The sequence below is a fragment of the Pinus tabuliformis genome, chromosome 1_2 (genome assembly GCF_031772625.1).
Source record: "Pinus tabuliformis cultivar Carrire ecotype Pingquan chromosome 1_2, CPIR1, whole genome shotgun sequence".
Classification (NCBI taxonomy): domain Eukaryota; kingdom Viridiplantae; phylum Streptophyta; class Pinopsida; order Pinales; family Pinaceae; genus Pinus; species Pinus tabuliformis.
Window position 1 is genome coordinate 207,291,073 of NC_142298.1, and position 72,089 is coordinate 207,363,161.

General features: G+C 39.2%; 1 pseudogene; it reads left to right on the forward strand.

Moving 5' to 3' along the window:
* The first annotated feature begins 27,698 nt into the window (after positions 1-27,698).
* Positions 27,699-54,009, forward strand: LOC149205183 (auxin efflux carrier component 4 pseudogene; annotated as a pseudogene).
* Positions 54,010-72,089: the final 18,080 nt, after the last annotated feature.

Here is a 72,089-nt window from a genome sequence, read left to right on the forward strand (position 1 = left end):
TAACAACTTCAAATTGATTATTACTCAAGCCTGATCCCTCCCATCATGGAGCTACTTCCCTCTCTTTGAGGATCCCTTATCCCACCATTTGTGGATCTCATCCCTTAGGAAGAGGATCCCAAACCTCCTCCTCTTGGCCTATAAATCAAAAATGGGCCAAAGCATTGGAGAGGACCATTGAATGTAGGCTTATGATGTAGAAATAGGGTTAGAAGGCTTTTCATCCAAGGAGAAGGTTGGAGATCATGGGTGTTATAGACATTTTTGTGCCTTACAGCTATAAGCATGAAATGTCCATAATTCAAGGGATCCAAAGTCCCTAAAGATGTTGTTACAGCTCCTAAAGGAACAAGGTCAACCAATGACAGCTTCTCCCATAAGTTCTCCACCAAAAACCACTCAGAAACAGTCAATTCATGATCAATTCAGATGCTCTACTAGCTGCCTGCGTTGCAAAGCACCCAAATGCACTGGCTAGGTGCGTTGCAACGCACTTGGATACACTACCCAGGTGCGCTGAGCGGGAAATGACAAATGGCAAGCTCATTCAACGAGGTGGAAAGACCATGGAAGCTTCCAGAATCTTCTCCAGTGACACTTGCCTCAATGAATTCGACTAGTGATGAGTAAGAGGCTCTCAACCTCCAAGTGGAAGCAAGAACTGACAGAGACAAGCCACAAGTCAAAACATAAGCTGACTCGTCCTCTCTGCTTACATCTATATATGGATCCCTCATCCTAGAGATCCAGAGGCTGGAATTTTGTACTTTGCAGAGAATTGTTGTTGGTTTGAGATTGAGATTAGTACATTGGGTGATTTATGCTTTGTTGGAGGAGAGGAAGGGATTCCTTTGCTAGGAGGTAGATGCTGGATCGGAACTCACTTGGTTGTATCTCCTCTTGGACTTTCTTATTCTATCAATAAACTATTTGAGTTTCTCCTACATGCTGTGTATCAATGATGTTTTTGTTATATTTGCATGTTTAGCTTAATCTGATCTTGAGCTTTTTATGAATGTATATCTGTATCTTCATGTAGTTTCTCTCTCTTGTGATCTTGCAGGAATTCGGTGAAGCTGGGTCGGTAAGGAGAGAGTTGGGAGCTATTGAAGAGAGGAGCGATTGGATCGACAAACTAGCGGAAGACACAGGTTAGTTACATCCTTTCTCCTCATTTACATTTCATAAAGAAGAATACTCAATTAGTTTTCCTTGTTTGTTGCTAAGGCACTATCACACCTTAGAGTGGGATAGGGGCATTCCGAATGGATACTTTTCCCAAAAACAAATTGGCGACTCCGCTGGGGATCGTATCTATTTAGTTTATTTGTGTTTCTATTGTTGTTCTTCTCATAAACTTAGGAGTGGAGAATCGAACTGCATTTGCCATTTACAAATGCAAAGTAGAGATCTGCCACTCTAGTCCACTCACTGGGCCTGTTTATGATCTGAACAAGCTGATCCACAAATGCTCTAACTGCCCTTTGTGATAGCTCTTAGTCCTCCTTTAAATCATCCTTCTAATTGTACCTTATTGATAGCTTTTATCCGGCCAAAATCCATAGATTAAACTGCAAACCGTGACCCAGAACCTAGAGACAACTCTCATTTCTGCTTCAGCGCAGGCTCTGTGAAGAGACTCTGCATTTCAACGCAGGTCCCGAGAGGGCTACCTGCGCTGCAATTCAGTTTCTCTGTGCAACAGGTGCGCTGATTAGCCTTTGCCCTGTGCAGCTGTGATTCTTTGCATCCTTGTGTTCAGTTTTATCTCTGTTTTTTTGCAGCCTGTTATCAGTGTGTGTACCTATCTGAAAACCCCTTTTCTCTGCCTTAATTCTGCCTCAGTTGTATAAAAGAAATTGTATTTGTTTTTGTGTATTTGTTACATCATTTGCAGTTTCCCATTACAAAAGTAAACTAGTCATACTGTCGCCCTTAGATCTAGACCTGTCGTAAGTGTCGTTTCGATCTTAGGAGAAAGTTTTTTTTTTTTTTGCTGTTGACAGTTGATTGCGCTTTTACTTTTGTCTTTTGGTTTGAATTTATGAATTTCTAGTGTCGAAACAAGTGTTTACTTCAAAATCATAAAGTGTCATAATCGTCTTTTTGATTTCAAAAAGAAACTTGTTTGTGTTTTCACTTGAAATCGAATTCAAATTTTGTACAACAGCTTTCTTTTTAGGCATCAATATTAAGAAAGTGAAAACAAATACATGCATTTGTGCATTTGCATATTGATAGTTTGTATGGTTTGATTTAGGAAAAGTGCATTTACAGTGTGCTCTATGCTCTTTGAGAAAAGATTGTGTCTTTCTTTTCCCCTTGTAGCTAGGATTTTCATTGTTGAAAAGAGATAAAAGCTTGCTTATCATCTTTAGACTGCATTTAGGAATTGTATCTACATCTCGTGGTGATCCAAAAAGGCAAACTTCTAAAAAAGATCAACCTAAAATAAATTGAATGAACTTAACAACGCTTTGTAACTTAACGCACAACATAGAGGTCCAGGCTAGAGACGTGTTCCAGCGTCGTAAAACCTAGTGACTGTCGGTCTCGCTGATGGTTGGGTGATTCCTCCTGAGAGACGATAAGGGCCAGTACAGATTGTGCTCCCATGTACCGTCGAGTATATATTGGGAGACCCCTATAGGCATAAAACCTTTATCCATAGGAAGCCGTGTCGACCGCCCTACTGATCGCAATGCACTGAACACAGCATTCGGGAAGATTGACCGCCCGTACCCTAAAAAGTATTCTGCGGTTTTGCGATTGGTTTGGCAAACCCTCTACCTAGATCTCCAGAGCAGTCCCTTTCGTTCCTTTTCAGACTCCTTAACGGAAAAGGTCCATCTGAGCACTTGTCACTTCAGGCTCATTAAAAATCGAAGGAGACTAGAGTCATCTTTTGTTTTTTCTCGACTCTTAAAAACTGAAAAAACAAGTTGTGTCAAGGCGTCTAAAATTCATTTAATTCGGAAACATACTTCGCCTTTGTTTTAGTTGATCGAGTAATCCACGATCGTGGAAGAAAGTCAATCGAAATCGCTAGAAAATCTTTTGGATAGACTAGATATGTCTGAACAACCATCGACATCCAGGATTATGTCGTCTGACACAGCAGTGGCACAGCCTCCTACTGCTACTCCAACGATGTTCAATGGTATACCATCTGTCCTGGCAAGTTATCAACAACAAGCCGGAGTCCCATCAGGGACTGCTTCGACGACATGGTTAGTTCCTATTTCTTCATCCGGATTATCATCTGGTATTTCTTATGTTGAAACTCAACAAATTGATCCAATGTGTCTTCAAAGGCCAATCTACCCTTTAAGTACTGGATTGCCACCATATGGAGGGCAATATGCCTTTTCATTGTTCCCTCCCAGAGAACAACCATATGAGAGTTTACAACAAAGTTCAGGTCAAACTGGAATTACATCCATCGGTTGGGTACCAATACTGCCTCAGCAACCAAGGGTTGTATATTCAATGCAACCAGTCCACCCTGTGTCGAATATTCCCACTATACCTGCTATGGTGACTGCATCGCAAGTACAAGCATTACCTGTTGTATGTCAACCACAAGTTTCTCAGGTTGCAATACAACAGCCTCTTGTCTCAACGACTCAATCACAACCTCAGGTTAGTGCCTCCTTATCTAGAGCGACTCAAGATCAAACAAGTACTGTGACTCCTCATCATGGTCAATCATCCAGTATTGGTCAACAGCAAATGGTCCAACAACCAGAGCTGGTTCAAACTCAACAACTGCCATTCCAGCAATCATATCAAGGACCTGAGCAACAAGTCTTTGTAAGTAATAGGCAACCACATTTCCAAAGCGGTTATCAACAACCATATTATAGTGGTTATGCCCATCAACCTTGTCAAAGTTGCCAACATCAAATACATTATGTTGGTATGCAAAGACCCATTGCTCAGGCGATTCCATCTTATCCTGGGTATGCTTCGCCTAACCTGAATCAACAATTGCCCTTTGTAGCAACTCTAGAATTACCAGATCTAAACCGGCTAACGAATGATCCAATTGCTTATGCCCCTTAGTGGCCAGCGATTCCACATAAACTTCCGTCAGATATTCCTAAATTTAATGGAAATCCGGGTGAAGATCCGTCGAATCATGTGATGACATTTCATCTGTGGTGTTCATCAAACACCCTAAACGATGATTCGATTAGGCTTCACCTTTTTCAGAGGACGTTAACGGGTCCAGTGACAAAATGGTATATTGAATTGCCTAGAGCTTCGTTCGACAACTTCAGTACCTTAGCCACGACTTTCTTAATCCATTTTCAATTACCAATAAGGTATGAAACGGGAACAGAACTCCTTACCAACTTCAAGCAGACAACGGCCACTCACATATCTGATCATATACATGAGTGGCGACGTCGTCGCAGGATGGTAAAAATGTATGTTCCCGATCATCTATTAGTTGAATGGTTTATCAAGTCGTTATTACCTTCCATCACGGAAGATGTGGCAAAGGGGGGAGTCGTAACGGAAGAGCAAGTTATAGCTCATGCGCAATATCTGGACTTGATCTATACTCAGTCCGGCACGCTCTACGACAAAATACCTGACGCCCCTAGACCGGAATTCTCAATTCCTCCTCCTCCTAAATCGAACAATGACTCTCACGCCGTCGATGGCGTGATTGGCGCAACAGACACGAAATCGACAAAGGCTACATCTAAAAAGGCCCGTAAGATTTCCAGTCAAAATGCAAATGAGGAACTTCTTGCCTCAGAAGTAAATGCCGTGTCGACCAACAAGGGCAAACAACTGAAGCAACCAGGGGGAAAGAAGAAAAAGAAAGGGAGAAAAAGGAAACCCCCTGCGAGGTGTCATATATGCGATGAGGATCATTGGACGAGAGATTGTCCACATATAGCTGAAGTTAAGAAACTCTTTAAGAGTTCAAAAACCTCAGCAGTATTGACTGATCCATTTCCAAGCCCGGGAACCAAACTGGTTGCTAATCAAAATGCTTCCCGATCCCAAGTGCTTATGTTGTCTATCTCAAAGCAGCAAAATGATGCTTTGGCAAGGAATAAAGATTACGGGAATCCACAGGTGTCTAATAACAAGGCTAATGAACAACCTAGTAGTTCGACAACAACTTTGACCAAAGTTGTGCCACCCATCATTCCTGAACAAATGATAAAGTCGCCAAAGGGGGTAGTACACAAGTCGACATTTAATCCTCATGCAAAAATTGCACAGAATTATAATATAATAGAGTACCTGGCCCAATCGCCGTCCGCTATGTCGACGCTTGAGGTACCGCAAAATTGCCTCTCCCAAGAGCAAGCTTTATTATCAGCAATAGGTGGGATTGACCCAATGGATTCCAATCTTGTGGCCTTTAATCATAAGGGATATGACCCTCAGTTACCAACTCAACTAGCTTTCCTTATTCAAGTGAAAGCCCTCAACAAAACTGTTCATCGAACAATTATTGATGAGGGGGCATCTACATGCATTATGTCGATGGGTTGCTGGAAAACTTTAGGATCTCCAACCTTGTCGCAATCTTCGACGACATTAAAAGCATTTGATGGACGGACATATACCCCATATGGTATTCTAAATAACTTGAAAGTTGAACTAGGAGGGAAAACAGTAGAAATTGATGTTGAAGTAATCGACGGAAACCATGATTACAACATCCTATTGGGAAGACCCTGGATATATGCCATGGACGCAGTTGTGTCGACCTACTTCAGGAAGATTGCATTTCCCTTCCAAGGAGGAATTACAATCGTTGACCAACAAACATTTCTCCCCAACAGTTCACAAGTTACGGGAAGCATTCCAATGATCCATGGAAGCAATCATTCGCTCCAAAATATCAGAGTAGGTCTCCTAAAAGACCCTGCCTTAATGGGTACTTTTGCCCTACCACCTCCGAGTAATCTGGCAGAAGTGGACACAGTGGAATATGAAACCTTCTATATCTAATGGATTTGGACTCCGAGGACAGTTCTTATCTCATGTCAACCTCGTTAAAAAATGAAACAAGGAGTCATGAGGACAGTTCTTTTACTGTGTCAACCTCTTTTAAAAAATGAAACAATCCCCTTTCCAAATCTCAAAGGTAAACCTTCATTCCAACCACCGAGTTGAATGCAATGAAGCTTGGGGGGCATGCACCTCGATTTGCGTTATTATGCTGGGGGCATGCAAACTTATCATCGAGCAGTGTTACCGCAAGGTTCAAGCTCGTTAAAAAATAAACCCGCACCGAGCAAATGTTTCCACCCGTGTTTAAGCTCGTTAAAAAATGAACTATCCCCTGGTAAATAACCACCGTGAATGTAACATTTCAGCCATTAAAGCCTTGGTCGTGTTTGCACCATCACCTCCACTCTTCCATTGGCCGATCATTCACCTCCATTTGATTGTTTACCCATTTTGAGGAATAGCTGCGAAGAGTGATTTCACTAGCCATCCTTGTGACATTGTCGTGATTGGAAAATTCCAACCCTTACCTGGAATCAGCTGCTACCCATTTTATCACTCGTTCCTCAAAAGACGAGTCTTCTTTAAGCTCTTTTCAACTGACTCGTAAAATATGAAAATATTGCCGAGTTTTGGCCTTCCAGCTCGTTAAAGCGACCAGAAGTGCTATCCCTCCTCTAGATTTTAATCTTTTTGGACCTGAGGGATTATTGCACAAAAAGATCGAGTGCTTGTTTTGTTCGGCTCGTTAAAACTATCGAAAATTCATCCCTTCTGTATTGTTTTATACTTTTTCGGACTTAAGGGATTAGATGACGAAAAAGGACTTTTGGAGTTATCTTTACATACCTTTTCAGACTCTCTAAAAATGAAAAGGACCGAGTTATCTTTGTCGTTAGACTCGTTAAAAAGATTAATAGCGACAAACTTGTCTTTAGACGAGAACGAGTTTCACTATCGCTAGGCTCGTTAAAACATAGCGATGGGTTTGCCCGAAGGGCAAATTATAGAACAAGCATATGTTATCCTCCTCAAGCTTGACAAAAATAAAGAGGTACTGGTCAGCAATGACTGGGGAAAAATTGGGAAGAAACTCAAAGAACTGTTATTGGTAGCAAGTCGCTCTTGAACATGACACTTCCGCTCCGTGCCTGAGTCGGGTTGGGTTGTTTCATTCACCGGTCACATCACCATGGTCTCACCATACCATCCACCTTTGGGGTAAATGCTACCAATCCATCACATAAGTGTCGCCGATATGTTCAAGAGAAGTCATCCAGAGAAGTCAACCGTGTCCCATCCACTACCATACATTATACTTCATTCTTTCATGACCGCCACCCTGAACCATATATCATCAGATCGTTTTCACCTCCATCAAAATCATTTGCTCCGTTCCGTGTCACTGATGTGGGATACATCAAGGCCCTCCTTTGACGGATCGCTTCTTGTCGACATCAGCTCATTATCCAAGAAGTTGATCTAGGAACACCCCCTTCAGTACTTTGAAGCTTGCATGCCTCAATGGCAAGTTTCTCACTTCCGGCGACAGGTATACATCAATGACCTTCGACCGAAAGATTTTGCGTGGTGTTCGACGCCAAGTCCTTTATTCACACCACGTGAGTTGTACTGCAGTACCTTGAGGGTCATTATCATTATCGGTGATTCCTCTCGCGCTTGTTAACAGTTTACATCATTGACTGGTAATCAAGCGATGTCTTTCCATGTTCGACTTCAAAACATTTCTCACATGGATCGACTTGTACTTAGAGTGAAGATCGGACGAGATTGAAGACCCCGGATCTAGTTTCATCCATTCGGGCTGCGGTATATATTCAGGAAAAATAAAGACATTGACATGTACAGCACTGCAGAACAGATAATCATCCTACCAAAAGGATGATGATTTCATCAGAATCATCAGTCTACCATCAGACGATTGTCTGTCCTATGTACATAAAAATGTATTTATAAAGCTGAGCATGGGAATGCCCGCCTCAGCTAGATCATGAAAACAGTATGAAAAATAATGTATTGTATTGTATCTTATTACAGGTCTCCTCCCAGCATTGAATGAACTTCAGATCCTCCTAATAAAGCATTTCACCCGATAAACTGCCTCATACTTTAGGGGGCAACTGTTATAGACATTTTTGTGCCTTACAGCTATAAGCATGAAATGTCCATAATTCAAGGGATCCAAAGTCCCTAAAGATGTTGTTACAGCTCCTAAAGGAACAAGGTCAACCAATGACAGCTTCTCCCATAAGTTCTCCACCAAAAACCACTCAGAAACAGTCAATTCAGGATCAATTCAGATGCTCTACTAGCTGCCTGCGTTGCAAAGCACCCAAATGCATTGGCTAGGTGTGTTGCAACGCACTTGGATACACTACCGAGGTGCGCTGAGCGGGAAATGACAAATGGCAAGCTCATTCAACGAGGTGGAAAGACCATGGAAGCTTCCAGAATCTTCTCCAGTGACACTTGCCTCAATGAATTCAACTAGTGATGAGTAAGAGGCTCTCAACCTCCAAGTGGAAGCAAGAACTGACAGAGAGAAGCCACAAGTCAAAACATAAGCTGACTCATCCTCTCTGCTTACATCTATATATGGATCCCTCATCCCAGAGATCCAGAGGCTGGAATTTTGTACTTTGCAGAGAATTGTTGTTGGTTTGAGATTGAGATTAGTACATTGGGTGATTTATGCTTTGTTGGAGGAGAGGAAGGGATTCCTTTGCTGGGAGGTAGATGCTGGATCGGAACTCACTTGGTTGTATCTCCTCTTGGACTTTCTTATTCTATCAATAAACTATTTGAGTTTCTCCTACTTGCTGTGTATCAATGATGTTTTTGTTATATTTGCATGTTTAGCTTAATCTGATCTTGAGCTTTTTATGAATGTATATCTGTATCTTCGTGTAGTTTCTCTCTCTTGTGATCTTGCAGGAATTCGGTGAAGCTGGGCCGGTAAGGAGAGAGTTGGGAGCTATTGAAGAGAGGAGCGATTGGATCGACAAACTAGCGGAAGACACAGGTTAGTTACATCCTTTCTCCTCATTTACATTTCATAAAGAAGAAGACTCAATTAGTTTTCCTTGTTTGTTGCTAAGGCATTATCACACCTTAGAGTGGGATAGGGGCATTCCGAATGGATACTTTTCCCAACAACAATGGGAAGAGGCTTGTAACATCAAGGCATTGAGGTTGTAAGTTTGTTCTCCTTTTTATTCAATAAAAAGAAACTGTTCTTTCCTAATCATGTCTATTCTGATATCATTTGTGAGATTCCTTGATCACTCACATAGGTTATGATTGGTTATTGATTCAATTTATGATGTATGTTGAGTTAAGTATTTCATTTATCTTTCATTATATATACTAGATGCTTTGATCCTTTGTGTGTTTATGTCTATACAAATCTCCTTCGAAACATCATGGAGAAGTTGTGGAAAGCGCTAGAACGATCTATAAATAATCAAGGAGAAGCCAATTGTGGAAGGCACTGAAACGACTTTGACAGGTAGTTCGTTAAATAGGTAAGTGATCCCTCGCATATTACTTGTTGCAATCAATCATAAGCTAAGGAAAGGTAGCAGTTCTTTTCTTATTTGCTACTAGATTTCGTTTGAGATTCAGGGAGATGCATCTTCTTTGCAAGAAGGATTAGTCCGCCTAACAATGTGTTATCAATCATTGTGAGATTTTTTTTGTGTTGATTGGATGGTACGTGTTGAGTTTACTTCATGCTTATTATTGGTGAACTGTTTCACTGATTTAAGCATATATTTTGCATGATATTGTGTGTCTTTACATGCTTTAATGAGATCATTGATTGTGAACTTATTTATGGTCAATGAACTAATTTAAATGGAATACGTGGGTTTTATTTTACGTTCGGCTAACATTACTTCTTTTGAAATGCATGTCACTACCACTTACTCGTTGTTATATGCATATCATCTCACGTGTCTAATTTCCATAAGTCACTTATTTGCATTTATCAAAGGTTATATTTTATTCTTTAATTATTTTTGTTTGTTTGTCCAAAGCGAATCGTAAAAAACGTGATGGTTTTCGGGCCTACATACCAGATGGGAATCCTAAATCGAATGATGTAAAGTCTTTTTGGGATTTTACACCAAGGAGATGCCCTAGTTGTTGGCGATACATTCCTATTGATTAATAGGTTGATATCAAGTCGTACAATGGTGATATCAACACTTTGAAGTTGAATCATTGATTGCATCAGTTGGAATTTTATTTCAATATCCATCAAATTGAGGAAGAACAAAATATTTCATTTACGCAGCTAAAATTAGAGGGTCATTCCCTGACTTGGTGGTAAATCCACATGGAGACCATGAAATTGGAAAGAGATCCTCTAGTGACTAAGTGTGGGGACTTCAAAACCCTCATTCGCGATTTTAACCTATTGGGTATGCAAAGGACCAAGGGATCTGGTGGCGCTACTTAGGCAAAATCTAGGAGAAAGTGTATATGACTAAACCACAGAGTTTATAAAGATGGCCATATTGTTGGGTATCTCCCCAAAGAACCCAAATGTACTCCTCAAGTATTTGGGGGGTTTACACCATGATATGCGCAAACAAGTGATGTTGTTCAATCCTACATCTGTCGATGAGGCTTATGTATAGGCACAATACCCAGAGAACATAGGCTTGAAGAGAACCCAATCAAGTGGATTGAAGCAGAAGGAGAAACAAGACGCTTCTAAGGAAGAGAAGAAGAAGCAGAAATGGAGGGAGATAAAAATATGACAACCATAACACACATTAATGCAAAGATCCCAACAACCACCACAACATCGACAACCATAAAAAGGAGAAGTGTTAGAAGTTGCATCTAAAGTTAAACCCAAAGAACAAAAAGTAAGATAATAAGAAGAAGAATCGCATGCCTACAGATTCAAGAAACCAAGTTGAAAGCAACTCAAATGTGGATGAGAAGATCATCTGTACATTAGCGCAAAAGGAGGTGAACCTAAGTAGCCTTTAACAATAGGAAGAGAAAGCAATGACCAAACTCTTCCATATAAATATATAGGCCAAGAAGACAAAGGTTGATGTTTTGTTTGACTTATGATCACAAGAGAATCTCATTGCAACAAATATGGTCAAGAAATTGGGGTTGGAAGTTGATGATCATCCAAACCCATATCAACTAGGATGGGTAAATAAGGATGCAGAGGTGAAGATAGCGCAAAATTATATTTTCTATCAGTGTTGATTTTATTGATGAAGTAGATATAGATGTGGTTCCCCTTTATATATGTGGAATCATGTTTGAGAGTCCCTACATGTACATGTGAGATGCAATATTCATGTGTAGAACCAACCAATATTAGCTCATCAAGGATAAAAAATTGTTCATCATCAACGCGCACAAAGGCAAGTCAAAAATTTCACTAGTAAGTCCCAACCAAGCCAATAAATTGATCAGTTTCATAAAGAAGTATGTTTTATTTTTTTTAAGAGAAAGGTAGTTTGTAGAGGAGTCAGTGAGAGGCAAGGCATCCCTAGAGGGGTGTACTAAGAAACATAAAAAATAATTGGAGAAGTTTTTGTAGGCATATAGGGATGTGTTCCAAGAGCTTAAAGGGTTACCACCTATGAGGGGAGTGGAGCACGAGATCCAACTATTGAAAAGTCCCCATTGCCAGATATTGGGTTGTACAGGTAGTCCATTATAGAAGCAAGTGAGGTGAAGAAAAAATTGCAACAGCTACTAAAATAGGATGGCATTCGACCAAGTACATAACCATGTGTGTCACCCATCATCATTATGCTAAAGAAGGATGGGACTTGGCGAATGTGTATAGATTACATGGCATTGAACAAAATTATGCTCAAGAATAGATACCCCCTACCCAAGATAGATGATTTGTTGGATTAGTGGAAGCAAGAAAAATAATTCACCCGGACAGACTTAAATTCTAGATATCACCAGGTTCAAGTCAAAGAAGAAGATACCTAGAAGATCACCTTCAAAACCAGGCAAGGTTTGTATGAGTGGTTAGTCATGCCATTTGGCATATCAAATGCACCAACTATGTTTATGTGATTAGTGAATGATGAACTATGCCCTTTTATAGATTCATTTTTTATTTTCTATTTGAATGATATATTGTATAAAGTGTTATCTGGGAGGAGCACATCTCACATTTGATGCAGGTTCTGGAGACAGTAAAAAAGCATCAACTACTAGTGAATCTCAAGAAGTGTGAATTTTCATAATAGACTTTGGTGTATCTCAAGTTTGTGAAAGGTAGAGGAGAGCTGAAGATAGATCCTGTCAAAATGGAGGTGATCATGAAATGGCCAATGCCTACTAATGTCTCTGAGGTCAGGAGTTTCATTGGGGCAACACAGTACATGAGGAAACTCATAGCCTCATTTTTAGTAGTAGAAGCACCGCTCCATGCCATAACAACAAGTGGTAAGAGTTTTGAGTGGGGAAAGGGTTAGAAGAGGGCTTTAGAAGAGCTAAAGAAGAAAATTAGTCAAGCACTAGTTCTGGAATTACCAAACATGCAACATCCCTTTGAAGTGGAGACATATGCAAGTGGGTAAGTTATGGGAGAGGTCTTGATGTAGGGAGGAAGGCCTATATGCTACCATTATGAAGTATTTCATGGGGAAATTCTTAAATACCCTAGTTATGAAAGGAGCTTTATGCCCTACTGCAAGTTGTGAAGAAGTGGAAGCACTATCTGATGGGAAAGGAGACAATAATCCGCACATATCACTAGCCATTATAGTAATTTCAAGCCTAGAGTAAGCTACAACAGACTAGGAATTATAAGTCGATGGGGTTTCTACAATAGTTTCATTTGGTGATCAAGTACAAGAAGGGAAACACAAATAGGTTGGTTGACATGCTTTCTAGGTCACCCACATCAAATATCACAACTTTGAGGACTCTTATGCACATGGAGCCATTCACCCATGATGCATACAAAGAGGCATATTCAGAATATGAGAATTTTAAGGATGTGTATCAGGAGTTGCAGAGTTAGGGTCGTGTGCACGATGGTGATAACACCGTTGACTATCATCATTAGGATGGGTTACTCTACATGTTGGATAAGTTATGTGCTCCTAAAGGTGAGTGATTGCAGTTGATTAGATAGGCCCGAGGTTGCAGGGCAGTTTGGTGTAGGGAAGACTGTGGCCAACTTGCAGAGGTATATGTATTGGCCCAATATGCAAGAGCAAGTAGATAGGTTCATAGGAGGATGCATTCTTTGTTGTACTAGAAAGCCTAGCAATAAGAAACATGGTCTATTTCATCCCTTCCCTATACCCACTCATCCTTGGGAAAGAATTTCCATGGACTTTGTGGGAGGTTTACCAACAACCAGGAAGGGACATGACTACCTATTTGTGATCTTTCAAAGGTTCAACAAGATGTGCGTTATTATGCCTCATAAAAAGACCATTAGTGTTTTAGAAGCAACAAACTTGTTCTTTGGACAAATTTGGGTGCACTTTGGGATACCAGGGGGCATTGTTTCAGACAGGGATACAAGATTTATCAATGCATTCTGGATTACATTGTGGGAGAAGATGGACACAAAGTTGAAGATATGTACAAGATTCCATCCATAGATAGATGGACAAACTGAAGTAGTTAACGAGACTTTGGTGCATCTTCTGAGGAGATATAACCAGAGATATACGAAGACTTGGGATGAAAATTTTCTATATATACAACATCCTTACAACAGAGCACTCCACACTTCTATATGAAAGTCTGCATTTGAGACCTATTTTGGGTATTTATTTCCTTCACCTTTGGATATTGCATATGGGAAATAAGGAGGAGATGGGAAGATCTTATAAGAGAGACCTTGAGGGCTAAAAAAATTATAGAGAAGATTAGGCATATCCATCTACAAGTACAAGAGACACTGCAGAAGTTGTAGGAGAAATATAAGGCCAGGCATGATCAACATAGAACAAAGAAATCATTCAAGGTGGGAGATAAAATATGGCTACAGTTGAAGAAGGAGAGGTTGCAGGGGCCTGGTAAGAAAATCAAGGCTCTAAGATATGGTACATTCGAGATACTGGAAAAGGTGGGTGATAATGTCTATCGACTAAGTTTACCACCATATGTGTGCATTTACTCGGATGGGAATATAGAGAATCTTTATGAACCTTCCATGCTAGATCCAAAATCGGAACAAGTCCTATCTTCTATCAAGGATTTGGGACCAGATGCTCAAGTAGATTTGACAAAAGATATAGCTTTTCATAAGAGGTCCAAAACTACATGACAAAGGGAAAATGGCCTTTAGCAAATTGGGTTCAAAGGACAACTTTTAGACAAAAATAAATGGTACACCAAGGAGAAGTTGGAGGAAAATTTTCCTCACCTCATTCAATAGAAGATTTTGGGGACCAAAAGCCTCCAAAAATGGGGAGGTGTGATCTACATTTGATAATTATATTGTTTTTCATCCATCTCGATGCATTTAGAGTGGAAAAAGTGGAGGAATTAACTCACAGGATCATTTTTACTAGCGGGACCTCATTTGGCAAAATAAGGTTTGAAACCTTTCGAGAGCATTTTGAGGCATCAAATGACATTTTTTTGGGGTAAAACTTTCTCGCTTTTGCATGGTAAATTTTCATGTTATTCTACACACATATACCTTTCCAACAATTCAAGAAGCACATCAATATGAGTCTGTGTGAATGTTATGCCACTCGGAAGTTAACCTTCTTGTTTTCACACCCATAATTCGGGAGGATGTTGTGTTAGCCCCCATTATTCATGGAAAAGGGGCTAGCCACGTGACTATGATGTAAACGACTCTAGAAGAGTCTATATTGTAACTCTAGTTAAGGGTTGAGGTAGTCAAACCTAACCACTAGTAGGCTATTGGGTTCTGTTATATATGGGCCATTAGGAGGAAAATGGATTACATTCTTTCGAGTGCATTTGTCCATAGTTAAGAAAAAATGGCTAGTTAAACATTAGATGGCCTCCAATATTATTTCTCCATCATGATCCCTTTAGGCCCCCCATTACACTCTTAAGGAGAATACCAACTTTCCACCCCCTTAAGATAACCATTGCCCTCGTGCTTTTGTAAGGAGGTACAACCATGAACTAAGGTCCCATTGATGAGATTTGATTGCAATGTTGAAGTAAACCAAAGAAACAAGGTCCCTTGTGCAAGTGCTAACCACCTTGTTAAAGTAGTTCAATAAGCTCCATCTTAAACAAGGGTACCATGTCCAAGTGTTCATGTTGACTCCCCATCGAAGATACTTGAACGTAGTAGCTAGCTAAAAATGGTGTTCCAAATTCCTTCTCTGATCATGTAGATCCAAATACATAGATCCATATATATTTGAAAAAATGTGCACATAATACACTACTATTAGAGAATAAACAAGCTAAAAACTAGTAGTCATAACAAGCTCCTAATTTCCTCCATGACATTCTATAAACAAGGTGGAGTAAAGTCATCAAATAGAATATGAAAGTAATTTTCATCCCACAAATAACAACTATCCTTGTACCAATTTTCCTAATCATCCTCTAACCCATACAAGGCATATCTTTCTTGATTGGAAGTGTATGGGGTCTTAATAGTATTTATCTCCTAAGATTTAGTGATTAACACTTTTATATCCTCGATTTATTTAGCCCAATCATAGAGAGCCTTTTCCAACAATAATGTGGCATGTTCTACCACATTACCATTCTTTAGGTCAGTTAGGGTTTGAGGGATAAAATTTTCAAACCCTGTAGCACACTTCATATTGATTGGAAGCATAACTTATAATAGGTTAAATCAAATCTTCCCAAATCATCTTTCTAATGCTGTTGGTCTAGTGACAATTCGATAATATTGTCAAAAGATATCTTCTTCACAGTCCATTCGACCATCATGGAAAAACCATAAAATAATTGGTTTTAAATCAAAGATAATTACACTTAAACCAAATATAATTTCACTTCTTGGACTTTTATTCAAAGAATTTCAAAAGGAGGGAAAATCAATTATTTTTCCAAGGGTAAGTTAGATATATAATAGGTTTCTTCAAATATTGCACATAAATTTATAGGTATTGATTTAAATGTTTTTTCCCTCTTTTTTCCTTTATAAACATGTAAAACAGGAAAAAAAAAATTAATCTTTTGGCCCAAGAAAGAGCTTTGATACCACTTGTTAAGTGCCTTAGCTCTAAAATTGCTAGCACATATAAGATATCTAAGAAAAACCTAGAAAAAATCCTTCATTGTATTAATATTTAATCCCTTAAGGTAGGGTGATACCTTACATTAATCATTTTTTTAAAGGAATCCATTATTGTCCACTTGCCTCTTCGAGGGGACAACCTCTTGATGTGTAAGAGACCCACCTGAGATACTCCAATTTTCTCCCCTAAAATTTTTGAGTTGTGATTGAGTTTTTAGTGAGGCATTTCATCAAATGATGTAGGAGCATTTAGACCTAGTCAGCAATGTGATGGGATGATCACATGTTGTGACTAACAAAGGGTTGGAAGGCAAGAGTTTAGTTAATTTTATTTATTTAAATGTGTTAGAATGTTTTGTTTTGAGAAAAAGGGTATAATGGCTGATTGATCCTCCCTGTGTGGAGATCAGGCTAGACAGTTAGATTTATTTGGTTTGAATAGGATATGAGGAATTTGAAAGCTTGATTTAGCATTTGTTTAGAAAAGAGTGGAGTTGAATAGATTATTTAGGAGAGAGTGAGAGATTTATGGATATGAACCAGAATTGGTTCATGAATCCACTTTTGTATAAATTGTGATCTTTTTGTATAATACAAGGGTTAGACAGGTGAGAGAAAGGTTAGGCAGATAGTTGAGATTTTGTTTGCCTACGAGCAGAGTTGAAATAGAGGCCACTAAAGTGAAAAAATTTAGATCGAGATAAAATAACCTAATTTGTAATCTCTCTCTCTCTCTCTCTCTCTCTATATATATATATAGTGATGTAGGTGAACCGCAATTTTAAAATTAATTTAAACATATATCTTGACAAATGAGATGATATTCAACGTTAGAGGTAAAAGAAAGGATGGCGGATTCTGGACGTGAGAAGGCACGTGAGGGTTTGGGTTAGGGTTTCAGGAACCCTCTGCAGTTTTCTGAGACCGCGCCGGACCTCCGTTCACCCGCTCAGCACATCTGCCGTTTACCTTCTACCGCCTAACGCCTCTCCATCGTTTTCGAGCTGGTTGACCTTTCGGGAGAACGAAGGGTTTCTGTGCCGCATCTCCCGGTTGACAACCCGCGACGGTTTCACTTACCTGCCCAGCTCGGTCCGTTTTTCCTGAGAACTGTCATTCTCTCCGGTTTTTACTACTATCTGAGGTGTCCGCCGTTCCGAGAAGCAGCTGGCGTCATGGAGGACCTCGAAGCTGTTGATTACTCTGAAGACCCGCTGGAGGGGGTATCCATCTGGCGCTCCTCCTTCTCCACATCAGAAGGTATGTACAGTTCTGGCCTCACCGAGAACTACACTTCGTATTCTCTTGGGGAACAGTCGCGGTCATATCCTGTGGTCCTCCCGGATGTACCTCCTACCTGGCCTGCGCTTTCAACCCCCCCCACTCTCCGGCAACCCTCGGTTTCGTTTCCGGCTGTTTGAACCCTAACCCTGGACTAGATACCTCGGCGTCTGGTACCATTTCCCGGCCGTTTTTACCCCCTTCGTTGCCCATTGTCTCGGCCGGTTTCACCAAGTCACATGGTCCTCCGTCGGGAAGCTTCACCACTGTTCCTCCGCTCTCTGGTCCCCCCCCTGTTACTGGCGGCATCGAAAACCCTTCCTCCTCGTACCCTAACCCTCCCCCCCCCCCCGATTGTTACTGCCCCTCCCCCGGGCCGGCCACATAACCTACCTCCCCCACTGGGCCCTAAAAAGAAGTACAGGTGTTTCAAATCAAAGGCGGACGACATCTTTCTCAGGCTAGAGGAGGACATACAGTGGGGTGAGACAATGGAATTTGCAGATAGGGTACTGGTTGGGCGTATCAGAGGTCGGAACTACTCGGCAGCACGTTTGAAGACCTGGGCAACTGAAGTTTGGGGTCAACATCTGGTGGACATCCCCTTCGTGCAAACTTTCGTGAGGGGATGGTTCGCGTTGAGGTTCGCTCGTGCTGATCATACCAATTGGGTCTTGTCCTCTTACTGGCACTTTGAACATGCCCCGGTGCTCCTTAAGCGTTGGACTCCCTTATTCGACCCTGAGACAGAGCAGATTGGCATTGGGCCTATTTGGATTCGACTCCCAGGCCTACCACTACAGTACTGGTCAGAAGACATCTTCAGGCGGATTGGCAACGCGATTGGCTCCTACATGGACTATGATAAGTCCTACCAGCACACAGGCATGATGGCTTACGCTCGGATTCTTATCAATCTGGATACCAGGGGAGGACTACAAGAGTTCATCACCATTCAATGGAGGGACATGGCTCGCAAACAAATTATCGACTATGAAGGTATCCCGTATCGTTGTCGTAGATGTCACAAAGTGGGACATCTATACAGGGATTGTCCACTCCTCCGAAAAAGCAGGGAAAATGTTCAGGAAGGGGAGTCTGAGCATCCCTTGGACCATCCTCCTCGGCAGAATACGGAGAAGAATCAAGAGGAGCAAGCAAAAGTCGATGGAGAACCCCAAGGTCCACCCGATAATGCCGAAGCTGCTAAAGAAACCTCAGTTTCTCTCCCACCATCGCCAGCTCCAGTACACTCAGCGACTGAACAGGAGGACATCGCGACGACGGGTATGTTGTTTTCATCCCCCTCTCCTTTGCCTCCTGTATCTTGCATATCTGATGGCATTGCATCTCATCACATCATTTGCACGTCTCCACTATCGGCACATTTGACCTCTGTGGTTTTACATAAACCCCGGGGCCTAACCCCTCCATCCTCCCTCATTTGCTCCCTCCCGCTCCCTTCTCCCGCTACATCCCCTTGCCTGCCATCTCTGATATCATCCTCTCTCGCATCTCTCCCCATCCCATCCCCCGGTATCTCCCCGGTACTCTCTTCGATCCCGATCGAAGGATAGAGGGTTCGATGCCATTGGTCTGGACTCTGAAGCCGCCCCTGTCACTCATAAGAACTCTCGTGGCCGACCCTCTCGCATCACCAAAGCTAGACACACTGCTGATGAAGAAGTCACCCTTGGGTGACAGCAAACCATTTTCAGGGCCCTTAGAGCGAAGAATGGCCCCCTCTTTCACCCTACATGAAGATCATATCCTTTAACTGCAGAGGGTTTGCTAGTTTGGCCAAAAAACTAGCACTCAGGAGATTGCTCATCTCGTCACAGTCGGATATTATATTTCTTCAAGAAACCCTCTGTTCAGCTGAACCTCTAATCCATACTCTCAACTCCTGGCTGCCCAATTGGACCTTTCATGCACTGGATGCATCTGGGAGATCCGGAGGTTCAGCTATTGGGATAAATAACAAAGCAATGGAGATCAGAAATATTTGGGGAGGTAGAGGATTCATTGGATTGGACATATTTTCTCACTCCATTGAGATGGACATTCGCATCATCAATGTCTATGGCCCTTGTGCAGACAGGGCCAATTATTGGAGAACCTTACTGGAATCTGACCTTCTACAGGCAGATAACATTATACTTGGAGGCGACTTAAACTTTTCAATGGGTTTCTGTGAATCTTGGGGGCACTCGGCGCAGGTAGACTCCTTATCAGACACTATTTCCAATCTACTCGAGGATCATCAGTGGGTGGACATTCCTTCTGCCAGGTTACAGTATACTTGGACAAACAACCGCAGTGGAGAACAAAGCTTGGCCAGAAGACTTGACAGGTTCCTTATCAAGGAGTCACTACACAACAGACTTCCCCGCATTCGTCAATGGGTTGGAACTGGTGGCATATCCGACCATCGACCAATTTTCTTGGAAATGGCCGACATTAATCATAAGATCAAGAGCCCCTTCAAATTTAATTCCTCTTGGTTAAAGGACCCTTCATACATACAGTTGGTAACTAACTATTGGCAGACCAACCCTATTATGGAAAATGAGGGTCATACAGAAGGCTTCATAAGGAAATTATCTGAACTTAAGAGGATCTCTAAAAACTGGGCACATCAGAAGCGTATCCGTGATGACAATACTCTGAGGGAGGCTGAAAGGGTCATCGCTACGCATGAGGACACATCAGATGGCACCTTCCCCACTCCTGAGAGCAAAGAACATTACTCCTCCCTCATCGCGAAGCGCTCACATATTCTGAAGGAAAGAGAAGAAAGTTGGAGGCTTAGGAGCAGGGCAATATGGCTCACCGAGGGAGATGATAACACGAAGTTTTATCATAAATTTGCCAATGGGCGCAAAACCATCAATACTATTTGGGAATTGCGGGATGAGCGGGGGCAGACAGTTTCATCTCAGAAGAATCTGGCCAGGCTAGCAACAGAGCACTTCAGAGGTATATACAAAGCTCCTAGAGATGTAAACATCATGGAGATCATGAGGGTGGCTGAACATTTCCCCAGGTTTGTACTACAAGAAGACTCGGAAGATCTACTGAAGGAAGTAACTATGGAAGAATTGGAGGCAACTATAAAATGGTTTAAAAAAGATAAAAGCCCAGGTCCAGATGGGTGGACCATTGAGTTTTACATTGCTTTTTTTGAAATCCTGGGGAATGACCTTCTCAAGATTGTGGAGAACTGCAGAAGGAGTGGCAGAATATCCTCAGCCATCAAATCCACTTTCATAGCACTTATCCCTAAATCGAACAATCATGTCTCTTTCAATGATTTCCGACCCATATCCCTCTGTAATTGCCTATACAAGATCATTGCTAAGATCATAGCCAATCGCCTGAAGCCTATTCTTTCTCGTCATATATCTCCAGAGCAATTTGCCTTCCTTCATCACAGACAGATTCACGAAGCTATTGCTACAGCACAAGAACTCATGCATTCAATGCAGCTCAAAAAGCAGAAAGGAATGATTCTAAAGGTGGATCTATCCAAGGCGTTCGATAGAACAAACTGGCTCTACATCAGACTACTGTTGACTCATCTTGGCTTTCCCTATGAATATATCAAATGGATAATGAGTTGTATAACTGATGTATCTTACAGTGTGCTTCTCAATGGCGAAGCTACATCCTTTTTCACTTCGGAGAGGGGCCTCAGACAGGGATGCCCTCTCTCGCCCCTGCTATTCTTACTTATTATGGAAGGATTAAGTAGGATTATTACATCTGCTCGAGATAGAAATCAGCTGACTGGCATTAAAATCGCTGAAAATTTTTATCTCACTCATCTATTATTTGTTGATGATATTCTGATATTCTTAAATGGCAGTATTGGGGACACCACAACTCTTCAGAACTTAATCATTCTTTTTCAACAAGCTACAGGAATGATGATAAATGACAGCAAATCCACGATTACTACTGTCGGATGCACTCAACATGAGTTCACCTTCGCAACACAGCGCTTCCCATTCACCTCTTTGAACTTGACAGAAGGTATAAAATACCTGGGATTTAGACTAAAACCTCTCGGTTACAGGATTGCGGACTGGACTTGGCTCATTGCGAAAGTGGAAAAAAGACTACAGGTATGGTATCATAAATATCTCTCTCGGGCAGGCAGATTGATTCTCATTAAAGCAGTAATTGAAGCCACTCCAGTCTACTGGATGACCTTGGCCTGGATACCTAAAGGTATTTTGAGTAGATTACAAAGTATATGCTGTAGATTTCTATGGAAAGGACACCAACCGGGGAAGCTATTTGCCTGGGTTAAATGGGACACCATTGCAAAACCCAAAAGTTGGGGAGGGTGGGGCATAAAGAGGCTTGATTTATTTTCCAGAGCATTAGCGGCCAAGCTCGGTTGGCAACTCCTCACCACAAACAGTCTCTGGTCCCGAGTTGCACAAGTGAAATACATCAAGCCATTGCATCTAATGGACTGGTTCCGTCAGCAGCATGAATCAAGACATAACATATCTAATATCTGGAAAGCGGTTATCGGCTCACTACCACTTCTGCGTGAAGGAATTACATGGCGCATCAAGGAAGGCAATGCTGTTCGTATCGGTTTGGACCCATGGGTAGGCTGTGGCAATGCCCATAGATTATCTGCAGGCCTTTTAAGATACCTACACAGCAGAGGAGTAACACACATCAAGCACATCGGCGACAACGACAATTCTTCCTTTCTTCAGCAGGCATGGGTATCAGCACGAGTTTTGGAGATACCAGTTCAGTGGCATCACGAATGGCAGGATTACACGGATGCCCTTACCCAGGCACATATCAGACTCACAGATGGACCGGATGAGATAATCTGGGCCTTTGCAAAACACGGAGTATACACCCCGAGACAAGGTTATATAAGGCTCATGGAATCTTACAAGCCACAGGACATCCTCCCAACCTGGAAAACGCTCTGGAAGCTCAAGGCAGCTCCTCGTACACGCTTATTGATGTGGAACATTCTCTTCGACAAGATCCCTACCGGGACCAATCTAATGAAGAGATCATTTTATGGTCCCTTCTGGTGCCACTTATGCCGCAAGGAAGAAGAAAGTACAGAGCATCTTTTTTTAAATTGCAATACAGCTAAGGAATTTTGGCAATCCATCACCACTCACTATCCTAACTTAAAAAACTGGCAAGGGCACAATCTCATGGATGCTTGGAACATTTGGTGTCAAAATCACTCAGGAAAATTCATTAATATGCCACTGCTTGTATGCTGGGCATTATGGATTGCGCGTAACCAGGCCATCTTCAATTTAAAGACCCCCCATTGGCCTGTCATATTACACCACACGATCGCCGATTTTGATTTGCTACCCGAAGTGGAAACCAGTGCCCCCCCCCCGCACCATCAGACCTGAAATCATAGACAAATCTAAGCCCTGGGCATATTTTGATGGCTCTGCTCAGGAAGCAGGCTGTGGGGGTGGTGCCATCCTTTACCTCAATGAAACGCACTGCTACAAGATCCAAATTAACCTAGGCAGAGGCACCAATAACTTTGCTGAACTGTGCACAGCAAAACATATTATTCACTTTGCATTACAAAAACAGTGCAGACACCTGCAACTTTATGGAGATTCTAAAATTGTTTGCAACTGGCTGAATGATGCATCACATTGCTATGCATTTTCATTGAGGCATATATTAGATGAAGCTAAAAGACTGATTACATCTTTTGAATCATTTGTCTGTCGACACATTTACAGGGAACAAAACACAGATGCAGATCAACTATCCAAAGAGGCAGCGCACAGACAAGGAAATGACTGGTTGATACAGGAGGAGATAGACGGAACTTTCTACCAGCATTATCATAGACCTTTTGATGATCCTATAGAAAATGGGCTATAAGGCCCACATATAAACAAGCTCTGTTTTTTTGTATTATCATGTATATATATCCACTGCTTGGACATGAGTAACAACTCTTTTTTTGGTAACGTACAATTTTTTGTTGCTCTCTGCGTAGAGCAGGACTTAATTTTTGATCTACTTTTTCAGTTACAACTAGTACAGACTTTGTGGACTCCCTGCGTGGAGACATTACAGACAATCCTTACGATCTATAGATTGTGAACTTGTCAGGCTTCTTAGCCTCCATATGAATATGCATTTGGCATCTACAAAATGTAATTTCTTTATATTAATAGAAATTACGACTTTTTCCCATGGGAAAAAAAAAATAATAAAAAAAAAATATATATATATATATATATATATATATATATATATATATGTCCAATGATTTGATTCTAGTTTGTATAACTATGTTATTCACATATAGAATGATAATTTAGGTGTGAACAGCCATTCTGTGTAAATATGTATGCAGGGCGAGTTATGCGGAATCCACAGAAGAAAAGCAGAGACAGAGAAGCATGAGGAACCTTTGAATCCATTAAATGGTTCAAGAGATAAAGCTCAGGAGAAAGCACGCATTGGAAAAAAACCAAGGAACCAGAACTTTTAAAAGAAAACCGTAAGCCATAGACAACACTGAAAACAGCACAAAACTGAGCAAAAAGACAGAGCGTAGGAGTATAGTGTCCATGCACAGTAACCGTTAGATCTAAAAGATCAACGATCTAAGATTTATCGCATCGGTGAAATTCTTTATGGATGGATCGGCCTTAACCCTTTGTAACCTCTGATTGCGACATTGCAGATGAAATGAGGCTCGTTGGATCAAAAAGGGGATCGACGATGGAGAATTGATGCATATCACAGGATAGGAGGGTCGATGGACAGTGTAACGTAACACCAATATAGCGATCATCGATAATCGGAGATCGGCGATTGGGCAATCAAAGTTCAGGCGTATCGGAGGAGTGGAGCGACTTAAGTGTGGACCCAATATATTTATATATGTGGGTGTCTAACCTTTGAGATCTGGATTTATGGTAAAGGAGATTTTTCCATGTTTTTTATGTAATATGGTCGCATATTGGATGCGATAAAGGCCAAGAGATGACTACGGGGTTGTGTGGTTCCGATTGCGATTGCGATGAGGTTAAACCTTGGGAAATGTGACAGAGCCATACAAAATGCGGAAAAGGATGTTTTTGCGGGGATTTTCTTGTAATTGAATTATAAAGGAATTAAGCATCGATTGAAGGCTGTAAAGGGTTTTAAGGGTTCCGATAGGAAGGAATTAAAATAAGGCTTTAATAAAGTCTTATTTATAGGTTAAGGGGTGATTCAACTCTCGATAGGAGGTATTGGCAGAGTGATTGGGTTCCGATGAAAAGGAACTGTTATATAGGGCCTTATCCATTTGTAGTTTGAATATTTTGCTCCTTGAGAATCAAATACATGGGACAATTGTATTTATGCATTTTTAAGCATATTGTGGGTATGTGCGGGGTAACCCTGCATCATTTGGTATCAAAGCAAGACTAATGCTCTGTGGAGATTGATTGAGGGATTGAATTTTATTCCCAGTATATATATCATTGGCATTGTAATGGATCTGACACAGAGGGAGAATCAAGTACAAGGATTAATGCATAGAAGAGTTTTGAAATGTTACAGGCAATGAAGACTTCAGTTGGCTCATTCAAAAGAGACTATGGAAAAGGGATTTGAGGAAGCTAGGATCAAAAAGGATCTGGTAAGTTTTAAAGCTTTAGTGGTATGTGTAAATGAATGTAGGTAATGAAATTGCAGCAAAGATATTGTAAAGAAAGAAAGTGAATATGGATGTACTCAGCAAGAACAGAAATTCGGTTGAAAGAAGAATTGAAGTGCAGACAGTGAAAAGTAAAGCAGCATGTGTATTGCCCTGCCAGTGAAAGATGAAAAAGATAGATTAGCAGGTATGAGTTGTATTTTGATGTGGTTCATTTGAATTGTTTTTATAAGGGAAGAGAGTGATAGTAGCAACACACAATAGAAGATTCTGTAAAGAAAGAGAGGAGTTGTGTTAGTGGCAGTAAACCTAAATATTACAGCTGAAAGTTGGACAGGGAGAACAGTTAAAGTGTTCTCAAGAGAAGGTGAGTTGAGGATACAAGCCTAAAGAGAGTAGAAGAGAATGCTCAAGAGGTTCCAGAGATAGAGAACCAGTGCTTGCCAAAAGGCCAAGTCCAGAGGAGGGATTAGTGAGGTAAGTGACAGCAAGAAGGACCTGTTGTCGCAAAGGCTTAGTGCAACTCATAATGAGTGAGAAGCTCATAGAGATAACGAGGAAATGACTACTGATAGTCATAGTAGGGGTTTAGATAGAAGTCACAACAGAAGAAAGGAAGATGCCAAGGAAAAAGGCAAAGGAGAGAAGATGAGTCAAGAGGTATTTAACAGAGAAATTACAGATTGAAGGCAACTATGGATGACATGATAGTGTTGCTAGAAAAATGTGAAGAGAACCAAAGGTATGGTTGGACTATGAAAAGAAAGAGGATAAAGTGCTAGCTGTTGCAGAAACAAATAAAGAGGAGAAAGTATATAAAATTAAGAGAATAACTCAGAGCAGCTGAGTTAGAGATAGAAGATAGCTATTGTAGACACAAGCAAGAGGTTTACCCTATTGAGGAAGGAATCATTGATGATTTCTTGAACTATTGGACAAGTTCGAATTAGCAGAGAGATGTGATGATTGAAACATCAAAGAAAAAGGAGCCTAGTATTTTTGAAACTAATGATTTGTGCATTTATGCAGGTGATGAACAATCTTTAGAAGATATGTTTATGCAAGTTGCTGAAGAAATGAAACTGTTAGAAGAGATGGATGACATAGAACAATCCTTAATTAACCATGTGTTCAAGGACACTGGAGATGGACAAATGTTGAAGACCGCTAAAGAAGATGAAGATGATGAATCTAGTAAGAGTTGGCAGAAAGATGGCAGGCAGTCTGAAGACAAAAAGAAATTGCAGATTGCAAAAGGAGAAGTAGAAAAGAGGTATGAAGATGACCTTATGGAAGGAGCAAACAAGAGTGTAGATGCAGTACAAACACTTGAGGTAATGGAATTATCTCTTCAATCTTTATTCAAAAATTATGAACTTGTATTAATAGTTAATGGACAAGAAATAATCTTGAAAGGACATAATGGATCATTAATGGAAAGGACTCTTACTAAAGAGTGTATTATGGAAGATGATAGAACCAAGGTTTATAAATAAAATTCAACCCAAGGAGGTACAGTTAATCCATTCAAGCTTATGAAGAAGAAAGGAAAAGAGGATAAACAGGAACTCAAAGAGAGGTTTGTAGACACTGATGCACAGCAGGAAACTGAAGACAGTGTAATTTGTACAAATTCCAAAAAGAGTAAAAGTGAATGTAAACAACAAACTGAAAAATAGACAAGAAATCTTAAAGGATGAAGGTAAGGATGCTTTTGTGAACTATGCATATGCAGTGAGTAACCCAGGGGAATAGTGGAAGGTGATATTCATGGTGTTGACATTAATTTTCACTGTTGTGAAAAGGACTCAACAATGGAATGGGAAACCTATGGTATATGGTGATTTTGTTTCTTGTATGGAAACAAATAGAACTTTAGGTCGTAAATTCAGAGATTGGTAGATTTTTATTAAAACAAAGGAGGAATGGAAAAGACAACTTAGTGGCTTACAGAATTGTAAGGAAGGAATAGGAAGAATGAAAAGGAGTGTGAAAGGAAGGAAGGCCAAGGAGAAGAGCAAAGAACAAAATTCAAAACTTAGATAGCATTCAAAACAAAGTGAAGACAAAGAAGATTTTTTCAAGACAAGACAATGTGACAAGTTTGACATGTAAAACATACATCAAGAGGATGACAAATCAGAAAACTTATGGAGAAGAATTAATGAGGACAGAAATGGGAAATGTAATATATTTTCTGACTTTGAATTATTAATTGTTGAATGTGGTTTTCAGGATGAAGGACAAACTACTCTTGGGGATATGTTTTTACAAATAAATATGAAGGAAGGTGTAAATTCTGGAGCCGCAAAAAGTCAGTTTTCCTTATGGAAACAAGAAGATGAGAGTAAGAAACAAGTTGACTTAGAAGCTTGGAATAGAGGAAGGAGAGTTGGCATAGCTCTTAAACAAGTCATTGCAGAAGAGGAAGAATATTTCAGGGGATGTGGAAGTACAGTTCACAGACCAAATTTTGTTCTTAATACAAAGAAAACTTAAATGTCAAGAGTTTATCTTGAGGATGCAATTGGGAATTGGGTGGACAGTTCAACTAAGTTTGATATGAAAATGGAGGAAATTGAACAAAGTTCAATAATTAAAGTATTTGCAGCCAGAGAACAATATATAGTTGGAAGGCTATATGTTATTGTATTAACCAAAACCCAATCTTCTTTTGAGATTGGAAGGACTCTACTTAAGCTATTGGATAGGTGGATGATGAAAACTACAAAGGTGATGAGTATAAAGAATTGTCAAAGTCAACGAATCAAGGGAAGATGGAAGGATATACAGAACAACATAAAGAAATTGGTTTATAGACAGAAGGAGATGTTGGTGATCGAGTCAGAAATCAAAAGGAACAGTCAGGTACAGGACAGGAGAAAATACATGAAGATGGAGATCAATTCTATTGATATGATGACAAGACAGCAGCGGATAGAGAAGCAGAGATTTATGTTGTTTGAGGAGGTGTTTATGTAGAGTATCAGCACCAAAACATTATGCAAAGGAGATGCTTATGAATGCAGAGAAAAAATACATCCACAACACAAAGTTTGGCACCCAAGAGAAACAAAGGAGGCAATAAATACACCTACAGATGAAAGGGATCAAGTAGCCAGTTGGGAAATGAAATCTGATGAAGTTTACAATAGAGGAAGTAGAAAGACTCATGAACAGGAGTCCATGAAATATTTCAACCTTGGGAGTCTGATGCAAGAGCATTTATACCTAGTCAGCAATGTGATGGGATGATCACATGTTGTGACTAACAAAGGGTTGGAAGGCAAGAATTTAGTTAATTCTATTTATTTAAATGTGTGAGAATGTTTTATTTTGAGAAAAAGGGTATAGTGGCTGATTGATCCTCCCTGTGTGGAGATCAAGCCAGACAGTTAGATTTATTTGGTTTGAATAGGATATGAGGAATTTGAGAGCTTGATTTAACGTTTGTTTAGAAAAGAGTGGAGTTGAAGAGATTCTTTAAGAGAGAGTGAGAGATTTTTGGATCTGAACCAGAATTGGTTCATGAATCCACTTTATAAATTGTGATCTTTTTGTATAATTCAAGGGTTAGACAGGTGAGAGAAAGGTTAGGCAGATAGTTGAGATTTTGTTTGCCTACGGGCAGAGTCGAAATAAAGGCCACTAATGTGAAAAAAATCAGGTCGAGAGATAAAATAACCTGATTTGTAATCTTTCTTTATATATGTGTGTGTGTGTGTGTGTGTCCAATGATTTGATTCCAGTTCTTATAACTATGTTATTCGCATATAGAATGATAATTTAGGTGTGAACAGCCATTCTGTGTAAATATGTATGCAGGGCAAGTTCTGTGGAATCCACAGAAGAAAAGGAGAGATAGAGAAGCGTGAGGAACCTTTGAATCCATTAAAGGGTTCAAGAGAGAAAGCTCAGGAGAAAGCGCGCATTGGAAAAAAAAACCAAGGAACCAAAACTTTTAAAAGAAAACCGCGAGCCACAGACAACACTGAAAACAACATAAAACCGAGCAAAAAGACAAAGCAGAGGAGTATAGTGTCCATGCACAGCAACCGTTAGATCTAAGAGATCAACGGTCGAAGATTTATCGCATCAACGGAAGTCTTTAAGGATGGATTAGCCTTAACCCTTTGTAACCTCCAATTGCGACATCGTTGATGAAACGAGGGTCGTTGGATCGAAAAGGGGATCGACAGTGGAGAATCGATCACATATCGTAGGATAGGAGGGCCGATGGACAATGTAACGGAACGCCGATATAGCGATCGCCGATAATCAAAGATCGGCGATCGGGCAATCGAAGTTCGGGCCTATCGAAGGAGTGGAGTGACTTAAGTGCAGACCCAATATATTTATATATGTGGGTGTATAACCTTTGAGATCTGGCTTTATGCTAAAGTGGAGTTTTCCATGTTTTTTTATGTAATATGGTCGCATATCAGATGCGATAGAGGCCGAGAGATGACTACGGGGTTGTGTGGTTCTGATTGCGATTGCGATGATGTTAAACCTCAGGAAACATGACAGAGTTGTAAAAAAGGCAGAAAATGATGCTTTTGCAGGGATTTCCCTGTAATTGATTTATAAAGGAATTAAGCGTTGATTGAAGGTTGTAAAGGGTTTTAAGGGTTCTGATAGGAAGGAATTAAAAGAAGGCTTTAATAAAGTCTTATTTATAGGTTAAGGGGTGATTCAACTCCCGATAGGAGGTATTGGCGAAGTGATTCGGTTCCGATGAAAAGGAACTGTTATATAGGGCCTTATCCATTTGTACTTTGAATATTTGACTCCCTGAGAATCAAATACCTAGGACAATTGTATTTATGCATTTTTAAGCATATTGTGGGTATGTGTGGGGTAACCCTGCATCATCACACAATTTGTTTACTATGGGTTTTAGGTGCACTTTCCCTCAATTTAACTCCAAATAAGTTAACATGAAACTAGATTAATGTCTTCATATAAAAATATATCATTTATAAAACACTTAACAATAAATACACCACCGCTATGCACCACATGTCAAGAGATTGAACACTTTCTGTCAACGAGAACAACCCAAAATCATAATAGTATTGAATTTATTAGCACACAGTCATGTAAACTAATGTTACATGACACAAGAACTTAGGTTGGGAACCTGGTAAATACTCAAGCAAGTTTACTTGGGTACATTAAATGATTTTAAGATGGATATCAACTCCCCAATTACAAATACATTCTAAAAATTAGTTCATTGTGCACAATCATCTGGTATAGCCAAATGACCAAAGATTCAACTTATTTCCAACAGGTACAAAACCTCCACAAACTTGATTTTCTTGTCATTCTTCATCCATCTAACAAGAATCAAGTTTGAGCCTCCATAAAGGTTGATATGCACAATTTATAAGGTTTTCTCCCAACATTTAGAGAGATATTACTCAACCTATTTTTATCAGAGAACTCGACCCCTTGTATAGTAGAATTTGACCCACAAATTAGCTAACTCGACCCACAAGAATAGTGATGGCTTCATCCTCTTTCCTTTAGTGGAACTCGGCCCCTTGTCCTAATAGCTCAACCATCAAATATTCAGAAATAATGCAACCCCTTCTTTACAGTGTGAACTCGTCCTACCAGGGAAATAAACACGACCCCTTTACTCTGTCAAACTTTGTCCCTTCCTCCACAACACAACCCTTGTATTTGGATTTTCACACCACCTGAAAGAAGATGTATGATAAAGACAAAGTCATAAGATCAACTATTAACACCACTTCATCTCAAGATCTCCTTCAAATCCTTTACTCCATGAAAGCGCAATGGTGAAATATGGGTGATTTAACTCTTGGACCAACTAGAGTGTCTAGTTTCAACGTCAAAGCTAACTATGGTGGCTAGGGTTTTTCAAACCTTAAGCTTATTTCAAAAAACTCTTCAAGAGCTCCTTTTCTCAAAATGCAAGTCAAAAGGGAAATTTTTATTGAGACACTTTATGAGACTTTCACTTTTATACCCTTTCAATGTTTTATTGAGACACTTTAGGAGACTTTCACTTTATAAAATTAAAGTGACTTTTCACTAGCTTAGGATATGTCCCCTTTTCAACAGTGAGGTCATTATAAAGTTTATCCTAGTCTATTCATGCTCCCTTATCAAAAAAATCCCCGCCTTAGCCTATGGGAACTTATTAGGCTAATGGAGCCCGTCTTATTTCTCCTAAATGGTTGAGGACATTACAATCCTCCCCACCCATGATTGCTTTCCCTCAAGAAACTTCAACTCTAAATGTTTGAGCACCTATTTTCCTTCCCTTTTGACATCCTCAATAGGTAGATCCTTCCATTTAACCAACTACTCTTTCATAGTTATATTCCTCGACTTCCACTCCCTTGTTTCTAGAATATCCTCTAGAACCAGGATTAGCCCTCATTCCTCATCCAATGGAGGGAGCTCAGTGGAGGTGACTACTTGCTTACAAAAGGCCTTCTTGAGGCACGAAATATGAAATACATTATTAATTTTAGATACTTTGGGAAGTGCAAGCTCATAGGCAACTTCTCTAACTCACCTCATGATTCTGTATGGCCCATAGAACTTGGGTTTATCGCTTCTTTTCTCTCTTTGTTTTTATCGATGATTGTCGATGGGGTTGAATATGAATGTATACCATGTCTCCCACCTAAAAATTGTACTCCACTATCTTCCTGCTTGCATACACCTTTTTTTTCATCCATCCGCAAGTTGTCCTTAGGGACTTGTAATATAGTTTGGCTCTCCTTAACCTAGTCTTTAGCCAAGGGGGCATGGTTATCCACAAATATTTAATCTCCAAATGTTGGGGCATCGTATCTATATAATTCTTTGAAGGGCGTCATACCAATGGAGATGTGGAAAGTGGTGTTATAGCAGTGCTCCCCCAAATGCAATCACTTAACCCATGCATTTAGTTAGCCGGATACGTAATGTCGAAGATAGCCCTCTAGCCAATTGTTAACTATCTCGGCCTTATCATTAGTCTTTGGGTGATACTAGTGCTCCGGGTCAGCTCAGTTCCCACAAGTATAAATAACTCCTGCCATAAGCCTCCCATATATCCATTGTCTATGTCGCTCACCATGATCTTCAGTAACCCATGCAAATGGAAGGCCTCCTTGAAGAACAATTCGCCCACCTGTGATGTTGAATATTTGGATGGTATGGAAAATAAGTGTGCAAAATTCATTAGTCAATCCACCACTACATATATGCATTCATTTTCTTGTACCAAAGGTATCCAGTGATAAATTCCATGGAGATACTCTCCCACTTATACGTAGGGATATGGAGTTGTAGTAGCAACCCCACAAAATGAGTATGTTTATCTTTGTTATGATGGAAGATGATGCATTATTTCATAAACCTCAACATTTTTATCTTGAGGCCCTTCTAAATGAATCTCTCCCTAATTTTTATATAGGTTTTCAGGTACCCTAAGTGTCCTACCAATGGTGAACTATGAGCCACCTGCATAATTGTGTCCTTGAGTTGTGACTCTGATACAAGATAGATTAAGTCTTTATAGTAGATGATGTCAGCCACGACCCAATATTTTTTTTCCTGTATCAACCCCTCCAGAATCTCGCATGTGAATTTATTTTTGGAGTATTCTACATGCAACAAAAACTTCCAATCATCTGATATCTCTATGAGCGAAAGTGTGGATGACATCCTTAAGAGAGCATTTGCTATTGCATTGTGATTTCCTTTTACTTACTCAATCTCAAATTCATGCGCCTATAGCTTACTGACCACTTTTTTTGTCTCTCACTCAGCTCCTTATGCTCCATGAGGAATCTCAAGTTGTTATGATATGTCGTTACCTTGAACTCGTTCCCCACTAAATATTGTCGAAATTTGGTAAATGCATGCATGATGGCCAACATCTCCTTGTCATAAATTGAATAATGTCACTCATAATATCTAAGTTTTGAAAATGTCTCCTATTCCAGTCCCCAAAGTGTCACACTCCAACATGAAAGGCTAGGTGTAATCTAGTAATGCAAGCACAGGAAATGAACTCATCACCTGCTTCATCTTCTCAAATGTTTCTTATTCCTTTTCGGTCCAACTGAAATCCCCCTTTTGGTAAGGTATGTGAGAGGTGTTGTTAAATATGAAAACCCCTTGACAAACTTTCTATAGTAAGTGAAAAGGCTAAGGAGGATTTTCAATTCTTATATATTTTTCAAGGCAGACCATTCGATGATTGCCCTGATTTTTTCCTAATGGACCTGAACCCCATTCCCAATCACATGCCCCAAACAGAGCATCTCTATCATGTCAAACTCACACTTGGACTCCCTCGCATATAGTTCCTGCTCCTCCGAAATTCCCAACACCTCATTCAAGTGCATTAGATGGTCTTCCCAAGTCTTGATGTAGACCAATATATCATCAAAGAAAAACAGCAATTATTTCCACTTTTGTTTATTAAAACGTGGTTAATGCATGACTTCAAAGTTACAGGGGCATTGGTTAGCCCAAATAGCATAACCAAGAACTTGTAGTTCCCATAGTGGAACCTGAAAGTAGTCTTCGAATGTTCTGCTCTTGAACCCGAATCTGATAGTAGCCTAAACGAAGATCAATCTTTAAAAATTATTTGGATCCCCTCAATTCATCAATCAATTTGTCTCTATCCTGGGGATAGGGTACCGGTTCTTTATTGTTCTTTTGTTTAGAGCCCAATAATCAATAAACATCTACAAGGGATCATCCTTCTTCTTAGACATGACCAAGAAGCAAAAGGACTAGAATTAGGTTGAATGCGACCCAACCTAAATAGATCCTTGATGGCCTTCTCAATTTTGTCTTTGTAAACCTTGGGATGTCACTAGGGGTTTGCAATGACAACCTATACACCCTCCTCTAATTTTATAACATGCTCAAATCCCTTGTTTGGTGGTCTACTAGGAGGAATGTCAAAAAAAAAATGTGTTTATGAAGAAATACTTGAATGTCATCAAAATGTTGTCATGGTTCGTATAGTTGTCGATTGTCTGTAATAAGGCACTCAGTCGCCCAGTCAATATTGCCCCACCTCAACACTGCTTCCATGTTGTTGGATGATACTATCTTCAGCGGGTACTAATGCATGACCCTCAAAACTACCCTTCTACCATCCACTAGATCTTTAAATTTGATCTCCATGTTTCGTTGATCCATAATATACTTGCCAATGTATTAGAGGCACTAAACTCTTAACACCAAATTGGTGTCTTCCACATCCACCACGAAGAAGTCCTCAGTCACTGTATAGTTCCCCATGGTTAGCTATAGCTTGGGGATGAATGTATTACAATCCATCTAATGGCCACCAGGTATGGTAACCACAAAACCATTAAACTCCTCAGTAGGATCCCTCTCCATTCTACCTAGTTGCATCTATGAAATTGTGGGAATCTCCACTATCGATCAATACCATCACCTTGTGTCCTGTTAGTACTAGAGGAATTTGAAAGTATGATGCCCAAGGAATCTTGACATGGATGCAATGATAGGGGTGTTTCCCTCCGCATGTGAAGTCTCACCCCCAATTGTCTAATGTATCTATCCCTGTTCTTGTCCCTGCATCAACTCCTCATCTCCATCATCATTATCACTCTTAGAGTGCACCTTAATATGCTGAGCCTTTCCCACCTTATCCTTACCTGCAAACTTGTACCCTAGTGCTCAAGGCTCCTGATAGCTTAAAAAAATCCTCTTCTTTCTTAACTCATTCCGGGTCTCCTCATCTGTCTTTGGTTTCCTGGACCACTCCTTCTAAAAGGGACCTCTTTACTCTTCTGAGGGAAAGAGGGCTTAGGAGTGAATTTTATTTTAGTAGTATCTTGCATATCCTTGGTCTTGTTAATTGTTTCACGAAGAGTGGTGGGTTAAAATCCTTTGACCCATTGATAGGCTCTTATAACCCCTCTGCAAATAGAATCACCAATATGATCTTTGAGGTATCCGTGGCCATAATTTCTAGTCTCTAAAACTCTGAATTGTAAGCCTTTGGGCTACTTGTTTACTTGAGTTGGGCTAGCTCTCTAAAATGAATCTTTGGGTCCTTCCCGTTAGACTTCTTAATGAGTCTTTGAGTGAACACAGTATATGAGGTGATGTTGTTGTGACCTATAGTCACCAACCCATGGTACCACCACTCATGGGCTTTTCTGTCGAAGTATAGTGTCTAGCTTAATGGCCTCTTCCTCCATCATCTGATGCAACTAGAAATATGGGTCCAATTTCTATACCCAAGATCGAGCTAAACATTTGGAAGACCCGTTGAAACAAGGGATGGTAACTTTGCCTAATGTGTTTTGTAGTTCGTTATTATTACTCAATGCCTTTTGAACTATTTTACTCTTGCTTTTCAACTGAAAGTGGCAAAATTCAATGAAACTCATGACACCTTGGAACTCACATCCCAATGCCCTATACTCCCCCAAATAATATGCATAAGGGATCTCCTTACTCCTCTACTCCGTCAGGTCCTCTAATGTCTCTTGTATGAATTGAGGCATGTTGGGTCTAGGTTCTCTGTTATACAAGCGTGAGTGGATTTGTGGGGTAGAACGCACATGACTGTCTTATGCATTATCATACCCATCTCCATTTATTAGTTCCTTTCCAATGGGGGCTCCTTCGTTTTTCATCTCTCTCATCAGGTCCACCATCTTATTTTAACATTTAGCCAAATAGTTTATTACATTGACTAAATTGTTAAAAGCTTCAACTTCCTTATCGCCCATGTTTGGATCTTCTATTTCAGATGTTTCTTCTACTACTTTCCCCTTGTTATTTGTCTCTTCTTCCTCTTTGTTCTTTCCTGGTAACTCATCCTCTTCAGAAATGTGAGTAGGCTCTATGGTTTTATACCATCTTTTATAAGTGACATAAGGATGTTCTTCACCACTCATTAAATCACAAATAATCTATCCTTGGACCCCACAACTATCTAAGAACATGCTCTAATACCACTGTAAGATACTCACCTCAGATACTCCAAAATTTTCCCCTAACATTTGTAAGTTGTGATTGAGTTTTTAGTGATGCATTTGATAAAACAATTTGCTCACTATGGGATATAGGTGCAATTTCCCTCAATTTAGCTCCAAATAAGTTAACACAAAACTAGAAATACATCACTATAATGCACCATATGGCAAGAGATTGAACACATTTCATCAACAAGAACAACTTAAAATCATAACAACAGTGAATTCATTATGACACAGTTATGTAATCAAATGTTATGAGGCACAAGAACTCAAATTGGAACTTGGTAAATACTCCAGCAAGATGACCTGGTTACATTAAATAATTTGATGATAGATATCAACTCACAAATGACAAATACATACTAAAAAATTATTCATAATTCATGGTCATTCAATACATCCAAATGACCAGAGATTTGACTTCTTTTTAGTAGCTACACAACCTCCCACAAACTCATCTTTTTTATTAGTCCTCACCCCTCTGATTGGAATCAATGTTGACCCTTCATAAAGGTTGGTACACACAAATTTAGAAGGTGTTCGACAAACAGCCAAAGAGATCTAACTTGACCTTTTTTTACGAGAGAACTTGGCCCCTTGTATAACATAACTCAACCCACAAATCAACTAACTTGACCCCCATGAATGGTGATAGCTTCATCCTCTTTCCTTCAATGGAACTCAACCCCATGTCCCAATATCTCAACCAACAAAGATGCAGAAATAATGTGGCCCCTTCTTAGTAGTGTAAACTCGTCCTTCCAAAGAAATAAACTCGTCCACTATACTCTGTCAAAAATTGGTCGCTTCCTCCACAACTCGACCCATAGATTTATCTTGGCACACCACTTGATAGAAGATATATGAGAAACACAAAGTCATATGATCAATTTATAACACCTCTTCATCTCAAGATCTCTTTCAAATCATTTACGCCATGAAAGCACAATGTTGGTATATAGGCAATTTCACTCTTGGACCAACTAGGGTATTTAGTTTCAACATCAAAGCAAGCTATGGTGAATAAGGTTTCTCAAACGCTAAGATTCTCTACAAAAACTTTTCAAGAGCTCATTTTTTGAAAATGCAAGTGAAAGAATGGGGAGAAACTCCTCACTTTTATCTTTTATAATTGAATGGCCACTTTTGTTGTTTTTTACCCTTTTAATATTTTATTAAGTCACTTTAAGAGACTTTCACTTTATAAAATTAAAGTGACTTTTCATTAGCCTATGATATGTCCCATTTTCACCCCTTAGACCATTATAAATCTTTTCCTAGGCCAATAATGTTCCCTTATTATAAAATTTCCCTGCTGTTGAAGCCCCGAAAATCGGGTCGACAACAAGGGGATACCCGCCCAGTCCGGACCTTGGTTGGCAGCTCCTTATCCGTTTGGTATAGCGGGTCCGACTGGGGATAATGGGACCAGTTTCCCAATCTATGAATGTGTGTGTGTAGAATTTGATGTTGCTGATCTAACAGTTCCTATTTAAGATATTCTAATTCAAACTTTAATCTAATTCTATGCTATTGTATTCTAATAAACAGCACATCTAAGTCTATACTAACCCGGGATGTAATTCTTCTATTATGTGATCTAAAGAGATTTCAAATAACAACTGGTAATAAAGATCATTTAGCGATTATAAGAAAGGAAATCAATAAAGATGAACCACTTCGCATAAAAAGTTAGACGAAACAGTTGTGAAAAACATATCACATAATGAGCTATTCATACATTAAGCATAAATAAATAGCTATCACCGTACAAAAGTGCCAAATGATAACTCAGGCATTCATGCAATAATGCATAAACAACTAAAAATTGTATATCACCTTAACACATAAGCAGAAATGGTCAAGAGATAAAAGTACCATTTATGACTAGTCCTACTCATAAGCTTCAAGCGACAATGATTTATCTCTCCTTGCTCTAACATACACTAAGAGTACAGAAGTGCAACATCAGTAGCAGATATCAAATGCAAACATCAACAAATATTGATCCATTCATTCACCAAAACCTCCTCTGAGGGTGCAAAAGTGCATGTTTTGAGGACAAGTTTGTGATAAATTTCTGGACCCTTCTCTAAATGCATGAGAAGGGTTTAAATACTACTTACTAAATCTAATAATAACTTATTTACAAAAATTCAGGATGCGGTTTAAATGACCACCCTTTTTCTAAGCAAAAGTAAAGCGAAAATTGAATCCAGAACTAAACTACTTCCGTATTTGGTCTTTAAAACTGCATGTATGCAGCATCGATTTAAGGAGAGCCGGCTGGCTGACTTCTGCTTTTAACTGAGCTGAGAAAATGGAATCAATGAGAGCTAGTGCCATCTTTTCGACCGCATTTATGATACACTTAACAGTCATCCACTGGTTATGCGGCTTCACCAAGTATGCCCAGTAATATTCCCAATTTAACATGTTCAGCCCTTGAATTGCTTTTGCCTTTTCTTGCGCTCTCTGTTTCCATTTTGCCTCTAGTTGTAGTTTGTTCGGTAAATATCCTGGGGTGGTTTCTGTGATCAAATTTGCCCTGTGCAAATTTTCATTTACACAATCATTAAGACTGCTTGCTGCCATGGCTGCTATTTCTGCCGCTTGTTCTGCCTCCCTGATTTGATCGTCCCATTTGTTAAAGAGCAGTTCTTTATGGTTCTCATTTATCCTTGGTGCGCCTGCTCTTTTTCCCTCGTCTTCATCCTGCCAAGCCAAATACTCAGTCACCCGTTTATCAATCAGATCATAGTCACTTCGTAAATCGACCACTTGATTAGTGATCTTATCACTAATTTCACAATAATAACTCTAGTGTGATATCTTTTGGCCCAACACTTCTTGTTGTTGTAGTAATTGTTCATTCAAGGAAATAGATTCTGAAATAAACTATGTAAGCTTAGGGTCGTCTTTGTGCATCTCTTGTAAATCATGTAACTGCTTTCCTTTCTCATCCAAACTTTTCTGATATCCTATCTGCATTTGCTGGAAGTCCTGCTGCAACCTTTCAAGTTGTTTCTGTGCTTCATTATTGGTATTAGCTTGTTGCAATTGTTGTTGCAGTACTTGTATTTGATCTTCCCGTTCTTTTAACAACTGTTGTACTTCAGATGCTTTATCAATAGTCGCAGAGGCGTATGCTCCTGCGATCTGAGATAGTTTGGTGAGATTTTCAGTAGGATTGCTAGTGGGATCTTTCCACAAGACATCTAATTGTTTTGCGTCTTGAGAGAGTGTATTTTCCAATTTCCTTTTCTTTCTCTGTCTTCTTACCACTGCTTTATGTTGTGGGCTATAAAATATATCCAAAGGGGGAATTTCTTCAATGTTGAGTATAAGCTCAGAAGATGGGGCAACAGGAATATGCTCCGTATCTGAGACATCGCTGACTATTGTTGTGACTACTTCTTGTGCTACCTGTGTATTGCTCACAGGTGTTTTTAGGGCTTGTCCTTCAAGATTGGTCAGTTCATTAAAGGTTTCCCATTCTTTATCTAATTCGGTTGTGATTGGTGGTGCTTGAATGATGAGAGGAGGAGGATCTCTTTGCGGGGAGGCAATAACCTGCTGTTGTAGAAGTTCCATTGACTGAGCAGTATCCTTAGCTGACTCTTCGCTCCTATCCTGGTCATTTCCGGATCTCTTAGAGTGTTCGGGCATTTCTTGTTCAGACTTGGATTTAGATCCATTAGTGCTTGAACTCCCACTGAGACTAATGCTTGGAGTTGGTTCTCTTGCGGATAGTCGTAGTTTCTCTAGAGGAATACTGGCTAATCTTCTTTCTCTGTATATCATGAACTTTTGAAAATCTTCTGGAGACAATTGAAATTGGGCTTCGCGCAAAATCTCTTTAAGTGTGCTTTTCTGTTAGAATATATCATCAAATAAATCCTTTTTCCCAAGGAACACTTTTATTTTGACTGTAGTTGTGAAATTTTGGGCAACCTCATTCAGGTCAAATGGTCTTCCCGGGAATTTGAATAGTTGTAAATAGGTCATATTTTGTACTTCAGTGAGCGCGTGACCTACTTCAAATAGCGAAAAGGCCCCACAAGCTATAGGAAACTGTGGCCATATAGCCTTCTTTTTGTCCTTTAAGTCTTTAGTTAGGCCACCTTCTCCACAGGTTTGATATGCAATCTCTCGAGCTAGAAGTTTATCAAGGATATACAAAGGTAGAACATGAGGGGGTGCAGTACTTCCAAATACCCTAACATAAGTGAACAATTCCTCTCCGAACCATCTTGCGACAGGGAGGATGTCTACCTCTGCTTCAGGTGAGCACCTCGGGGGGTCTTTATCATACAACATTCTATACAATGGCAGCATAATTCCATGACAAATTTGGTAGAAGTATGGAGTGAACTGAGAGTCCCACAATTCCTTATGATAGACATGGATGGGTAAGGGGTCTTGAGTTGTCCACTTCCAACCCATAACAGGAAACTTAGAAACATAACATATTGAATCCATAATATATGTAGACAGGTAAAAAGGAGGATAAATTCTTTGAGACGTAGCTCTTTTGGACCGGTAACTGACAATAGCCGTGATTAGGTTATCAGATAAAATTTTGGCCCAATATACAATAGTGGCATTTGTGGCAGCGTCTAGTAATGGTAACCATTTGGATGAAAATTTATTGATATCTGGCATTCCAAATATTCTACAAAGCATGGCAGCAGCAAAGAAATATGGGGAGGTAAGGGAACCAGTACTGTACATACCGTTTTTATCTTTCTTGAGCGGTTCGTCTTTCCTAGACCAGTCTTTGGTGGTTTCTGTTAGGTTCTGGTTCTCCTTTACGAATTTCTCTATGAACTGCGTGTTATAAGTTGCCTGTGGCTCAGGCAGATGATAAATGAGCTTCAAATCCTGCGCAGCGAATGAACTGATGAGTCCTTGACCATGAACCTTGAACTGTCTATTTTTTATTTCTACGCTATCAAGTATCCACTTGACCATATCTGTGTATGGGAGGATTTTTGGCCTCACTGCTATCCGATGCAGGAATGAGCAAGCTAGCTCCGTTAGGGTTGCTTCAGAAGAACTCCGTGAGCCCGCAACAGTAATAACTTCCATTACTCTGGGGTTCTCCTCTTCGAGCAGCCTATACATGCCTTCCCACGTAGCTATTCCTGCGTCTCTGTTACAAGCCATGTCTATATACAAAGGTGCCATTTCCTTTTCTTCGGAGCTCGGGGCTTTGTTTTTCTTTCCCATTTCAACCTGCATATTGCTTTGTATCGTCCTTCGTTCTCTGTTCCTGCAATTCACAAGTGAAGTAGAAATGAATGACCAGGAACGGTGATGGGAGAGTTTTAAATGCGGCAGACATACCAAATACACCACCTTACGTGAAGTGATTCTTCGGAAAGCATGCATTCATTTTCTATTAATAACTGACAACTAACTCCTTTATTAGCATTTAAAGCGCATAACCATGTGTCAGCTTATGGAAAATACTTTTCTTGAATGTCGTGCCCGAAAGATCTGCGATGGAGCGATTTTGCGATTTGCTTCGCAACATCGCAGATCGCACCATCGCATATCGCAACATCGCAACATCATTCAAACACAACATCGCTATGTTGATCTAGCCTGACATCGCAATCATTGCTTTATCGCGAGATCGCGATATCGCAATATCGCAGATCGCAGGAGTTTTATGTATAACAAATTTCGTTAACCTGTTTCTTGTGAGATGCAATCTTGCGATCGGCGTCATCGCAAATCGGTAACTTTTGAAGTGTTTCATATAAGTTTGCTGAATGCGACACGATATTTGTTCAATGCCACGATCTTGCATATGCCGGGATTGCACTTGAACGGTGGCATCCTACTATCTTTTTACGATGTGATAATAAAGATTTTTCCCTCATCATAAACTTAGATTTTAAGTATTCAAAGGAGTTTCCTAAGCTTATGATGGTAACTTTATTTACGGAAAGTAATTTAAGCACTACTTTTGCTTTTCCTAGATTTTAACTAAGGGTCCCCACACATTTAGCATTTCGAATGATGCTTAAATGTGGGGGGGTGTTGCTGGTCACAACACCTGCCTTAGCCTACAGGAACTTATTAGGTTAGCATAACCCATATTATTTCTCCTAAGTGGTCGAGGACATTACATTATCATTTAAGTTCCAAATGAAGAATGGATTCCCTCCAAAAAATTATCAATGTAAGATTTCCATACCTTATTAGGTTTTGATATTAATAGAGGGGAAACCCCCTAAGGTGTTAAGTTCCAACAACAATATTCTTCTACACATCTCATAAGTAGGACTCCATCCCTATTTATAGATAGAAAATAGAAACCTAATCAATATAACCTCGTAACTACCCAATGAACCTTCTTAATGAGGCCCCTTTACATTTAGTCAATGTTAACTACTATATCGGGCATAATTTAATAAAATAGTGAACCTAGTCCACCTTCCGAATGGCCTCCCCTATTATTGCTCTACAATGGGTCATTTTCCCCCCATCACACCCCTAAGGAGGATCCCAATAGTTAGGGTAAGGCACTTAGAGCTCTCGACCATATGCACACAAAACCGTTAACCATGCTCTCACAAAAAACAACAACATATGTCAATCATTGGAAGAGGAGGATCTTTATCGATTCCACATCACACTTATTACTTGGTTGTCACCATTTTTCTATAGCCATTAATTTTTCTCTTGTTGTATTACCGTTGACCCAACCATTTTTTCTTTCTCCTAGGGAAATTATATATATATATTGACCTAGAAGATATAGGATTTGATTCATGGGTCCTTTGATTTTCTCTAGTAATTAGTGAGGGCAAATGTGAATCCATCGATCTCTTATTGCTTCACATTCTTCTTTCAATAGTAGCAGTGTCCAACAATTGGGAATTCAGCAATCAACCTCTTTCTAAACCTAATTTCTTTTTGGTCCCCTTCTTTTGTCAACTCTTCCTTTACTTGACAAATGCTCGAGTACCTTGATTAATGGATCCTCACCTTTTTTCTTAGTGAATCGAAGAGCCCTTTTCCTGATGTGATTTGCAGTGTTATTCTACTTGCCCCTTTATAGAGCACTAAGCTTCTCTTTCCCAGTGGACATTGTCTTCTAAGAACCAAGTCCTTTACTACTTTGCTTTACATTGATTTAATAATTTTGTCTTAAATTACACATGACACATGAAAATACATACTGTTGATAAATTATATTAAAAATAAAAATGGTTTATTTTATACATATGTTTACATGAGTGCACATAAGTGTGTGTTGCTCTCAAAGGTATGGGTGTATAAAGTGATTTACAAAATAATGCAAATATTAAAATTATAATTAAAAACACAAGTTACTTAAATATATATATTTTTGAATAAACTAGTCAAAAACCTATATTAACTTTAGAGTTGTTAAGCATACGAAATATTTAAAATGGCTTAAGGTGAAAATATGAAAAGTTTACACTCACAAAGAAGTTTTCATATAGAAGAATTTGATAGTTTACAACTATGCAAAAGTTTGCACCTTGAATATTTTGATTGAGAATTAAGATGAACTTAAGTTAATATTAATTCAGATCGTTGAAATACTCATAGAATTATAGTTGAAGAGTGTCAAAATAATAAAGACTAACTTCTATGTTGTTTTGTTAACCTTAAAAAAGCTTTTGATACAATGCCTCTAAATAACATTTTGAAAAGATTGGAATATATTAGGGTCCCCTTTGACTAGAGGATTACACTAATAATATTAAATAAGGAATCATTGCCAAACTTAACAATTGTTCGCTGGAATAAATTAATCCCAAAGTAGAGAACAAGTGAGAATGGATCGTGTCCCCTACTTTTTTTGGTATTTCTATAGACAAGTTAGAAGATTCCCTAGAGAGAGAAAGGTCTTGGCACATACCTCATTGGGTTAGTTATCATTCTCCTACCATTTTTGGGGTTTTTATAGACAAGTTAGAATATTCTTTAGGGAAAGCAAGGTGTGGGTTCATATCTCATTGGATTAGTTATTGTCTTTCTCCTCCCTTTTTGTAAAATATATATCTCATGGAAATACACTAGCACTTTCCCTCATTTGCGGACTATACTAGGGTAAATTAGTTTCCTTAGGGTTTGTATTTGATATAAAAATATAACCATCAAGATTTAAGCACCTCACTTATGGGAATTAATGCTAGGTGGGGAGGATACCACTCCTCTCATCTGCCTTGATTGGACCTAATTGGCTCATCCTCCTCCTATATGTTGAGAAAAATTTTCTCATTAATGTCAAAGGAGTAGTCATTGATGTCAAGTAATGTCAGGTTCAGGGGGAGCTTGTTGGAGATTGTTGAGCAGGATGGAAATTGGTTTTCCATGATGTCAAGTAATCATTGATAATTTTTGAAGAGTCTTGTAATGTTTTCAGACTATTGATTTGAGGGTTTGTCTTTGAAGGCATTTTGTCTGTAGTGGGTCATCTCAAGTGTTACTACAGAGTGTATAGTAGGATAATCCTCTCAGAGACCTTTCCAAATGCATATGGCACTTGGAAAAACTCCTAATGGATCAGGATTTATCTCAAGTAAAAATTTTCCTGGTTCCACTTGGCTTATAGAAGGCACGGGACAAGCATTTTCCTAGCAATTGACATCTCTGTGGTTTATAGAATCTGCGGTTAGCGGTTTTGTGGTTGGCAGATTCTGCTACTAATAGACTTTGTGGGGTGAGAAATTTCCTGTAAAATGACATACGTTGCAGTGTAAAGGTCTTACGTCAGAAAGTTCATAGAGTCTTGGAAATGGGGCCATTGTTGACAATTTGCGGTTGACATACTCTGTGGTGACAAACTTTGTGGGTCATGGTAAGTGACAGGAATGCAATGTCCATGACCCTTCTAAAATCACAAAATAAATTATTGAAAAACCATTGGACCCCAACTTTCCCTCCGTATAGATGAATGACATGGCAGATGATATATTTGATTATGTGGTTGTTGAAGTGGCATACCAATGACATAAGTGACACATGGAAGAATATGATTGGACAAGGTAGATGATGTGGAAGTGCATGGTGGCTATGAAATGGCCGATGTGATGACGAGTAAACTCAATAGTGTGACATGTGGAAGGCATTTTTGGACCTTTTGGGTGTCCAAGAGGACCAATTGTAACTAACACATGGCACCACTTAGAGGATGCCTTGTGGCATGATATGGCAGTTGATGCAGAGACAGGTGGCAATGGATGTTGAGATAGGTGGAAATGGATGTTGAGACAGGTGGCAATGGATGTTGAGACAGGTGGATGACTTGGCACTGTTAAGCGATGAATTGGTTGATAGGTGAACTCTAGCATGGATAGGTTGAGGTGGCATAGTAGGGTTCTAGATTTTGGCATTGGTTTGGTATGCACAAAACCAAAAATTGAGAACCCCCCCTCTATTAGTTGTTCGACATAAAGGGGATCCCCGCAATTGATATAAATCATTAGATCCAAGCATGAAAATATTGGCTCATAGCACACTTTGAGGACTATGTGTGGGGGTTAGTGGTATAAATGAAAAATTGTAGACCCTCCCCCTTCTGTTAACTATCATGCAAGCAGGGGGCTATACAATTAACTACAACCATTGATTAAGCAGAGATGAAGATAATTGACGATCAACTGAAGTAAAGTGCTAGTGACTAACAAAGGCAAACGTGGAACTAACGAAGAAGAATGATGATGTGAGAATAGAAATGCACTTAGTAAGTCAAGGACATGGTTTTGAAGTTTTGATCACATGTCACTAGGAGCCAAAGCTTGAGGGGGAACTTGTAAGGTTATGGTCCCATCAACTAGTCATATGTTTAAGTCTCTGGAGCTAGTTCAAAAGGACTCTAGATGTATCATAATGTGTTATAATTTAATGGACCTCGATCCAAATTTTTTGGCCCGTGGTCATATTTCCCGGTCTTATAAGCAAGGGCATATTGAGCGGAAAATTAGTTAAAGGAAAATAAATGCAAATATTACTAATATGGTTATTTGAACTTAGTTCAAATAATATAGTCAAGAAAGGAATTTGTCCGGATTAAAAACCATGGTAAAATGCCCATGGTAATTAAGGCACATAAGTTATTAAAAAAAATGTGTTTGATTGAAAAATGTTGTCGATCCTATTGGAAATTTGAGATTGAGACATAGTGCCAAAATGAGAAAATAAAAATAAAGGCAAATCTGTAGGAGATAAAAGTTGAGGGTGTGAAAGAAAACATAAGTGATTTTAATGGAAAGTCGAATTTGTGAAAGGGTAGAGACTAATAAGCCCATACTTATGAAAGATAAAAATTAGAGCTAAGGCAATGTGAAGATGGGGAACCTGTGTTATGGATTAACATTATCTCGTTAGAGAAATGAAGATACCAATGAATTTCAAATGGTGTGAACCTGAAACAATTTGACTTCTAATGAATGTAAAGGCAAAAAGATTTAGTTGAATGAGAGGGAACATGGAAGAACAAATAGATATAAGTTGAAGTTCATAATTTGAGGATGAGTGAAGAATTAAAAAGGGGAGAAAGTGTGAGTGTTGATATCAAATCTAAGGTTGTAGAAGAGTCACTAAGCAAGTATGAAAAGTTGTGATCATATTTAAATGTGAGAAAAGTGTAGCTTAGCAGATTTGAAGAAGTCATGAACAAACCTAGGTGTGAGAGGAGAGTTGCAGACTAGAGGAAAAGCTAAAATAAAAAAGGATGATAGCTTGAGGATGTTGGTTGTACAATGAGATATCTGGTTGGTTTAGAGTTGAAGTGGTGAGAGCAACAATACAATTATGAAGATTAAAGTGATAGAGTACATGTGGATCTAAGTCTAAAAAGGTTATAAAAAAGGGATCCATTGGCTTTTTTAGGTTGGTTCCTTCACATTAGGGAGTCAGTCCTTCCTTCACGTTATTGCCCCACAAAAATAACTTGGAGGTAGGTGCCTCTTGTACGTGGTTGCTTTCAAATCAAGGAGTTGGTGCTTCCTTCAGGTCGGTGCCTCTCGCAAGTGGTTTCTTGTAAATAAGGGAGTGGTAGCTTCTTTCTGGTGGGTGCCAGTCAGTGCAGTGTCAAGGTTGGAGCTTGCATTTGCATAAAGAACTAAAAGGAAGATAGGTAGTTTTCTTCCTTGATGGGTTTCCACGTAAAAATCAATGTATCATATGTGTATGAGGTTTATGGTGTTGTAGTGTGATTTTTGAGTTGCTTACATGGTTGATTCTTAAATACATTGAAATAGTGTATACTGATAACAATTGTTAAAATTAGTCAAAAAAATACTTCTCTACCCCTCTCAATATTACCTAGTTTCCAACAATTAGTATCAGAGCAGGTTCCTCCAGGAACAGTTTAACCATTGTAAGGTATATCCAAGGAGTTATGGCCAATACGATGAAGAATAAGAAGAAGCCATCCCAGGAGAAGATCAATCACATAAAGGATGTGATCGTAAAAGTAATGTACCAGATGTGGTAGAAGTGCCAAGAGATGCCAATGAAGAGTGTCTCTTCCTGATCATGGATGGAGAAGAACAATCAAATGCAACATAATCCACTCCAAAAAGTAGATCAGAAGAGACCATAGATAATTAGGATTGGCTTACCTTAGAGGGAATATCATTCTTGAATGAATCTGTAACACCCTCCTCCCACATCTACCCAAGTAACCAACCAGCTGGGGTAAACATGTGACGAGAGGCTACTATGATGGGATTCAACATCCTATGTGACCTTAAGGAAGTGGAATCGATGGAAACACAACATGCAGACCTTCCACATTAGCAAGAGGACTCCTAGGAACCTTCCCAACCTCTCAGGTAACCAACCCCTGGGTCCCACTGAGTTTTTAGACCAATTAACCCCCAGACGCTCCCATGATATGGGCATGCATGCATCTAGAGGGCTCTAGACACTCCCACAGCATGGTATGCCAGCATCTAGGGACTATTTTACTCAGTGTTGTGTTAGCGTCCCCGAGATTTGAGCCACTTTTTCAAGCCCATAGCCCAGGTCACTGCCCAGAACTAAATGACGCCTTCATAACCAAAATATAATAAGGGAATGATGATACAAATGCAATTACTTGAACAAACCTTTGATTGGACCCCTACCAACCATGAAAGGCATTTCGTCAAACATATCACAAATTTGTAATCTATAGGAGAAAACAACATATCTGAGCATAGGGTTCTCATATTTATCTGAGAATCGCTAAGAAGCATTGTTCCCTTATATCATTAGCTGCATTATCATCTATTAGGTCATAGATATATTGTTCATTCGTTTAAAAATCAAAACATGAGGACAACCATACATCATCACTGTCATAATATGTGCTTATAACCAGCATAATAACAATAGAAATATCAAGGATACATCAACCATAGAATCCACATATAAACCAATAAATTTATACATAAGATATCAAGGAAAGAACCTTGTATTACTGAATTCAAAATCCAACCCGGGATGGGACTACAATGTTCTACCCGACCATAGAATGGCTTAGCCAAATCTCTCTTCATCCATTCACCCCCATGGCATATTCCAAGCATGAATGTGGGACTTGAACCAAAAGAGCCAAACAGGGCATTCTGAGGCTAAACCACCTCACCCTCATCAATAGAAACCAGGATTTACTATAATCCATCGTGAATCACTAGGGCAACATAATAAACATGTAATAACAGGCTTTATCATAATCTCCTCCAGATCACTAGGCCAAAATAAGCATGGATGCCATCGTATTTCTCCACCTACATTGTGAGGAATTTTCCTATCTCCTAGTCTCTCAGGATTTACCACAATCCTTAGTCCGATCCAGGGATCACTAGGCCCTAAACCAAGACACCACCCTCTAGGCTTTACCGTATATCCTACCATTCACTCACAAGGATTCCTAGGCCTAATAAAGGGCAACCACATCTAGTATTTACCATATATCTCGTCATTCATTAGTTAAGGATTCCTAGGTCCATTGAGGAAACACAAAATTTGTCTTTACTGCAACCCACAGTTTAGTTTAGGGGTCCCTAGGCCATGTGTTCTATCATTCAGAGATCCACCTTGCTCAGCTTCAAATCCATTTGACAATCCAACACAACCAAAACATGACAACCCCATCACACCATGGTTATCTGGAAATGGCAAGGCTAGACTAAAAACACTATCACACTTGGAAAAACCCATGCCAAAATAACAAAAGAGCCACATGCAATACCGTGCATGCCAAATCTACCAAGGAAAACACACATGCAAATTGATACCTGCAAAGAATCTTGGTGTAGCTACATGATCTTACTCTTCCTTGCTTTATCATTGCTTCCTCTTGCCTTCTTTTCCTTTCTTGGTCCAATGCCAAAGTGCTCCAAGAAAACTCTCTACGTGTCCAAGAGTGAGAAAGAGAGAGAGAATAATGAGAGAGCTCTAAAACTGAAAAGAAAAAAGGTTACCAATTGATCCTCATAAGCCTTTTTATCAATTAGGCCTCCATTTTCTTCATTTTCCATTTTTTTCCTTCATTTTCCTCCTCACATGCAACTTGTAACCTTTCACCTTCCTTCTCTCCTAATTTCCATTATTTTTGTAAATAAATGTGCAAAAAATGCCATTTTTCCTTTCCAAATCCTTAGTCATTTCCTTTGCCAATTTCCTTATCCATAATAAGAAAAATGAACACCCACACTAGGATATCTTGCCCAACATTCAGCTTGGAATAAGTGTCCCATCAACCATGGTTATTATTTTTCCTTTATTAACTTTTATTACGTGGAATTTCCACCAAGGATTTTACAGAACCCTCCCCCTTGGGGAACATTGTCCTCGATGTTTAACCACACCTATACCTTAGAAAAACCGCTAAAAAGAAAACATACTACCCATGGAGCTTGTTATGAAAACAACCCACAAAAATATAGAAAATATAGATAAACGCCTTCAAAATAAGCCTTTTCGAGGGGGCAACCTCCTTTACATTACACAAATGAACAATTCTTCGATGATACAAATGACAAGACCTCCTTTCTATATATAGGAGTCTAATGGGTCATAATATAATCAGAGCCGACATAACAATAATAAAAGGGCACAATAATAACAATAGTGGGCTTCTATGGGGCACAATAATAACAATATGGGGACTACATGGGCACAACAATATAATAAGGGGGTTGTACTAATAACAATAAGGGGTTACGCTAGTAGTATAGGGACCTAAGATGCCCCTCTCCTTCAAAAAGTGTTGTCCTCAATGCTTGAGTAGTTCTTGATGCTTCTATATAAAATTATTGTACTCCCACATGGAATCTTCAGCGGGTAAGTTCTTCCACTTGATGAGATACTCTGAAATTGATCGATTTTGTAGCTGTCGGGTTCTTGTTTTTGTGACTGCTCCAGGTTCCAATATGATTTTTCTTTCCTCTTCAAGTTCTGGAAATATTGTTTGAATTGGGATCTTCTACAACTTTTGAATGAGTGGCCACACTTCTTCGTCCTTCTTCCATTCATCCCTTGCTTCATTTATCCAATATGGTTGGATAATAGAAATAGCACAAAGCAATTCTTCCACATCCTCATCCTTTCTTGAGAGTGCATTTGCAACAACATTTTTCTTCCCTTTTTTGTAGATGAAAAGCCATAACCCAACATATTTGTGACCCATTTTTTTTGTTCTTCTAAAGATAATATTTGTTCTAAAAAGTATTTAAGACTATCATGATCCATTTTTACCTTGAAGTGTCTTCCCATTAGGTAAGGTCGCCATTTCTTAAGTGCATGTAGTATTGCCAACATTTCCTTCTCATAAATAGCTTGCTTGAGATGTAGCCGTAAAAATACCCAATTGCCTATGTCAAAACTTCTTTCACTACGATGTTGATCTGCCTGTTGTTTCATTCGATTATGCACCAAAGTGGCATTATCCTTTAATAGTTGGAGAACTTGTTGTTGATGCTCGATGTGATATTTCACTGCTTGAATATTTTTCTTCTTGATATGTCCTTCTATTTTGAGAGTTTGAGGAGTGGTAATTTCTTCCAATGCATTACAAGATATGGTCGGATTTATTTCTTGATGCTCGATGTGATCTTTCACTTTTTGAACATTTTTCTTCTTGATATGTCCTTATATCTTGATAGTTTGAGGAGTGGTAATTCCGGACAATGCATTACAAGATATGGTCGGATTCATTTCTTCTTTTTCGATGTGATCTTTCACTTCTTAAACCTTTTTCTTCTTGATATGTCCTTTTATCTTGAGAGTTTGAGGAGTGGTAATTCTTGCTAATGCTTTACAAGATATGGTCGGATTCATTTCTTCTTTCTCTGGGGTTGGTTCCTGGTGTATATCCTCTTCTTTTGATGTCTCTTGATCCTTTACTTCCTCCTCTTCATAATCTATGTAAAACAATTTCTTCTCAACACACTTATGACCTTTAGTGTATTTGCTATCACAATTGTAACAAAGCCCTTTTTCTCTTTTTTCTTCCAATTGTTGTGGTGTAAACCTTGTAGGTTGTGGAAGGCTAGGAGAAAAAACACTTCCATAATTATAGTCATGAGTGGTGGGATTCCTTGTTTCCATAATTTCTCTTTCAATTTTTATTGCCAACTTGAATGCCTGCTCCAATGAATCAGGTTCCCAAAGACGAACCTCATGTTGAATGTTATCCTTTAAAGTCCCTATGAAGACATCAATCCTTTGCTTCTCTGGAATATCATTTACCTTATATTCAATTTTTGAAAGTCCTCAATGTGCTCTGCCATTGAACCCTTTTGTTTGAGATTTATCAATTGGCTAAAGAAAGTGTTTCTCTTTGTATCCTCATAATGTGCTATCATTTCCTCCGTGAAAATTGACCACGTGACAAGTGGTTTACGAGAACAAATCCCTTCATAACATAAAAATTGATTCGGTTCTAAATATAAACATGCAATACGTACCTTTTGTAATAGTTGCACCTTATGTAGATCAAAATATTTCTCCATCTGTAGTATCCAATTTAACGGACCCTTGTCATCAAACTTCCTCATATTGCATTTTCTTGATTTTAGGAGCTCGATCGTGAAACGACAGTAACTTTGTAATTTCATATGTCCGATTTCTGAATTTGTGTCCTGCAGTATCCCTCTGGGTCCTCTTTCTAACCCCGCAAGTCTGATCAAGATTGGATTCCGCAAGGAAGAGTTATGTCAAATCTCCCACGATGACCTGATTATAGACTCGTTCAGTAGAGTGAACTTGTATGAAGTTCCACGTGTCACTCTTTCCACCTTAGGACCTAAAACTAATACATAGAAAACTACAGTCTATTCTCTTTCTGAAACCTCTTACGAAATTGCAATCTGATTCTCAAAGAGAAAGTTATGATGATTTTTCCAAGGTCACCTATTTGGGATGTAATTCGGTAGCCTACAAAAACCCTAAATGTCTTGGACTGTATCTCTGAAAATATAACAAAACAAGATTTGAAATTCGGTCCCGAGCTTCACCAAGTTTTCAGCTCAAATGGGTTTTAATTTCGGAGTCTTAAACTTTGTAAAAAAACAATTATAATGAAAATTCCATGATGTCCTATTTGAGATGGAATTATGGAGCTTGCAAAAACCCTAAATTCGTCAGATCATATCTCCAAAAATATAGTGATACTATTAGGTAAACTTGACTTGGGAGAGTCAAAGTTGACCAGGTTAAACAGTGATGGTTTTGGGGCACATGGTATTGTGCACCCATAGTATTCTGCTTGTGGTATTATATGTAATGGAGCTTATAAAAGGTTGGAAGGACTTCATTGTAATGTAAGCCTGGAGGTGAGCGGTGAAGGCTCACTTGGTCGGATTGGCCAGGATTTTGGCCAATGCTAATGAGATATCATTAGGTTGGGTTTTTCCCCGGATTTGGGGTTTTCCCAAATAAACATGTGTTTTTATGTGTTTATGGTTGTTGCTGGTTATTTTTATATTTATTCCTTTCGGTAATTATTTATGTTATACAGTCAATTTCTTAACAATTGGTATCAGAGCCAAATGTTGGCTTCAAAGGGATGCTTTTGTTGCCAAGGGTTTTATTGGCCTGGTGAATGAAAGAAATTTGATTCGCTGCACTCATGGAGGTCTCGATCTGAAGATTTGAGGTAGCATGGTTATGAGATTGCTATATTACTAGTGGTCGAGTTGTGACGCAATGCTCATATATGAGAGATCGATGTTGATCTGGGCACAGTTCAAATATAGGCACAAGTGGCTGGAGAGCAGATCCATCATGTGGCAGTGGTTCCACTATACATGGCTATGATATAGGCCTATAGTTTTGTGAAATGGTGGAAGATCTTCACGTCGGATCAGTGCTTGGGGATCAATCGTTTCATTGCCATATTTGCAGTGTTGTTGCTCTCTTTTCATTTTATTTGGACCAATGACCCATACACCATGAACTTCAAGTTCACAGCTACGGACACGCTGCAGAAGCTGATAATGTTGGTGGTGCTGGGGATGTGGACCAACTTCACCAGGAGCGGGAGCACCGAGTGGATGATCACGATTTTCTCGGTGTCCACGTTGCCCAACACGCTGGTGATGGGAATACCGTTGCTCAAGGCCATGTATGGAGAGTTCTCGGGGAACTTGATGGTGCAGGTTGTGGTTCTGTAGTGCATAATATGGTATAAGTTGCTCTTGTTTCTTTTTGCATACCGTGGCGCCAAGATGCTCATCATGGAGCAGTTTCCAGACACCGCGGCCTCCATCGTTTCCTTCAAGGTGGACTCCGATGTCGTGTCGCTGGACGGGTGAGAGCTCCTCCAGACAGATGCTGATACTGTCATCATTGCCACGGGGGTGGTGGCAAAGCGCCTGGATTTTCCGGGTGCCGGCGGGGTTCGATGGGTTCAAGATACAGAGGGCGGATCAGACCTTCTTGTTTTTGGGTGAAGGCAGCGATGACGGGAGAATCACGCTCGGGTCATTTCTCATGTTGGGACACAAGGAGAAAGAGATCATGAATGCGTTTGAGGATGCTGGGATTCGACCTTCCGACGCCGAGGTGAAGCAAGATGCCGAGGAAGTTTGACAAAGATAGACAATTTACCACAGACAGGATGGGCAGACATCTTTCTAACCTGGGGTTGATCCTTCGGCAGCAATAGAGAGAGCTCGGAGCAGATCTGTGTCTCGTCGTAAGCGAGAAAGGTCAAGTGGCGTGGAAGAGAATGCTGATGCTATGGATATAGATCAACCAAAAAAGAAGCATCGCATGTTATCACACTCCAAATCCAGATCAAGGCCTCCTGGTGAAGTCACCCTAGGCGAGGGTTTCAAGGACTCATCTCAGAAATTAAAGGCAGTTAAACTTGGCAAGAAGGCAACAAAGAAACGAAACAAGGATGCCCGCAATTGAGAGAGGATGGGTCAGAATAGCAGCAGCAATAAACAAAAAAAAAAATTAATGAAGTCAAAATTATTGCATGTAAATGGGCATACTACTATAAGACCTGGTAAGGCATGTGTACCCTTGGGTAATCACTAGTGAAGTCTGATTAGACCTAGGTGATAGGGGGGATGTCGGGTTAATAATACCCCAGGTAAAAAAAAAACTCTGAGGGGGGTAAGGGCTAGAGTGAGCGGGATTGTCTCACTTAGCAGGTTTGGCTGGAGTTAGTCAAGGAACCCCAAGTCAAGTTTAAGGGGGGAATTGTTAAGTAAACTTGACTCGGGATAGAGTCAAAGTTGACCAAGTTAAACAGTGATGGTTCTGGGGTACATGGTATTGTGCACCCATAGTATTCTACCCATGGTATTATATGTAATGGAGCTTATAAAAGGCTGGAAGGACTTCATTGTAATGTAGGCTTGGAGGTGAGCGGTGAAGGCTCACTTGGTCGGATTGGCCAGAATTTGGCCAATGCTAATGAGATATCATTAGGTTGGGTTTTTCCCCGGATTTGGGGTTTTCCCAGATAAACATGTGTGTTTATGTGTTTATGGTTGTTCGTGGTTATTTTTATATTTATTCCTTCCAGTAATTATTTAAGTTATATAGTCAATTTCTTAACAGATACAAGATCTGAAATTTGGACCCGAGGTTCAGCGAGATGTCTTCTCAAATGGGTTCTTTTTTTAGCTTCTGAAACGTCGCAGAAAAATGTTATAGCACAAATACCACGATGACTTGTTTGGAGCATCGAAACCCTAGAATCCAAAGCTCTGATACCAAATGTTATGAAACCAGCTCACAAAAAGATAGAAAAGATAGATAAACGCCTTAAAAATAAGCCTCTTCGAGGGGGAAACCTCCTTTACATTACACAAATGAACAATTCTTTGATGATACAAATGACAAGACCTCCTTTCTATATATTAGAGTCTAAGGGGTCATAATATAATCAGAGACGACATAACAATAATAATGTAAGGGCATAATAATAACAATATGGGGACTACATGGGCACAACAATATAATAAGGGGGTTGTACTAATAAAAATAAGGGGTTACACTAGTAGTATAGGGACCTAACAGAGCTTTATAACATAGCTCGATGAAGTATTTACATCCACATACATATGTACATATATCAAAACATCACCCAAAATATATACCAAACATCATACCAAAACTGTTTTGCCTCACCCAGCAAACAAAGAAGGATACATAGCTAGCATCTGATCCACCATCTCCCATGGAGCTTCATCGGGCCCAAAGTACTTCCACTGCACTTTAACCTGCTCGATTGCTTGGTTCCGTAGCATGAACACCTTTTTATGCAATATACACTGAGGCTCCGAGTAGAATTCTCCATTTGGATCCACCTGCAATATAGACCAGTCAATCACATGATCAACATCTTTAACATACTTCTTAAGTAATGACAAGGAAATCTTCTTCGGTTTGAGGCACAAGTACACTTGTTCCCCAACCTGGAACTCCTTTAATAACATGATCAAATCTGCATATCTCTTTTGCCTATCCTCTGCTGCTTTCAAATTTTTCTTTATTACCTGCATTTCCTGTTCCATTTTTGTTAACATGTTTGGTCCAATCAACACCCAGTTAACTGGATCACTCCAACTGATGGGAGTATTGCAACTCTGCTCATACAATGCCTCAAACAGATTCATATGCAAATATTCCTAATACCCATTGTTGTAAGTGAACTCTACCAATGGAAGGTACTATTCCCACTTTTGTTGTCGATGCATCATGTACATCCTCAACCTGTCCTCCAATACCTTGCTGACCCTCTCAGTCTGCCATCTATCTGCAGATGATAAGTTGTACTGAAGGCCAACTTTGTGCCCAAACCTGTAAACAAATCCTTCCAAAACTTGGAAGTGAACTTTGCATCCTTATCTAACATGATCTTCTTTGGAACTCCATACAATCTGACCATGTCCCTGATGAAGACTTGCGCTACATCACTCGTTGAGAATGTAGACTTCACTGGAATGAAGTGTGCTACCTTTGTCAACATGTACACAACAACTATGATGAAATCATGTTGTCTCACTATCCTCGACAATCCTGTGATAAAGTCCATGGAAATGACCTCCCATTTCCATTATGGAATCGCAATCGGCTGTAGCAATCCACATGTGTGCTTACATTCTACCTTCACATACTGACAATCAAAACACCTAGCCACAAACTCTGTTACATCCTTCTTTAGATTTGACCAATGATAGAATTTCTTCACTGCAGTCAATGTCTTTTAATAGCCTGGGTGACTTGAATATGGTTTCGCATGAAACTCCCTCAAGATCACCTTCTTGAGCTCACTGTTTTCTGGCACATATACCCTATCTCTAAACCTAACCAATCCATTTGTTGTAAGACGATAATCCACATCCTATGCACCTATACCTATATTACTACCTGTACCTGCACCTGTACCTGTACCTGTACCTATAATCTTCTACAACCTATGCACAATATTTGTATTCCTTACATCCTGTTGGCTTGCCTGCAAGATCTGATATTGTGATATGTCCCATAGGAACTCATAGTTGTTATATGATTTACCTGTATCCACCTGCTAAGAGCATATGAGACCATGTTCTCCTTTCCTTTGATGTACCTGATCTCAAAATCAAACTCAATGATCTTGGCCAACCATCTAGCTTGTCTGGCATTCAGATTTGGCTGGTCAAACAAGTATCTCAACCCACTATGATCACTCATCAATATAAACCTCCTACCAAGAAGATAGTGCCTCCACATCTTCAATGCATGTATGATCACTACCAATTCAAGATCAAGTGTGGGGTAGTTCTGCTCATGCTCATTCAGTTTTTGTGATTCATAGCACACTACCTATCCTTCTTGCATAAGGACTCCACCAAGTCCTCTCTTGCAAGCATTTGTACATACTGCAAATTATTTGTCTAGATTTGCAATGTTTAACATTGGTGCACATGTTAGCAACTGCTTAAGCTGCACAAAACTGGCCTTCACACTCCTCTGTCCATTCAAACTTCTTACCTTTCCTTTGCAATGATGTAATATGATAAGAAATATGCGATAAGTTCCTAATGAACCTCCTGTAATAACCTGCCAATCCCATTAAGGATCTCACCTCATCTACATTCCTAGGATTTGCCCACTCCATGATAGCTCTTATATTCTTTGGATCCACTGTTATGCTCTCCTTGGAGACAACATGTCCCAAGTAACGTACCTCATCTGAAATAAACTACATTTGTTGAGCTTAGCATACAATTGATGCTCTCTAAAAAATCCCAGCATTGCTGCCAAATGCTTGGCATGCTCTTCTTTATTTTAAGAATATACCAATATGTCATCAATGAACACAATAACAAACTTGTTCAAATATGGACGCAACACACTATTCATCAAGCACATAAAGGTAGCTGGAGCATGAGTCAAACCGAATGGAACTACAACAAACTCATAATGCCCATACCTGGTCTATAAATTTTTCTTGTAAATGTCCTCTTCCTTGATGTGTACCTGATGGTATCGAGATCTCAGGTTAATCTTTAAGAAAACTATTTCTCCCTTCAACTGATCGAACAAGTCATCAATCCTCAACAATAGATACTTGTTCTTGATGGTCACTTTGTTCAACTGCCTGTAGTCAATGCATAGCTTGAGAGTACCATCCTTCCTCTTCACAAACAATAATTGTGCACCCCAAGGTGATACACTTGGCCTAATGTATCCCTTGTCCAACATTCCGTCAACTACAACTTCAACTCTACTAACTCAGGTGTGCTCATCCTGTAAGGTGCTTTTGATGTTGGAGTTGCCCCTGACACTAACTCAATAGAAAATTCTACTTCCCCGTGAGGTGAAAACTATGAAATCTCTTTGGGAAACACATCCTGAAACTATTGTAGAACTAGTACCTGCTCAAAACATTTGCATCCTCAACTTCCTTACCTTTGTGACTAGAGATATGTATGGCAAATAACACACACCCTTTTCTGTGACTGCGCTTTGCCTGCATAGTTGTCGCCATCCTAACTGGTGTGGCTTTCTCCTTTCCCTATAAGACTCTTGGTTCACCATTATCATCCAAGCACCCAATGGCTTTGTCATAACAATCTACCTTGGTTCTATGAAGGTACAACCAATCTATGCCCAACAACATACTATATGATCCCAATGGAAATATATTCAAATGCACAAGCTCTTACCCAATGATGAACTCACTTATTTGTACTTGTAGCCAACTGCACTAACCAAGATTATGCATGCACTTATTTATTCAAACCACACTTATCCACCAAGTGAGGACTAACATAACTATAATTAAATCTAGGGTCAATCAAAATAGAAACCACTTGATCAAAAATCTTACTGTCCATCTCAATGATAGATGCATGATGGTTTGCCTGTCTATTATCCAGTGTTGCATAGATACGAGGAATTCTCTGACCAACATCCCCAAAATTTTGCGCCTCATGTGCATTATATATCTAAGGCCTACCACATTGATTTTGTGGACAATCTCTCTTAAGGTGTTCTTTACCGCATGTAAAACACTCCAATCATTGAGGACCATCACCTATATGTTGTTGTTGTGATCCATGTCCCTGTCTAAATACATTGAGCTTCTTTTGTGGTGCCACATTTTCCTTCTCTTCTGCATTATGAGGCCTTGTTCCTTTCAGGTTCCATTTACCCTTACCTGTATCTTTATCCTTCCCTTTCCATCCTCGTTGAGATTCATTCTTATGATTTGATTGTTCATAGCAATGCTTCAATTTCCCAATAACTTCCTCAAGTGACTGAGGCTCATCATACTCAATCCGATCTCTAAATGCTAATGGAAAACCACTGACAAATTGTTGAACTTTAGCCTTCTCATCTTTAAGATATGGTACATACCTTAATAGCTCCAGGAAATTGGTCGTATACTCCTCATCTGTCATCGATCCCATCTTTAGCTCATAGAATTCTTTGGCCTTACTGTCATAGTACCTTTCTGACAAGTACTTCTTCCTGAAAAGCCTCTTGAACTCATGCCAACTCAAGTACTTCATCCTAATGTATCTGACCTGATTCACATCTTCCCACCATATATGTGCTTTAATTTCATACTGAAGATAGAAATTATGGCCTTGATGTTTTTTGTGTACTCATGCAACTCAAATAATTTGTTTATCCCAAGTATCCAAGCCTCTGCATCTTCTGGTTTCTTCAAGTCTCCATCAAAAGTAGGTGGATTTTCTTTCTTCAACTCATCAAGTAATTATCCGCTATCACTCCTCCTGTAAGGATGATAATGATGACGATCATGTTGCATGTCAGAACCAAAACTAGAATAATGCTTGTACCCATCACATGTCCTATCTGGAGTATCCAAAAATCTGCATCTCCAACCATGTCATCTCTATTCGACATGTAACCACCATGAGGCCTACTGCTATATGCCCCATTAGTTTTTTCCTCCTATCCATGGCTGATCTGAAGCAGCCCTTGTGTTGCAATCCTAACAAACTTTGAAGAAGTATTGCATTAACCCCAGCTTGTTTCTCTTATGCTTGCATGATTTTGTCATTGTCCACCTTACATCTCCTTATTTCTTCCTTTAAGCTTCTGAATGTGTCTACTAATTCATAAGAGTGCCCAACACCACATTGCTCATCTGATTCATAGGGAGAATCTTTGTAGTCTACCATCTTGCTATCCATTTTGATATCTTTCCTACAAGGCATACTTGTCAGCTAAACCAAATCACAATAAACCAATGTACCTTAGAAAAATTTGGGGAGGATATCTCGTCTTTGAGATCAACCAATTAGTGTGATACATGTATAACATAATCATAAAAACATATATACATAGAAGAATTAAGTATATCAACACATAAACATCATTCTAGATGGAGTCCAGTCATCAATGCATGACCATATCAACAACACATACCATGACCTCATGCATGACCATATCAAAAACTCATAACATGATGTCATGCATGACAACAACAACCATACCAATGTACACTGACGATGCATAAGCATAAACAACATGTAACCAATCATACACTCATGATAACACACCTCACAACAACAACAACCTCATTCACATGGCGACATCACTACAACCATGACCGAAACCATGCATATGCAACAAGCATATAAACCACACAGATAATTAACACATGTGCAACCGACATGAATTCATGACCAATGCAGATCGCCCATCCAGTATGAGGGGTGAACCATGCTCTGATACCACTCAGTAACACCCTCCTCCCACATCCACCAGAGTAACCGGCCAGTCAGGGTAAACATGTGACGAGAGGCTACTATGAATGGATTTAACCTTCTGTGTGACCTTGAGGAAGTGGAATCAAAGGAAACACAACATACAGACCTTCCACATTAGTAAGAGGACTCCCAAGAACCTTCCCAACCTCTCAGGTAACCAACCCCTAGGTCCCACTAAGTTTAGACCGATTAAACCCCAGGCGCTCCCATGATATAGACATGCATGCATCCAGAGGGCTCTAGATGCTCTCACAGCATGTTATGTCAGTGTCCAGAGATAATTTTGCTCAGTGTTGTGCAACATCCCCGAGATTTGAGCCACTTTTTCAGGCCCAAGGCCCAGGTCACTGCCCAGAACTAAATGACACCTTCATAAGATAAAGATAACAAGGGAATGATGATACAAATGCAATTACTTGAACAAGCCTTTGACTAGACCCCTACTAACCATGACAAGCATTTCGTCAAACATATCACAAATATGTAATCTACATGAGTAAACAATAGATCTGAGCATAGGGGTCTCATACTTATTTGAGAATCGCTAAGAAGCATTGTTCCCTTATATCATTAGTTGCATTATCATCTATTAGGTCATAGATACATTGTTCATTCATTTACAAATCAAAACATGAGGAAAACCATACATCATCACTGTCATAATACATGCTTATAACCAACATAATAACAATAGAAATATGAAGGATACATCAACCATAGAATGCACATATAAACCAGTACATTTATACATAAGATAGCAAGGAAAGAACCTCTTAATAATGAATTCAAAATCCAAACCGGGATGGGACTACCACGTTCTACCCGACCATAGAATGGTTGAGCCAAATCTCTCTTCATCCATTCACCCAGTACCATATTCCAAGCATGAATGTGGGACTTAAACCAAAATAACCAACTAGGGCATCATGAGGCTAAACCACCTCACCCTCATCAATAGAAACTAGGCTTTACTATAATCCATCCCAGATCACTAGGCCAACACAATAAACAAGTAATAATATGCTTTACCATGATCTCCACCAGATGAATAGGCCAAAACAAGCATGGATGCCACTGTATTTCTCCACCTACATCGTGAGGAATTTTGATGTCTACTAGTCTCTCAGGCTTTACCGCAATCCATAGTCAGATCCAGGGATCACTAGGCCCTAAACCAAGACACCACCCTCTAGGCTTTACCGTATATCCCGCTATTCACCGACAAGGATTCCTAGGCCTAATCAAGGGCAACCACCTCTAGGATTTACCATATTGCCCGTCATTCATCGGTTGAGGATTCTTAGGCCCACTGAGGCAACACAAAATATGGCTTTACTGCAACCCACAACCTGGTTCAGTGGTCACTAGGCCATGTGTTCTATAATTCGAAGATTGACTTCACTCAGCTTCAAATCCATCTAGAAATCCAGCTCAACCAAAACATGAGAACCCAATCACACCATGGTTATCCATAAATGGAAAGGCTAGGCTGAAAAAACTGTCACCCCTAGAAAAACCCATGCCATAACAACAAAATAACCACATGAAATATTGTGCATGTAAAATCTACTAAGGAAAACACACATGCAAATCGATACCTGCAAAGAATCATGTTGTAGTTGCTTGATCCTGCTCTTCCTTGCTTGATCTCTACTTCCTCTTGCCTTCTTTTCCTTTCTTGATCCAATGCCAAAGTGATCCAAGAAAATTGTAAGTGTCCAAGAATGTGAGAGAGAGAGAATAATGAGAGAGCTATAAAATTGAATTGACAAAAGGCTACCAACTGATCCTCATAAGCCTTTTTATCAATTAGGCCTCTATTTTCTTCATTTTCCATTATTTTTCTTCATTTTCCTCCTCACATCCAACCTATGACCTTTCACCTTCCTTTTCTCCTAATTTCCATTATTTTCGTAAATAAATGTGCCAAAAATGTCATTTTCCCTTTCCAAAGCCTTAGCCATTTCCTTAGCCACAATAAACCAAATGAACACCCACACTAGGATGTCTTGCCCAACATTCAGTTTGGAATAAGTGTCCCATCAACCGTGGTTATTATTTTGCCTTGATTGACTTTTATTACATGGCATTTCCACCACAATTGTTACAGAATCAGGTTATTTATTAAGGAAGATGAGAATGGAAACCTATTCAATGGATTTTAATTTTAATGTATGGTTATATAGATAGCATGGAGTAAAGTGTAATGTCCCTTAATAATAAATAATAAATAATAATAATACATAATAAATAATATAATATAATATTAAAATACAAAAAAATAAATAATAAACAATAAATAAATAAAAAATAGTAATAGTAAATAAATAATAAATAACAATACTAAAGCTCAAAATAAATCTAAATAAAAATAAACAAAAAAATAGTAAAAATCAGTAAAGCTATCAAAAAGTAAAAACAAAAGAAATAAAACAAGAAAGCAGTAAAAACCAGTAAAGCTATCAAAAAGTAAAAACAAAAGAAATAAAACAAGAAAGCCGTAAAGTTGCATGTTGACACATGGAGTGTGTGCATGTGGTTGCCCTTCCAATGTTTCCTCTGTTTAATAGATGGTGAGGAAGGTGAGAGGCATTCCATCATTCCATGATTCCATCATCCATTCTCTTGGAAGAATAGTGTTGTGAGACAAAGGATTCCCTAGCAGTGGTACGTTGATTGAGGGCTCGGGCATGACCAGTTGTAGCAAGATTTTGTGCAATTGAGCCTACGGTTGGGTGGAGAGTCGTCCCCAAGACTTTGTCGCAATTAGCAGAATTTAACTAGTGTTCACCCCGAAATCACAAGTGAGAAACATCATCACCACAGGTAAGTTGTCTCTACTCATAATTTTGAAATTTGATGTTAATTAGTTGATAAATTGTGTGTTGATTATAAATCGCATGATTAATCTAATTAATTACATGTTTTTATTTCGGGGTTGTTACATATGGTATTAGAGCTAGGTTCAACTCTTAGGGCCTATAGACATTTTATGCAGAAAACTTCGATGTAAATGATTTAATGAACAAAAAAAAAAAAAAAACATTACAATCACATCCTACATGTAGCAAATCGACATGTAGCCTTGAACTTCGAAGCTTCCAGGTGCATGTCGGACATGGGTTTATTTTTCTCATCACAAGAGATTGAAATGTATGTTGTTTCATGTGGTGGCATAAACCTTGGTTTTATACTTTGACTTTTGTGGTTTTATTTCGATTTCTTGGGCATCTTCTTTGATACATAGATCTCTCTGGTTTTTCATTTCTCTGGTGTTGTGTTCTTTTCTTTTTCTTTTCTTTTTTTTTCTTTTTTTTTTCTTTTTTTTTTTCTTTTTTTTCAGTTGTTTAACACCGTTTTTTGTCAGATACTGGAGATGGGTTTTGAATTGAGTTTTTATTTAATTGAAATGTTTGATTCTATGGGGTTCTTCTGGAATCATCGCATTAAAAAGTGGATGCAAACTCTCATACAATAATATTAATCGTAGAAAAAGCCCTAGACTCTACAAGTATTGATATCTGCTTAATCGTCGAAAGTCCTATACTTGACCAGTATTGATATCTGCCCCTTTTGGTGTTGATTTTGGCATATTTGCGTATATTTGGGTCTTGTTATTTTTCAAATAAATGATTATTTTCTTGTCGTCTGGGGCTAGATTGAGAATGAGTGGAGTGTTCCAGTCCCCGAATCCAGAAGACCTGTATCTTGGGCCAATTCCTATATTGACACTACATCAGTGCGCCTCTAATCAATTTTATCTTAATAATATTCGATGGACAAGGGGAGCAGGATGTTCATGTTCCGTATTTCCCGAAACCCTATACCCATATCTTGTTCCGTTCTTGCTTCAGTTTCTGTTAACACAGTCCCGAAGGCGCTGTTGTGTTTGGATTAGTTTTATGTATTAAAGTTCAAGGGTGCCTTAATGTTTAGAATTCCATAATGGATTAGCCAATTCTATTTTGGTAGAACTTATCATATTGTTTTTAGTCATGTTGCAGTTCCTTCGACTTCGTTTAGTCATTATTTGAATTAACAAGTGGTAGGTATGTATTATAACAACTGTCATAATGAAATTGAAAGCCCATAATGCACGTTGTATCTTATCTATTACAACTACATTTATTGGGACTCAGAAAACACTGAACATTGAACTGATGCATCTCGACAGAGACTGTTGGTATTAGTTGGTAAAATTATTGTCTTGATATTCTCTTGTGCTAACAAAGATAAAATGTTTTGAGAGTCTTGTATTGGTGTTTCCCTGGTGTGTATTGAAGCCATTCAGTGTTGCTGTTTGTCGAGGAATGAATTCATTTCATTGTTCGGCTTAAGATTTGAAAGAGTTCTGTTTGATTTATTGCTATTATTTCATTCTTTGGTTGCATGTATTTTCTTCAACTAAAATCGGTTCTTTAAATAGAGTTTTGTGGTGTCTATGTAACTGATCTCCCATTATTGATGTAGAAACTCAAACACAATTTCATATTGAACTGAGTTAAATAATTCACCCTTATGACCATTTGAGACCTGGCGCCATTTAACTTTGTAAACAATTTATAGGGGAACGAATAGTTTTACGTAAATGCTAAATAAATGAGCACGAATTTTCTTGAGTTATCTTTCAGCTGTTAACGCGCATGATGAATGGATAATTTACATTTAATGGTATGGGATTGTTAGCATTGTTCTAATTCGGTAATCCCACTCGCTGATACGATTTATTAGCCCGTTGTTGGTATCTAAATACACGGAATCATAGCCTAAGTAGCTGGGCACTAGAAACTATTCTATACACTTTAATTTACATGAGCTCTATGGTTTACATTGTAGGGTAGTTTGTGATAAGTTTATATATGGAAATATGGCTTAAATATGATGCATTTCACTGTAATGTCTCAAAACCATTTTAATATGTCACCAACAATAAATTAAAACATTGTTGATTTCCGTAAATACCAAACATAGTTGTTACAACAATGATAAAAACCATCGACCTCTAAGTTATTTAGTTGAGGGCACATAATAACCAGATACTCAAAATATTTCACTCTACAACACAAAATTTCAATCTATCCTAGCACATATGGGTCATGAATCTGTAGACTTAATATTGTGATGGTCCATCAAACTTATATGTGAATGGTGTGACATAGAATTTCAAAAGTCAGTTGGTGAATAAATTTTATTTTCAAGATTCAAGTACCCTATTAAAACAATAATCATACCTATTAAAAAAAAATCTTCGTTCCTATAATGCCACCAATATTCTAAAGCTTTATTTTCACAATCATTCGAATTTTGATTTTATGTTGAGACAACTTTCTAAGTTTTATTCGGACATCATTATTACCTTCCAACTCATGTTTTCCATGGTATAAATAATATAATATAATACTATAAAATTAGTGGTTATTGATAATTTATGGTTTAAGTATTGTAATAAATAAATTTGGATAAATGGAAAATAAATTGTGTTGGATATGTTGATGTAACTAATTGCATATTCTAAAATCAAGTTATATTCTAGATTTATTTTAGCTTTTGGCACATGAGTAAGTATAACATTGGAAGTGATGTAAAATTCAACTTGATTAAACACAGGGGAGATCATGGCTCCTAAACGTCGAAGACAAACCCAAAGCAACCCTGAGGTGGAAACCCCACCTCCCGCCACTACAGAGATTGGAACCCCAGCTAAGCAAGCTATATTACATTCCCTTGGGGAAATGAGAAATATCTAAGGATTGGGTCACAAGCCAAGTACAAGATCAAGGAAATGATCAAGGTAAAGGAAGGGAGTTCAAACAAAAACAGAGGCAAGACCTAAATTCTCAATTCAATGCCAAAGACGGACAAACAACCCTCGATATTATGAAAGAAGTCCAAAAATCCAAATTACCAGAGTTTACGGGTCAAGAGGGGGGTTCAAAAGCAGAAGCGTGGGTAATTGGTGTCAAAAGAGCACTTAGCTTTAAGGCATACACTTCAAGGGAAAAGGCCCAAATATCAATGAGTCTACTAAAAGGAGACGCTCTATTATGGTGGGTAAATGAAGAAATGAAGATGCAAGTCACCCCATTGCAAGTCACTTGGGAAATGTTTGAGGAAGCCTTCCAAACTAGGTACCTATCAGAGGAGTACAAACACCAACAAGTAGGGGCTTTCCATACAGTACGACAGAATGGTAGATCTATCGAGGACTATGAAGCTGAATTCTATGCGTTGGTCCATCACATGGACTATATGGCTGATGATCAACGTCAAGCTGAAAGATTCTTGCATGGACTCGATCCCTTGGTCCGAGCGGAAGTCACCATGTGGAAACCCACCACTATGGCAACAACCACTAGTTTAGCCAAACAAGTCCTGAGGACGATAAATATGAAAAAGCGAATGGTGGTTGATGAAAATACAAGGAAGGAACATCCCACAATGAGGGTAAACAAACCAGGGGGGCAGCCATATAGATTCTAGGGAAGACAAAACAATGTTTCTCAGATCTCTAGTGCAACTTCTCGGCTACCTCTAGGAGGACGTAGGGGTCAGCCCTACTTGAGAAACACTAATGGTGGGGGTAGAGGATTTGGTGGCCAAGGACAGGTACAACGTAAGAATCAAGAACAAGTAGAATGTTGGCAATGTGGAGGTCCACATTATAGAAGGGATTATCCAAGGTATCAAACTGAGATTAAACAACAGGAACACAAAGCAAAAGGAGGAAGACCACAAAACCCACACCAAATTCATGCAGCCACAAACCATCGTGAGGCTAAGCACCAAGCCAATGTGGTGGAGTCTGCAGGTATGATTAATAACATCCCTCTATCTGTGTTAATTGATCTGGGTGCCACTGATAGTTTTTTTTCTCCTTCAACAATACTTAGATGTGGATTGACAGCTCATGAGCAAAGTAACTTTAGAATGGTAGAAATGGCATCAAGCTCTCAGCAATCAGTAGGGTCAATGGTAAGATATTGCAGTGTTAATATAAGGGGGTGTGATACCAAGATGAACATGTATAGCACAACTCTAGGGACTTATGACTTAATTGTAGGAATGGATTGGCTTGAATCTCATCAAGCTATACTGGATTGCTATAATAAGACAATTCTCCTAAAAAATGACCAGGGAGAAACCATAGTAATAAAAGGCATTAGACGTGATGTTACGTTGCGCCTCATATCAGCCAAGAAGGTTAATAAGTGTATGAGGAAAGGGTGCAAGATTTATGTGGTAGAGATGGTTCGTGGCGACGAGAATTCCTCGGATACTTTCTGAATTTGCAGATGTATTCCCTCCAAAGCTACCAGGTTTGCCTCCAGTTCGAGAAATCGATTTCTCCATTTCTTTGAAACCAGGAATAGAACCCATATCCAAAACACCTTATCGAATGACTATCCTAGAGCTTAATGAGTTGAGTATACAACTTAAAGAATTTCTTGATCAAGGATTTATCCGACCCAGTGTGTCACCTTGGGGTGCACCAATGATCTTTATAAAGAAGAAGGATGGAACTCTTAGGTTATGTATTGATTACAGATATCTAAACAAGGCCACCATTCAGAACAGGTACCCCATGCCTCGAATAGATGACCTCTTTGACCAACTAAAAGGAGCTTCAATATTTTCCAAGATAGACTTACGGTCAGGTTATCATCAACTAAGAATCAAGGAGGAAGACATACCTAAGACGGCATTCAGAACACGATATGGACACTATGAGTTTATTGTTATGCCATTTGGTTTGACTAATGCCCCGGTAGCCTTCATGAACTTGATGAATAATGTCTTCAAAAAACATGTAGACCGCTTTGTCCAAGTATTCTTAGATGACATCCTCATTTATTCCCGCAATGAGAAGGAGCATCTAGAACACTTGAGATTGGTACTTCAATGCCTTAGAGAACATAAGCTATATGGGAAACTTACTAAGCATTCCTTCTTTGAGAAAGAAATTCAATATCTAGGCCATACCATTAGTGGGAAAGGCATTGCAATGGATTACAGTAAGATTGAAACTATAATGGATTGGCCTACTCCTCGGAATGTCAAGGAAGTACGCAGTTTTATGGGGTTTGCAGGCTAATATAGAAGATTTGTAGAAGGATTCTCACAGATACCTAATCCCATCACCCACCTCCAAAGGAAAGGGGCTAAGTTTGAATGGACAAGTGAGTGTGAGAAGCATTTAATGAGCTGAAACATCGACTAACAACTGCTCCAATATTAAAGGTACCCGACATGGACAAGGACTTTCATGTGTGCACGGATGCATAAGGAGAAGGATTAGGTGCAGTCTTGATGCAAGATGAAGGGGTTATCGCTTATGCTTCACGTAAACTCAAGACCCATGAAATCAATTATGCTACTCATGATCTGGAATTAGCAGCAGTTGTAATGGCCTTGAGACTATGGAGACATTATCTGATGGGGCATCAATTTGAATTAAGAACAGATCATAAAAGTCTTGAGTATATCTTCACCCAAAAGGACCTTAATGCTCAACAATGACGCTGGAGTGAGCTATTTAGTGATTATGATTTCAAGATATCATACATCAAGGGGAAAGAAAATAAAGTTGCAAATGCTTTAAGCAAGAGACCTAGACTCCATTCAATATCGTCATTAAAGATAGACTTGAGAAGCCGGATTCTAAACCACCTAGTAAGGGACCTGCAATACCAACAAATGAAATTTTCCTTACAAGAAGAGATACCTGTGGCAAACAGGTGGGAAGGATACACCTTAGATAATGATGGATTGCTATGATATAAGGGTAGGATGTATGTCCCAGGTGATGATGAAATTCAGAAATTAATAATGAAGGAAGCCCACCAAGCTCCATATGCTGCACATCCAGGAGTCCAGAAAATGTACGCGGATTTAAAACAACTATTTTTCTGGACAGGAATGAAAAAGGATATAACAAAGTTTGTGGCCCGATGTTTAGAATGTCAACAGGTTAAAGCTGAACATTGTCACCCGGTAGGTCTTTTACAACCCCATGATATATCGGAAACTAAGTGGGAAGTTGTTTCACTAGATTTTGTTGGAGGCTTACCTATGACATTCCAAATACACGAGTGCATTATGGTTGTTATTGATAAATTAACTAAGAGTGTTCATTTCATTCCAGTTAAGACCACCTTTGAAGCATCAGCTATCGCTCAAATTTTCCTAAAAGAAATAATTCGCCTTCATGGAGTGCCCCGAAAGATTATATCTAACAGAGACGCGCGTTTTACTTCTAGGTTTTGGAAAAGCCTATTACAATCTATGGGAACACAACTAAACTTCAGTACAGCATATCACCCAGAGACAGAAGGGTAAACAAAAAGAGTAAACCGAGTATTAGAGAACATGCTAAGAATGTATGTCATGTATCAACAAAACCAATGGGAGAAATACCTTCCCTTAGTGGAATTTGCATACAATAATGGTTCAATTCAGGCATTTCCCTTTGAAATCTTGTATGGAATACCATGTCGTACTCCATTAAGTTGGGATCGATTAGAGGATTGAGTCATGTTGGGAGCTGAAATGCTCCAAGAAATGGAAGAACAAATGTCCACAATTAAACAGAGACTAAAAGAAGCCAGGGATTGCCAGAAAAGTTATGTTGATGCAAAGAGAGTTGATAGAAACTTTGAGGAAGGAAGCCAAGTTTTTATTAGAATCAAACCCTTTAAAAGTCCCTTTAGGATTGGTAAGGGAACAAAGTTATCCCCTAGATTTGTTGGGCCATTCACGATCCTAGAGAGGATTAGACCAGTTGCTTATAAGCTCGAGTTGCCATTCCATCTAAGAAGGATGCATAATGTGTTTCATGTTTCTATGCTTAGAAAATATGTACCCGACCCATCCCATGTTTTGAAATTTGAAAAATTGTAGGTTTCTGAGGAGGGAGTCCTTCAGGTCGAACCATTCTGTATACTGGACCACCAGGTTCGTCGACTCAAGAACCGTGAGTTTGAGCAAGTCAAGGTCCAGTGGGACCAATATAGCCCAGGGTCAGCTACCTGGGAAGATGCAGATGTTATTTTTAATGAATTTCCTTATTTACTTGATTAAAATGTGTGGTGAACTAATTAGGAGTGCTTACTTAGCTAAGACAAATACTTTTATGGAGCATCTAAATCATGTTTTATTGCTTAAACTTTATGATACATCTAAATCGTACACTATGATTTCAATTTAGTTTAATTAATTGTTATGATGTTGAGTATAATGTTACATGAGGTTTCGTGATATAATGGTAGGAGGATAATGATGCACATGTGGTTAGTGATAATGTATCCTTATGACAATGATGATATGCATAGGCATTATGATGTTATGTCGAGGTATATTGACATATTCATTTACTACGTGATGATAGGTATTTAATGTTGAATACTCATGATGGATATGATATGCATAACGTGGCATAGGAATTATGTATTGACATGTGGTTCATTTATTATGTGAAGTCATGATATGTCTTTGATGCAAATATGTTGATGTTATAACTTATGATGGTATTTCATGAGGTGAAGCATGTGATAGTTGCATACAAATTTATGACATGCATGAGCATGCAATTTGTTATTATTCATAATGTTGTGATTAACAATGATGAATGTTCTCATGATGACATGCAAGACTTGGCATGTGGATTATTTTCTATGATACTATGATGGTATAGCTAATGCATTGGTTGCATGTTGAGGTGTGATGATTGACAGGACTCCACAAATGGGCTGAGAGGGCCGGTTTATTTGATGATCTCGTGCGATCCCATACGCACGAGGGAGAATAAGTAACACCATATGGCCTGGGGACAAACTCAATCAACACTACATATGCCAGTGGTTCCTTTGTCTTGTATAGCTCTTGATGGATAACTCTTGAGGGCTATGGGACCATCTTGAGGAGGCGGAGTGCCTGATATTGAAGGCTAGGTGCCTATTATTGTATTGGGATGCCAGAGTCTGGTAGGGGTGTAAGGACTTCGATGCCTAGGGTTGTGCGCCTTAGTGAGTTGTGGAGGGAGTGGGTCAACCTTGTGAGATGCCCGGAGACATTGAGAATTGTACTTGATGCTTGCCTTGGGGCAGATGAGGTCTAAGTCAGACACGAGCCTTGGGGCCAGCCTT